The sequence below is a fragment of the Medicago truncatula genome, chromosome 8 (genome assembly GCF_003473485.1).
Source record: "Medicago truncatula cultivar Jemalong A17 chromosome 8, MtrunA17r5.0-ANR, whole genome shotgun sequence".
In the NCBI taxonomy this organism is placed as follows: domain Eukaryota; kingdom Viridiplantae; phylum Streptophyta; class Magnoliopsida; order Fabales; family Fabaceae; genus Medicago; species Medicago truncatula.
Genome location: NC_053049.1, coordinates 14807273 through 14868220, shown reverse-complemented (window position 1 = coordinate 14868220; position 60948 = coordinate 14807273). Strand labels below are relative to the sequence as shown.

Sequence of the window (60948 nt, the reverse complement as noted above, 5' to 3'; positions counted from 1 at the left end):
TGAATGTACGTTGACAATAATTTCACAAGAGCACACAATTAAATACATATACTTCACATAATACTCCATATTCAAAATTATCACAACACGTATAATTGCTTACAATAATCAGGGTGCGTGTCTTGTCTATCATGAAAGGGTAAAAGATGAATAAAAATAGTAATAATGAATAACTAATAAAATAATGAGCTATTACGACCATCAAGAGATAATTAATAATAATTATAATTGGAAGATTGAAGTTTTTCACACTATAAAGTGATCATGAATATTTATATTTTGACATACAAACAAATAAATAATATGGGTGATATTATCAAGGTTGTTTTTGCTATGATTATTTATCTTTACATGCTCACCATCGTAACCAACGGTAAGTTTATTATTGCAAAAAAAAAAAAAAAAAACTCTTAATTTGATACTCAACGTTTCATCGCATGTTACTAACAATTTTTTATTTATTTTTTATTTATCATCATAGCGGTTACTATATGTGATTCTGATCAAGATTGTCGCAGATATCGTTGTGACCCTCCTGAATATCCAAGATGCCTAGGGATACTTTGTAAATGTGTCTATGTTAGCGGTTAAGTTCAAAATTGCTTGTTTGGTATTTCTAAAAACGAATAATTGTATAATTACATTCATTCGCTCTTAGAAGTTATCGAGAATAATTTAGCACACAATTAAAACTGTCCGCTTTAATAAGTAAAACATAAAACAATGTTAGTTAATAAAGCCAATAATTTTTTTATTTATGAGTCATATTATAAGAAAGCCACCAATAGTAAACAAGGTTATTATTGTAAAAGTGTCATGTCTTATAACAAAACTATTACATTTCATAAATTCTTGTAATTCTATTATTTTATATTTATTTAGAATAATTAGTTAATGACTCTCATTTTAGTGGTTAATGACATACTCAAAGTAACTAATGAGATATATGTTTTTTTTTTTATATATAAGTCGAAATGTATTAAAAAAATCATACATAATTGGTTGATGACACAAACTTATGTTTATGTTCCAAAAATACTTCTATAGATTTTTTTATTTACTTTTTAAAACAAATGGTCAAAAACAGTATTCTTCACCTTATAAATACATTCAACGGTAAATATGGTGTCTAAAAGTGTATTTCCATAATTATTTCTTATTTTATGTAGTATATTAGACATATATGTAGTTGGTTAGTGATGGGAACAAACACATTAACACAACCATAAATCAATATGTCAGTTGAAAAAAAAAACTCAACTTATAAGGGTTTGTTTCCTTTAAAAATAAAATAAAAAATATGAACAGCGGCAAACACACACACACACATATATATATATATATATTGTTCATCATGGTACTAGAGTGTGGTAGTGCTTTGATTTTTCTTTTTGCAAAAAATTAAGAGAAAAGGTAAATGTTTAGGCAAGTTCTATGGTACACCCAACAATTTGAGTGTATTGGTACACCAAATCCTTAAATTAATAGTTAAATGAGTTATTTTTTGTAGGAAAAAATTATTTTCTATCACCTGTAATTATAATAACTAAATCTTATTTACCAAAAACGTCAACGCAATAAAATTTGATTTTTCTGAATTCTTATTACTCATAATAGAGAATTTTGAGTATTTTTTACAATAAATGTAAAAAAATTAGTATTATTTTTATAAAAAATGAAATGATGTTTTTTTCATATAAAATAATATTTTCTAAAATATATATGTCAACAAACACCTATTTTCTTCATAAAAAATGATAGTTAATTTATAAAAATTGTAAGTGAGAGTACCGGTAGACCGTAATTTACGGGTGTACCATAGAAATCCCCAAATATTTAAAACTGAGTTAATTTTTTTATTTTTTCAGATCTAAAATCATATTTGGATATTTTTCATGTTTGCAATTGTCAAAAGAGCTCTTTGTAGAAGCTTATGAAATTATAGGATAGCATCATCTTTTGATTCATCATCCCTTCGAAAAAAACCTATAATAATCCGTACCATATATTACACTCCATAATATTCTATGGTTTCACCAAATTTGCCCAAAAAAAATAAAATTGCACATAGAATATTCAAACCATGAATATGGATTGAGTAATAAATGGTAATCGTAAATTATTCACAAAAAAGAAAGAAAGAAACCATAAATATTGTCAGAATAGATAAGGAAAATGAGGTCACATGATAATTGATAAGACCAAAATCTAGTTCATTAAATAAATATGATATGAATTTTAATGTGGAAAAATAATCAAAGCAAGAGAAAAATTCATAGGACTTTCAAGCAAAATAAATATCTACTATAGCTTAATAATGGTATAAAAGAGTCTCAACATAGTGCACCAACAGTCTATCAAAAGACAAAGCAAAAAATGCTTACAAATGAAAATAATATGATAAAATTTCATAGTTTTATATCAGTTGTCATTGCAGTGATACCGTTTCAAATTTATGATCAATTCCACATATGGAATGTGATTATTCGATAGAGAAAAGCAATCGTCTATGTGATTATTCCATATAAGTTATAATTGGTCATTTAAAATTATTTTAGTATATACTTTCTCTTTTTAAGTTGAATAAAAACTCTTTTGGAATTCATTGGAACTAAAATGGAAGCTAAGTTTTGAAAAGACCCAAATGCCTTGAAGGTGTATATTAAGGTAAATTCTTTTTAGGTTCTTTACATAGACGCATATGTATTGAAGTTCATGATGATGTTGTTGTTCTTGGTTGAACTTTTGCTCCGAGGATAAAACAAGGGCGTTATAACTTTATGAGAAAAAAATAAATTACAAAATATTTAAGTGTGTGATTGTTTTTTAATTGAATTCATAGCTAAAATTTTATTCATTTTAAATATAAATTCAAAACAATAAAACTTTTGTTCCGAAAATAAAATGCATTTTAAAAATAATTCATCCATGTATCGTACTGGTCTTCATTACGGTCGACAGGACCCGTGCGTCGCACAGGTCAAAAGTCTAGTTTATTCTTCAATTTTAATTAGGCGAAAATATGGTTTTAGTCCATGTAAAAAAAAATTTGTTTTTGGTCCTTGCAAAATTTTAGGAACTATTTTCAAAAACAAAAAATTTTGCAGGGACCTTTTTAAAAAACAAAATATTTTGCAAGGATCAAAAATTACAAAATGGGTTCAGTCATCATGTGCCACATATGCAAATCATCACAAAAATGAGGTCAGGGACGATTTTCAAAAACAAAAAATTTTGCAAGGACCAAAAACAATTTTTTTTATAGGGACTAAAACCAAAACGACGCATATTTGCAGGAACTAAAACCATATTTTAGCCTTATAATTATTAGGTTACTTGACAAACAAACAAAGGATAAGAAGATCACTTTATAAAAATAAAATAAAAAAGAATAATAAAAATAGGAAATAAAAATTGCTAAGTAGATTGCAAAACGGTGCGTTTATACGTGAAGTATTTTTGTTCTCGTTCTTCTTAATTCTCTCAGTCGCATTAGGGTTTTCAAATCTGAAATTCCTTTTCTGATCGAAGAATTCTCCGTTCAATTGATTGATATGGCAGACGAATCGATCAAAACCGTAACAACTCAATCCCCTTTTTCTTCTACAATTTCAATTTCAAGTTTTGATTTACGAAATCTCCTTTTTATTGCTCTAATTTTTTTTTCTTTCTTGTTTGATGCATAAAAATGTAGGCTTTCGTTGAAATTCAAGGTCGTATGATAGAAACTACAAGGAAATTAAAGCAGGTTCGGTAAAAATATTCTTAATTTTCAGTTACTGTTGTTATTTTTATTTTTGAAGGTTATTATTGATTTTTTATTTGAATTTTGATGAACAAGTGAACTTTGTTTTGGGGATTATTTTGGGTACCTTTTGTTTTTGTGAGGGTAGTGGTAGTAATTAGACTAAGTTGGTGATTACTGTTTAGTTACATGTTTAATTGAATTTAGATGAATAAGTGAACTATTTTGTCACAATGTAAGCAAGATTTAAGAAGTGATGTGTATGTTGTGTAATGTATTGGTATTGATTACGAAGTACAACGTTTGACACCAGTAATAATTTGAGAAAATGAGTGATTGAATGTAACTACATGTGTCGATGCCAGGCACCATCACGTGCTGGACACTATACAAACCTTCAATCTGAAGTGTTGGTTCTAGATAGCATTGGACACTAAAAAGTAAAGGTTAAAGTACTTTCATCAAAGAATAAAAGATACTAAAGGAATTTCTAGTCAATTCAAGTTTTTTATCAAGGCCGAGTTTGGGTCGGTTCTAGTTATCCTGTCATGCCTCAAGTATTTTTCATAAAGAGCAATGCTATTTGTTGTGAAAGATTTATACAAAAAAAGAAAGATGTATAAAAGTAGGATATTTGATCATTCTTGCTGACAATACATAGCTATTCAGTGGATTCCTAGCCCTTGACTCATGGTAGAGAACACCAAAGGGTACTGCTCGCTTTCGAGATCTTTATGTTGGGACGCTGACTATAAATCTGCAGAATCCACTACCCGCTACTGCTTCTTGGTCACCAGAAGGGTAATTAGGGTCTGCTGCTGAACCAGATATCCCGCCCCTTACGACCTGTAATCGATATCCCCAAAGAATGAAAGAAGGGCAGAAGTGAATAGTTGGTTGGGATGCTACGAGTTCATGGGAGAGTAGTGGTCCAACATATCTCGTTACAATAAGCATTTTCCTATCATAAATTATGACAGTGTAGACACATTCAATTAATGCTAAAATATGGTTTTAGTCCCTGCAAATATGCCTCGTTTTGGTTTTAGTCCCTATAAAAAAAATTGTTTTTGGTCCTTGCAGAATTTTTGAAAATAGTCCCTGACCCCACTTTTGTGATGATTTGCATACGTGGCACATTATAACTGAACCAATTTTGTAGTTTTTGGTCCCTGCAAAATATTTTGTTTTTGAAAATAGTCCCTGGACGGACTATTTTCAAAAACAAAAAATTTTGCAGGGACCAAAAACAATTTTTTTTTTTACAGGAACTAAAACCAAAACGAGGCATATTTGCAGGGACTAAAACCATATTTTAGCCTTCAATTAATAGGTCAGGATGCATTAAAATAATGGTAAAATAAGAGACTTTAATATTATCTTGATATTTTAGTTGATTGTGCCTATATGTACTGTGCTTATACTAGAATTGTGCTCTTCTGGTTTCAAAGAATTTAGAGTTAAAAAATGTTGTGTTGTAGAAGAGTGACTCAATACTCTCATATCACTGACTCTAGAATTTCAAACCTGTTGTGTTTAACTTTTAAGTATTACTACTTGTGTGTGCTAGGATGTGGATGCATTGCACAAACGTGACAGTGAATACATATATCTTAGTTCTGATTTCTGAAAGAGAATTCGTAGTTTTATTTATTTAGAAGAGTTATATAGAAACCAATAAAGGAAACCTAGATATTTGTATTTTTCATCTGAAAGTTATATGCTTATTAGGCGTTGCTTGAGACTCTTGAAATTTATACTATCCCCTTGCATGCAGGTGCAAACCCAGATACGTTCCAAAGAAACAGACAAGAAGCGTGCTTTTTTGACAATGGAGGAGCTGAAGCAGGTTCCTGACGATACTAATGTCTACAAATCCATTGGTATGTAAAAGATATCTTAGGATTAATACTACAAGTCTTTAGAATTGTATTGCATAGGTATTTAGTGGATGCCCTATTTTTCTTCAGAAATATGATTAATCAGTTTATTTTTGTTTTTGCAGGAAAAACGTAAGTTGTGGTTGCCGCCTATTTAAACATGCTACGAAATAGAGAACAAAAGCTTCATTTGTGGGCTGTTTAGAAAATATAAGTGACATACTCTGATACACTCTTAAATTGTGGCCAGGTTTGTATTGGAGAAGAAGGCAACGTTAATGAACGAACAGGAGAACAAGTTCAAGGATAGTGAAACTTCAATTACCGCATTACAAGTAAATGTCATTCCTTCACTTTTATTGAAACTTCTATTCTTTCATCATTTTATGACTACATTGTTTTTAAATTTCTAAAGTTGTAAGGAAGAAAGTTATAATTTAAAAAATGAGACAAAAATAGCAGTTTAACTTTTTAGTTAAATTTCTGAATAGTAAATGAGTTTCTGAATAGTTAAATAATATGGCTTTGGACAGAGCTCAAAAGAATACTTGGAGAAGCAGATTGCAGAGGTGGAAAACAATTTGAGAGAACTGTTACAACAAGATCCTGGTCTTGCTCGTCAAATTATGTCAATGAATGTGTAATGTAAATTATCCATTATTGAAATTTACTGGCAGTGGGGGGTTTTGAGCGAATAGAAACATTTAGGACATGTGAAACTGTGAGGATATCTACTGCCTAGTACGTGTGTTCATGGATGGTTTTCGATCCCTCTCGAATGTTGTCTTTATAGGGATGATTGTAATTTTTCATAATTCTTAGAATAATAGATTATCCTATTTTCTTACATGTTAGGGAATTCTTATTAGCAATGTGCTGCGACTTTATTTATGCAGACAATTTCTTAACAGTGGTGTATGGCTCTTATGTGACTTGAGAAGGCTTTGCTGCACTTGATGTAGCAGTTTTGAAAGCTTGATATTACAAAAGACAATGTTGAGTTTGTTTTTTCCATTTGTGCATCAATTAATGTTTTTCCAAAACATCTATTTCATTCTTGAGTATGTTGTGTACTTGGAAAATATTCTCTTCAATTTTGAGTTATGTGTATCCTTTACGTATATTGAAGAGTGTGAACGAAAAAGTTAAATTAGTTTATAAATTTGTGTTAGATGAATTTATCTTGTTAGTTTATGTTATTTTCTATGAGCTAATAATATTTTTCTAATGCTATTTACAGCAGCAATTGAGCTTATATATCATTTCTTTTTATCATTTAATAAAATACACTTGTATGTCTTCACTCTTCACCAAATAAAACAAAAAAAAAATCGTAATCCTTAACATAACACAATTATCATGTGATTTATAATAATATCCCCTTTTATTTCTTAAAATTATAATTTTAAGATGATAAAGAATTTAACATACATAAACTACATTAATCAAAGTGAATTATGTTTTCTCAAAAAGTGAAAAGTTATTATAATAACAAGGGTTTTTAAATGAAGATTTTATCTTTTAATGTGAGGGGCTTAGGAGGATGGGAGAAGCGGAGGGAGGTTCAGAGGTTGGTGAGGGAGAAGAATCCTTTTGTTTTTTTGTATTCAGGAGACCAAGTTATAGGTGATTGGCGATTTTGTGTGCCGCTCGCTGTGGGGATCTGAGCCCTACGGTTTTTCTTATCGTCTTTCTATAGGGGCAGCAGGGGGTATCCTTACTCTTTGGAATTCTAATGAGGTTGATGTTTAGGTATCTATGAGCCTTGAAAATGTTTTGATCATTAAAGGGCGTTTCATTAAGAGTGGTGTTGCTTTTGCTATTGCCAACGTGTATGCGCCTTGTGATTATAGGGGCCGCGCGCACCTTTGGGAGATAATAGCGGCTTTGATTGTTAATGATATTGGGAGTGCCTGGTGTGTGGCTGCTGATTTTAATGCCATCCGTTCGGAGGTCGAAAGGAAGAGTAGAGTTATTGGCGGTAATTCTGAAGACTTTTCAGCTTTGAATAATTTCATCGACAGTACAGAGTTGGTTGATTTGCCTCTTTGCGGGAGAAATTTCACGTGGTATAGGGGGGATGGCTTATCTATGAGCCGTCTGAATCGTTTTCTTTTATCATTTATCAGAAGCCTGGTATCGTGGCCTAATTGCTTTCAGGTGGCTCTCCCTCGCTCTGTTTCTGATCATTGTCCTATCTTATTGTCTGTAGATGAAGCTAACTGGGGACAAAGACCGAATCACATGTTGAAATGTTGGTCTGAATTACCTGGTTATAAGGATTTTGTTACGGAGCAATGGCAATCTTTCCAAGTCTATGGGTGGGGCGGCTTTGTTCTCAAGAAAAAATTAAAATTAATTAAAGGAAGCTTGAAATTGTGGCACCAGACTCATACTCAAAATCTTCATACAAAAATTCTTTCTGTAAAAGAGCGCCTATCTGTTTTGGACGTTAAAGCGGAGGAGCAAGATTTAGCACATGATGAAATGGAGGAGGTTCACTTTTTGTCGTCTGAAGTTCTTTCTTTATCAAAATATCATGCAAGCATTCAATGGCAAAAATCAAGGCTTAACTGGCTCCGTGAAGGGGATGCAAATTCTAAATTCTTTCATGGTATTATGACTGCAAGGCGGAGGTCGAATGCCCTTTTATTTATAGATGTCAACGGTGCCCGAGTTGAAGGGGTTGCAAATGTCTGTGGTGCTGTTTTTAATCATTTTCGACATCATTTTAAGTCGATTAATGTTTCGCGTCCAAGTGTGGAGGATATGGTTTTTAATACCTTGTTTGTCGAGGATGGTGGGTCTTTGACGGGGTTATTTTCAGAAGATGAGATCAAGCACGCAGTTTGGAGTTGCGATAGCTATAAAAGTTCGGGCCCTGATGGCATTTCTCTTGGCTTTATTAAGGATTTTTGGGGGCTGCTCAAGGGTAATTTGATCCGTTTCTTTAATGACTTTCACATGCATGGTAAACTGTCGAAAGGTATTAATAGTACTTTCATAGCCTTGATTCCGAAGGTGGAGAGCCCTCAATGTCTGTCGAATTTTCTACCCATTTCTTTGGTGAATTGTTTATACAAGATTTTGTCGAAGGTTCTTGCTAACAGGCTTCGAAATGTTATTAGTAGCGTTATCTCTTCATCGCAGATAGCTTTTGTGCCCGACCGCCAAATTCTTGATGGCCTTTTGATAGCTAATGTGTTGGTGGACGATGCTCGCAAACGTAAGAAGGAACTCTTATTATTTAAGGTAGACTTTGAAAAAGCTTTCAACTCGGTGGATTGGAATTATTTACATACCGTGTTACGACGAATGAACTTCCCTAGATTGTGGTGCAAGTGGATGTGGGAATGTATTTCGACACCATCTGTTTCTGTTTTGGTGAATGGTAGTCCTACCGAGGAGTTCAATTTAGAAAGGGGTCTTCGTCAGGGCGACCCTTTGTCTCCGTTCCTCTTTCTTATTGCCGCCGAAGGGTTACATGTGATGATGAATTCCGTTGTGGAGCAGGGTTTGTTCACTCCTTTCATGGTAGGGGCGCATGGTGCTATGAGCATCTCTCATTTACAGTTTGTGGATGACACCCTTTTGGTGTGTGATAAGAGTTGGGGCAACATTCACACTTTAAAATCAGTTTTGATGTTGTTTGAATTAGTTTCTTGTCTAAAAGTAAACTTCCATAAAAGCATGTTATATGGGTTAACGTTGCTGGCTCTTGGTTGCATGAGGCGGCCTCAGTGCTTCATTGTAAACATGGTATACTCCAGTTTCTTTATTTGGGCCTTCCTATTGGTGGTGATCCGAGAAAATTGGCTTTTTGGTACCCTCTGGTCGATCGTATTAAAAGAAGGTTGTCCGATTGGAAAAGTCGTAATCTGTCTATGGGTGGTCGTTTGATATTGCTTAAGTATATCTTGTCCTCCATTCCGGTCTATTTTCTTTCCTTCTTCAAAGCCCCCTCAGGTACAATTTCTACCCTTGAATCTTTATTTAATGCATTTTTTTGGGGGGGATGTGAGGATATTAGGAAAATTACTTGGATTAAATGGGAGACTGTTTGTTCGCGTAAGGAGGAAGGCGGATTGGGGGTGAGGAGATTGAGGGAGTTTAATTTATCTCTTTTGGGTAAGTGGTGGTGGCGGATTTTACAGGAGCGTGGCACCCTTTGGTATCCTGTCCTTTGTGCCCGCTACGGAGAGGAGGGAGGGCGGCTTTGCTGCTCTCGTAGAGGTGGTGGATCAGTGTGGTGGCAGACTATTTTAGATGTTAGGGATGGTGTGGGTCAGATTGATTCAGGTTGGATGTTGGACAATATTACTCGTCGTGTAGGGAATGGTTTGTCCACTTTGTTTTGGGTCGACCCTTGGCTGGAGGGGAAACCATTGTGTACTATTTTTTCGCGTCTGTATGAGTTAGTGGAGAACAAATTAGACACGGTGGCCGAGTTGTTTGCGAGAGGGTGGGGGTTAATGGGGAAGCGTGGAAGTGGCGTAGGAGACTTTTCGCGTGGGAGGAGGAGTTGTTGGGGGAGTGTATTAGTCGTCTATCTAATTTCTCTTTTCAGGGTGTCCGTGCAGATTGTTGGATTTGGACATTACATGATTCTAATTGTTACACTGTTAGTTCTGCTTATTATTATTTAACAGACATGGAGGTTGATGAGCATCATCAGTATAATGATAATTACAGGTTTTTATGGCTGAAAGCGGTGCCTCTTAAGGTAGTAATTTTTGCTTGGCGCTTGTTCCTCAACCGGATTCCTGCTAGAGACAAACTTTTTCAACGAAAGGTTTTGCTTGCATCTGAACAGGGGTGCATCGCTAATTGCGGTTTTAATGAAGACATAGACCATTTTACTTCTTACGTGCGGTTTTTTCGGCGGGGTGTGGCATATTATTGCGGCTTGGCTTGGTTACTCAACAACTTTCCATTGTCACTTTTTTGAACATTTTCATCATTTTAGTGGTCTGCGCGGCTTCTCTAAGAAATCGATTGAGTCCATGCAAATTATTTGGCTTTCGGTATCTTGGACAATTTGGAAAGAACGGAATAACAGAATTTTCAAAGGAAAGGAGGATAACTTGCTAACGCTAGGTGAAAGGGCAAAGCTTCAATTTTTTTGGTGGTTGAAATCGAAATACACTAATTTTGATTTTGACTATCAAGAATGGCGGCGGAGTCCTCTAACTTGCTTAAACACTATTTTCTAGCTTGTTGTTTCTTTGTTTCACTTTGTTTCTGAGCCATATTGGCTTGTATAGGATTGTTTTGTGTACCAATTGTGCCTAGGCGTTTTGGTTTCATTAGGGTTTATAATAACAGTATATATCAAAAGTTGTCTTTTTTATATCATTTTATATTTATGAGTGACTTTATGATCCCTTAACTTTTATTTTTTTGGTTTCATAGTAGTAACATTTTGCATTTGTTTTTGGCTAAAATATGGTTTTGGTCCCTGCAAATATGTCTCGTTTTGGTTTTAGTCCCTGTAAAAAAAAATTGTTTTTGGTCCGTACAAAATTTTTTGTTTTTGAAAATAGTCCCTGGGGACTATTTTCAAAAACAAAAAATTTTGCAGGGACCTTTTTAAAAAACAAAATATTTTGCAGGGACCAGAAACTACAAAATGGGTTCAGTCATCATGTGCCACATATGCAAATCATCACAAAAATGGGGTCAGGGACTATTTTCAAAAACAAAAAAATTTGCAAGGACCAAAAACAAATTTTTTTTTACAGAGACTAAAACCAAAACGAGGCATATTTTCAGGGACTAAAACTATATTTTAGCCTTTGTTTTTCTTCATATGTTCATTCTACTTGAGGTGATCTTATAGAAATGTGCCAGACACTAAATGTGCATATATCTTTAGGCGGTTGGGATTCAAACATTGGTTCGCTATGTTGAAGAAACCCCAACTCCTTTTGGTACATTAGTTGTGCATTTAATCACCACATAAAAGCAAATACATTTGCATACTGCATTTTTTTTTGTTACATACATACCTTTTATCTTTTACTGATAGCATCATGTTGAAAGTACTAATATGTTTTTGACTATTAATGTTATTTGTAAAGTTGATAATTTAAATCTCACATGCCCTTAATTATTTTTGCTCAGTTTTGTGTGGCTTGATAAAATACATGAACTGCTGGATTAGTGTTATTATACAAGCAAAACACAGATTCATTGTTTTACGTGTAACACTCATGCAAGCAAATGCAGATGAATCCTAAACAAACTTGCACAAACAAGTCCATTCCCTTAAATACTATAGCTTCTTTTATTATTATTCTTATCATTAAATATCAATCTTTAAATAAGAACAATAAATTATTCATAACAGTTATATCAAATTTATTAACCAAGATGTGAAATATTGAACAAAAATGTATACCAAGACCATTGTCCTCTACACTAAAGCAAGGTACAACCCACAAAGACTGCATGAGAATGTTTCTTCTATATATCAACAGCTTTGAATTTTATTGACAATCCTTCATGAATATGCTAGTCTTTGGTCTTCTTCTAGAATCATTGTCATGTGATTCAAGAAATCAAGAGTTTTGAAGCTGTGATCTGTAGATGTCATGACCAGAAGTAGCCGGAGTTACCGGAGACAACCTGACAGAGAAGGAATACGGCACCGGAGGAACCAAATATTGGTCGTGAACACATGGAGACCAACTATCGTCTCCACCCAAACCCATGTGCTTGTGGTCTAGATGAACCTGTAATATCATCAAACAATGAGAAAATGACACACCATAGAGATCAAAGATGGTAACATCATACTACATTATCAAATTTTACAAGGACCACGAAGCAGAGGTATTATATTTGCAAAGACTAAAAACTAAAAACTAAAAAAATATTATACACCCTGGTGAAGGAAAAAAAAAATACTAATATACTAGTAATATTTTTCCTAAACAAAAAAATTAAAATAGCGATGCAAATTATATTATACATACCTCAATGTTATCTCCTTTAACCAGCTCATAATCGTGTCCGGCCCGGTCAAGTTCTGAAGTGCTATAGTAGCTTGCACTCATTTGCATGGGTGGAGAACTACCATATTTTGAAGTATATATTCCAAAACCATTTTTGTTCAAGAATGTTGCCCATCTAACATCTGCCCTACCACCAGATTCCCCGGGAACAATATAAGGAACATGCAACTCATCTACACTCTTCTCATAGACCGCAACCTGCGCAGCAGCCTTTCTATCTGGATAACACTCAAACGGCCCTCTTCCGTACCAACTTACTTGATCTAATGATTTTTCCAAGTTCATCTCAATTCCCACGCGAGGCAAAGGAGGAAGATCAGCATTTGGTTTCACATTGCATTCCAAAATGACATCCCCAGAAGCATAAATTGTGTATGTCATTTCTGTTGTAAATAAAACCTTTGATTTGTCCTGGTTTGGAAGAGAACCCTCCTCGCCCTTGGTAACACCATGGAAAACCACCAACAGTTTAACCGCATTTCCTGTCGTACTCTGCACAGAACAGCTCTCAGCAATAAAGTGGACACTATCAATTCCAGCAGCTTTCCACCTGGACAAATAACTATCAGCTCCTCCTCCTTTATCATTGTCAATGGAAGCTCGCCAGAAACACGGGTGTATGCCCTTATTCATAACATGTACTCCTTTTACCTTCCAGCTTTCAATTAAACCTGTTTTAGTGTTGAATGTTATGTCCCAAACATCTTGCTGGCTGACTTTGATTGTATCTCCAAGTGTTTCAACGACTAGATTGCCACTACCAATATTGATAGCCTGGAATCATTCATGAAATAGAAAGTTTTAAATTAGCATCATATGCATACATATCAACATTACTAAACCTCATTATTCAAACTAAATCCTACGAAGAGGTAGGCTTCGGTTCTAAAATAAATGAAAAATAAAAAAGTAGGGCCTGTTTACTTTCTAAATGCATCTTCAGTTTTCATTTTAAAAAATGTGTTCATTTTAAATTTTAAATTGCTAACAAGGATATGAAAGATTCATGTAGGAAACATTTGTGACAGAGAAGATGGAAGTCAAGCTAGTAAAAATTTCTATAAATGTTAGATCTGTTTTCAAAAGATGCAAAACAAAATGGTGAGAAAAATATTTGATCTATATTTTCTTATGATCAGTTGAAGTGAAAATAAAAAAGGGACCATGGACAGTATACTGGCCCTTACATGAGGAACAATGTCTCTCTTAGCTGGCAGTTGAACTTGAGCAGTAGTAACAACATGACCAGCTTCAACCCAGCGCGTAGAGTTCAAAAGCTTAGCCGTAATTGTCAAAAATATTTCCTCCGATGATGATGAATCCCATAGAGAATACCATGGACCCGATTTCCAATCAAAGACATAATTGCTCTGCGGCTTTATTGGAGGAAGACTCAACTTATCAGATCCCAGTTTGTATCCATCTGCTGAAATATACCAGCTGAACTCCAACCCTTCAGTGGTTTGAAAAAAATGGGTGTTTTTTATCTGCATAATACAAAACAAAATCAATTATCAACTACTTATTTGACTTAGGAAGCCCAAAATTTCAATGAACTATGAGTTACCTCTAATTTGCCGTCACTTAAATTCACCTTGATTGGTTGGTATAAGAACTTCACTTCTGAAAAAAAAATAAAAAAGCAAAGTCATGACAAACGATGTAACCGATGAAAGATGCACTGAACTGGTATGTGACAGTGTCTGCCACAAAATTACAATCTGTTAACTTACCATGTAAAACAGGATGAGCAGTTCGATCAGGCCATACAAGACCGTTCAAACAAAAATTCAAATCATTTGGAATATCTCCAAATTCACCTCCATATGCCCATTGCTTTGTACCATCTGCTTGAACCTTCCGAAGAGCCTATATGCAATCAAAATGAATTAATTCATTTTTCAAGCAATGTTGATCATTCATTAGTTGGTTATAGTATTCAATGACCACTCACCTGATCAACCCAATCCCATATAAAGCCTCCTTGGAGTCCAAATGTGTTGTCAATTGCTTCCCAATATATATGCAAGTTTCCATTGCTGTTTCCCATTGCATGTGAATACCTGTCATTTGAGTTGATAAATAAAAAAGCTATAATTATCTATCATTGAAAAAACTACGGAAGAGTAGATTTCAAGTCATTATATTGTTGGTGTGAAATTCAAAATCATACTCGCACAGTATCAGAGGACGTGTTTCGGTAGGATCATTGGCAATTTTCAACATGTCCCAAACACGCATATACATAGGGCAAACAATATCAGTGCATGGGGTTCTTGATCCACCTCCTTCATAATGTATAACCCGAGAAGAATCTCTTCCTCGAATCCAACCTGATGCATTAGACATAGGAAAGAGAATAATAATTAAGATTCATAAGCAATATTTTATTTTTAAAAAACAACTTAAATGGAGGTACCTACCAGCCATAGCAAAATGATTTGTTCCGAATCCAGATTCATTCCCTAGAGACCAGGAAATAATGCATGTGTGATTTTTATCCCTCTCAACCATGCCAATCACACGATCCAACATTGCAGTTGCCCACATTGGTTCCAGAGTAGGATGTTTGAGATGTTTAGAATAATCAAAACCATGTGTTTCAATATTGGCTTCATCTATCATGTACATGCCAAACAAATCACATAGCTCATACCAACGTGGATGTTGAGGATAATGGCTGTTCCTCACGGCATTGATATTGTTTTGCTTCATTAAAACCAAGTCCTGTATGCACATCATCAATCATTAATGTCTGACAAGTGAGGACATCAAGCATGTTGTCCACCATAAAAATATGAACTGACAAACTTATCAAGAAATGATTCAACTGTTATTAAGATTTTATTCTTGTCCAAACTTATCCTTACAAAGCCAGTTTGTAAGGTAAGGAGTGTACTTGATAAGCTCTTCAATACACCCTCTCACGCGCAACACTATTGGGTCTAGTAAGCTTTAACCATTGTCAGAATTATTACTTTGATATGAGCACACATGATTTGTATTTATAATCACAGAAGGAATCAAGTAAAAATTACATAGGATTAAATCAAATCCTTAATTTGTGTAACGGTGTTGCTAATTCTTAACTGTTATCATTTACATAATAAGCACATGTTAAATATGCTTGCTAATAACAAACAACAATCAAAGCCTTTTCCACAAGGCAGGTTTGGGAACATGGGCATAACAACACCTTAACATCATGTCATTAATCGAGTCCAGTGATGTAGACCATTTAGATCTAAATATCTCTAACTGATTCAACCTATATTTTCCTTGATCTCCCTTGATTAGATAAAAAAAGAAAAGACAAGAAGTACCTTGACCATGCAGGATTCTATGTTTGCCTTTCCCACTTCTGGATGATGTTCATGCCTGTTCACACCTCTTATTACAACGGGATGTCCATTAACAAGCAGTTGTTTGTGGGCTTTGGATACATTTTTAAATCCTACTTGACTTGATTCACAGTCTAGCACACGGCCAGATTTATCTTTGAGGACGACAACTAATGTATAGAGGTATGGCTGTGAGAAATTTAAACAAAAAAAAAAGGTCAAATAGAAACCAAATAGGTAAAAGAGAGCACAAGACTGTTCCGCAAAAACGGTCATATGAAGCTTTAAGAATATTCAAACATATCAGATAAACATTTAATCACTAAAAAATGTAAGGAATTACGTACAAAATTGCATCAGAATGTGGTGTAAACATCAGACGCAATATCTCAATAACAAAGTTAACAGAATTTGTCAATAGAAACTTAATCTAAATAATTTTTCACTGTTTTAAGTCATTGGTTCATCAATCAATGTATAAACTCTATCAATACACAAAACTGATCAAATTTCTCACCTGTTCTGCTGACCAAAGCTTTGGTGATTGCAGTTTTCCCACGAGCGTATAGCCATAAAACCCTAAAGGTGTGGTTGTTGGTTGGAATGTTATGTCGGCTACATTAGATGAAAGGAGATCCGGATTCCCATCAGAGGATTCCCAGCTTCCAGAATCATAGAGTGTAGCTTCTATGGTGTAGTTTGTAAGAACATTATCAATTGATGTATCTTGTAATCTATCTATTTTTACTTCAACCTGTATAATGTGATGAGTTTGATAATATCAGATTTCCCAAACAACTACATACAGATATAAATATCATCTGCATTTCATAATTTAAATGACAATGGATCAATTTTAGTAGAATGAAGGCGACAGAGATAAATTCTATTCGAAATAAAATAACAAAGTTCAATTTGTTTATATGTTTGGGTAATTGCATCCAACTTTTACAAAACCAACAAAAGTGGAAGAGCCTTAATATAATTGGAATTGGGCAAGTATTTTCACAAACAAAACCAGTTACAGATACATAGTAATATAATTAACAGTTGTGACTTGAAACATAACAAAAGTATTTTCATAATGTTTTTGGCTTACCAGCATCTCCGCGGAAGAAAAATCTTCAGCGAGGTTAGATTTGAAGAAATAGTCGGTGATAAATACCTACATGCCAAATATTTTGAAATATGTTAACATCAACCAAAAAAAAAAGTCAAAACAAGAATTAAATAAGATAGACGTAAATTATTCTCAACTTGAATCTTCTAGGGCGTTAAATCTTAAACGAGGAGCGTTCAGTATCCAATCTTTACTATTAATTTGTTCTAATATAACATTATATAATCTCACCATCATACTGAAAAAATGTCAGCAAGACCTTTTAATTTTTAGATCTAAACATTAACATTTTTTATAATCCTTTGAGAATATGCATTTAACTTACAATGATGAGTAGAAAATTGGAGAAAACAAACCTCTGGCTTTGCTAGAAGAAGAACATCACGGTGGATGCCAGACATGCGCCAATGGTCTTGATCCTCAAGGTAACACCCGTCACTCCATCTGAACACTTGAACTGCCAGAACATTCTTCAGGTCTGAACCACATGGATGACAAAAATCAGTGACTTCAAACTCTGCAGGTAGCCTGCTGTCTTGACTGTCCTTGCAAAATATGAATTCTTTGGTTATAAAACCAATAGTTGATTGATTGAGAAGCTTCATTCATATTATATTCGTTTTACAAAGAAATTATGTAACAAGACACTTTACACACCCACTAAAATAAACACATATAAGCCCTTTTAGTATTAGTACCTAGAGTCTGTTTGGATCAACTTATTTGAGCTTATCAATTAGCATAAGTAATCGAGAGACTTTATGAGAGCTTATGGAAACGGCTTATCACATGTCCATAAGCTCTTCATGATAGCTTGTGAAAACAACTTAAGATGTAAAAAAAACAATTTGACTTTATTTTATCTTTTGTTATAGAAATAGTTTATACATAAGCACTTATATGATAAGCACTAATGCTATAAGAACTTAATTAAATTGTTTATTCAAACAGAGCCTATCCAAATGTCTTATTGTTTTGTTGAATTCTATACTTGCATTAGAAGTGACAAAATGGAAATGCTTAGACAGCTATTAGATGTATCTCTTTATCGATGAAGACCATAGTTACCAACTTATCATCATTTGTACAATATTCTTTTTTCTTTTCTAGCATTGTTGTTAGCATTTTTATAATATATTTTCTTTATGTCATACTCATATTCAATTAATCGAGCTGAAAATACACAAGCAAGATATTAACCAGAAAATGCATCATTGGGTTTGTGAATGCGCATTACGCATAAAAAAGAGAGACAAAGAGTTATACCTGTATCCTATCGGATGGCCGTTTATCCATGCACAAAAGGCTGAATCAACTGCTTCAAAATGTAACAAAATTCTTCTACCTACACAATCAAACCAATGTTATTTGACAAGCAACTGACAGGAGTGCAAGCCATCAAAGAGTAAAACAAATAGACGACATTTTTGCAAAAATAAGATACAAAAAATGAACGGAAAAGATTGCAGAAACAAGTCTTGGAATACTTGCAAAATCAAGACTATCATCACTCATAACAACCCGTGTTTTCTCAATAGTGTCAATGAAAATGATTACATTAGGAAAAAACAAGCAGTCCACCAAACTGATTGTATAATACATCAGAACTGTATTAAAGTACAAAATACTGTAGAGACACAGAACTAAAGAGCTAGATAAAAATACCAAAAGAAAAACACCAAACTCCTACATAGTATATATATTGGTAAACAAAAGGAGAAATAACTCAACAATGTTATAAGAACCGAATCATACCTTCCCACTCTTTAGGAAGATGGAAGTCCATTCTGTAGCAGCCAGTTGGATTTTCAGTAGGAACGAAAGGAGGATCAAGGGGAAATGGATATGTTACATTTGTATATATAGGACGGTCAAATCCATGCAGCTGCCAATTCGAAGGAACTGTCCAATTTCGAAGAAAGTAATTAGACATGGATGACAATTTCAACACTTGTGAGGAAAATATTATTCAAATCAATTCAAATACAAAGTACACCACAACATTCTATACAAAAGCAAACTAAAGAAGACTTTCTAAGGAAATTAAAGCAAACATTATAATTGGGTGGTTTCTTGCTGGCCTAACATACTGCTGCCCCTGTTGTCAAACACAGATCGCAATAAATAGTGGTTTCTTTGAATTCTGCTACGCTACAATGTTATAGCACTGCTATTCCACAACACTGAGTATTGTGGAACAACGGCGATTTGTTCTAATTCCGCTACGCTATAGCGCCTCTATTTGCAAAAGAGTACCAAATATACGCTGCATGAAATTTTTAGACAAGACACATGCACTTACCAGGTAAAGTACTCCATTCTGAATCCTGAAACTCACTATCATGAAATTTAGCAGGGACATTGCAGGGATTAGAAGCCAAGAAAAATTTCCAATACCCTGACAAAGATTTAACAAAAGGCAAGTCTTTGACCCAAAAAGCAGCACTCTCAAGAGCTCCATTAACAGCATCATCTTTCCAAACAGCAGATTGAGAAACCAGATAATCCACTTTGCTTCGTTGATACCAATATTTAAGAGATCCTACACATATAAAAAAAATTCACATTACTTATTTAGAAAATAAACACAAATTGTGGAACATATAACAAAAAAAAAAAACACAACTTTAAGCCATGCTTATTTCAAAAAAATAATAAAAACTCACAGAAATTATACAAATTTCACTAAGTGATCATTTATCTCCAAAACCACAGCCAATAGTTTAGCCTTAATTCCTATGCAGCAGTGAATAATTGGTTCATTTTCTACAAACACGTTACACTCACACACTCTGTAGTGACACTTCTCATCAAAGACACGTCCGGTGTCCGACAAAACAACAACGCATGTGATTACTTTCAATTTTGTCATTTTTCCAAATTATTATCGGTGTCAAGTGTCAATGTGTTCGTGTCTGTGTCTTGTCTGTGTCACTGCTTTGTAGCTTACACTTATACGTCACTCCACAATTCTTAGAAATATAGCATACATTCAAAACTATATGAAAAACATAACTCTAATAATAGAATTTTATAAGCAAAAAACATATGACAATTTTCTAGCAAATTAGACACACCGTTTTGAAAATAAAATGAATTTTTTATGCAACCAATGCCTACCCTTTATAAAATCAAACCCAAAACATCATAAAAAAACAATCTTTCAGATTCCAAAAAGAAGGAAAGAGGTTAAGTAACCTTCAACAGATTCATGGCAATGCAAATGAACATGTGGGTCTCTTTTTCTCCATTTGATGAAGGATGGGTCTTCCCAAACCTTATAACCATTGTTTGGAGCAAGAAGAAGTGGACCAACCAAAGAAGAAGAAGGTGAAGAAGCCATAATCTCCAAAACTGAAGTGTTTAGAACAAATGAGGAATATTAAAAAGATTAAGAAAACGGTTGGTTTTTGATTGATTTAAGGATTAGTCAAAGGTTGTATTGCATGTTGGTGATCAAAGCCAATGGAAGTGGAACATTTGTTGTCGTTTAGTGGTTTGTAGTGATGGTGGTGATTATGGTTTTTCTTTCCACTAAGTGATGATGATGGGTGATGACTTTGAACATCCCATGAATTGTGTTTGGGAAAATGTAATTTTTCGATTTATGTGATTTTCTTTTTTGTTAATGTTAATTGGAGTTTTTATCAGTCATTTTGATTATCAACATGTAACGAGTAGTGAGAACAATTCTTTAACGTATCGAAATTACGTGCAGGCTAATGAGTTTAACTCAGTTATAGGAATATTGCATATTGGATCATGTTTCGAACTCCAGACACCCACTTCTCCATATTTAATATATGTGAGTTCTAAGCCATCGAACTACTTGACAAACAAAAAAGATATCGTAAGTATTGAGAAATTATTTTTGCATCAAAAACTATTTTGACTAAAAATTTGCATAATCAAATACTATTTTAGAATTTTAATACATTAAATTATTATTATAACTATTTCTTACACATTCAAGACAAAAATTACTATTATCCCATTTTTCTTTGTTGGGTGGACATCAATTTTAATATGATTATTTTTAAGTCTTTCGGTTTGTTTACTCTTTAAAATAAATAAATGGGTTGAAAATTACAATCTCATCTAAAATCGTTTTTGTTGCAGTGTCTGAGGTTTGAACCCACGATTTTTACATATATTATGCATTGTCTTTAACAGGACAATCTCATCTAAAATCTAACGACATGTTTGCAACTTCAGATAAGTATTTATTTTCTGTAAAAATAAATAAATAGATCATTCAAGTTATTTGTCTTTCTTTTTTCTAGAAGTATTATTTTATTGTGTTTAATTATTATAATATTGTTTCTTAAAAAAATTATTTTACACATACATCAAATGATATTTTTTTACGTCAAATAATAAATATGAAAACACATAAGTTGTTTGTCATATTTATTATTTAGTGTAAAAACATATCATCGAATAAATGTGTAAAATAATTATACACTGACGGTATATATTAGTTAAAATAATTATCATTTTGGTTTTCCTTTAATTAATTGTTTATTTTCATTGGCACCTAACATTGATTTGTTTCTGACTCAATTTTTTCTATAGAGACCAACAAAAAGTTTATCTTTTCTTCAAAGAGACAAATTTATTTAAAGGTATTTTTGTCCCAACAAAAAGTATATTTCCTTCGCACATGAATATAGATTTATCCATCCAATCACACAATCATCCTCTCTACAAAGAATAAATAAATAGATTCAGTTGCAAAGCTAGCCATTTTTTTTTTGTGACGGGGTTAAATATATTGAAATAAAATGAAACATGTTTCGAGTGTTGTTTTGGCAATTTTTCATGTGAATAAAATTTTGTTTGTGGTTATTTAAGCAATCGGAAGTATCAAAATAAGACGAGATACATTTATCAAATAAATGGATATCTTTTAACTTTTATATTTTCTATTAGTTTTTGACAAATAAACTCATTTATAGTTACCCTAATATGTATTATTAGGGTAGCTAATCATAAAACATACTAACCTATTCAAATGAAAAATTAATAAACTGGGTAGCCAAAGGCCAAAGCTATCCTTTGTTACACATAGCTTCTCCATGGAATGGATTAGAAGCAAAAGTAACTTTTAGAAGAGGAGTTGATTGCGAGTATGAGTCTTAAAATTGATATTTTCAATAGAATCACAACTAATGTATCTCTTGCTACAATCTAACAAAATCTAACGCTTCTTCTTCTATGAGGGGATTTCAAATTCTCAAAACACTTGCTCGATAGAGTTCAACCTGGCAATAAACAAATTATTAAAGAGGTTGTTGTGAATTCGATGAAAAATCACACCAATAACAAACTTGATGTGTGGAGCAAGTGATAATCAGACAACCAAAACAAAGTGTATGAAACAATCATAAACACAAGCCAAAAAAAAAAAAAGCGAGAGAGAAAAGAAGAAAGAACACAAAAGAATTTGTTGACCGCAGTTCGATCCAAATTGACCTAGTCTGGGGTAAAGAGTAGCCATCCGTTTCACTATATCAATGGATTACAAGAATAAGTCTCCCGCCTAATTCTACCCAAAGTCTCAATCTCTTCCCGTAACCAAGAGACTCAATCCTAATAGCGTTTCCCAAGGTGAATCAACCCTCAAACCCTAGTGTTTGTTGCCAAGAGACAAACTTTATACAAACCCTAGTTTTGTTGTTGCCTTTCTAAACCCTTGTTTCAACCCCCTCTATCTCAAGGTTTGCTCTGATACAAAGCCTATATTTATAGTAAAAGAATCCTCAATAAAACTGGAATAAATCTAGACCCGAAAATACGTTTCTATTTTATTTCTTGCTGTCAAAATCGGCCACCGAACTCCATAAATCGGTCCCTGATTTTTGCCGCCGAACCAACAAACAAAAAACTAGAGTGCAAAATCGGCTACCGAGCCTTGAAAATCGGCCACCGATTATCAGTCACATTATATGGTGTCTTGGAGTTTAGGAAATCATTGGTTTGATAGTATGGATTTGATTAAGAATATGTTCTTCAATATCTCTCATATCTACGGAGAATATAATCATTGTATTAATAAGATTTTTGTCCTTCAATTGGATAGTTATCATTAGCAATAAATTGAAATTACCAATATAGGTTTTTTTTTTATTTGTTGCTTGTTTATCACCGCACTTTCTTTCTTTTTTTTCATCTGGTTTTCATGTAAAGTTTTTAATTAGGCAATCGTTTTGTACTTTGTATTCTTTTGGGTTTTGGTCTATTCCCCAATGTTTGTGTTATTTTTTTTCTTTTTTTAATAACTGTTAAATGTTTTTTATCTTTATAAAAATTCCAACTTTTAATTTCTTCCTCTAAAATTTTGCTTCAAGTCGTCTCCCAAAAAATTATCACGATCTTTGGTCCTTGTTTATCAGCCAACTATTGTGTATCATTTGAAATTTTAAACGAGTTTTAATATTAATGTTTATACTATTATAATGAAATTTTAAACGAGTTTTAACACTAATGTGTGGTCAATCACAATAATGTAGAAGAAAAGAATTGTCCATAAAGTCTAATTCAATTGCTAACGACAATTTTGTTAGGCTAAACACCTTTGACTAGGTTTGAACTCATGACCTCATAGTTAAATTTCAGGTAGTGTTACCCCTTCCTCTAAAACCAAAACCAATGAAAGAACAACAGGAGTACTACAATATGTGGCCTATTGTGAATGTGGGCAAATAACAAAAATTAGAAATTATTTTACACATGTGGTTATGTGTGGAAACTGGCAATCAGTAGTATGCTCGACATTTATTGAGTTGATCTTTATGTCAATCAATTGAGAAATATACGTTAGCAAGTGAAGCGTATATTCATATATTTGTTTCCGTCTTCAATTACATAATATACTGAATTGAAACAGTTTACGGAAAAAATATTCCTTTTCAAGTAACTTTATCCCGAATTACTTCTGAATTGAAGTGGTAAGCAGAGTTTGGCAAATCACTCGAATGGAATATTTTTGTAACTGCAAAAACTACTAGTTTATGACAAGAAAAGAAACTCTCAAAAAAAAAAAACAAAAAGACAAGAAAAGAAAAGAAAAATATACTACTTGCAAACTTGCCAATAAAAAAAAACAATGCTGCAAAAAATTAATTCAAGAAAAAATTGCACATGCCTAAGCGTACCACATACTATATTGTTACAAACATGCGATTAAATGGCTCTCTATACTCCTTTGTATTGCACAGATGAGACAAAGGAGAAAAATATAACCAAATAATCTACCACCATACAGATAAAATAGAATGCTGGATGATAACATATACACAGCATAACAGACGAGTTAATTCATGAAACAAATCAGAAGGTTTCCATTCTGGTACAGTGGTTTGGTCATTGTCTAGAAGCCGAATGAGATTGAGGGGTTAGATCAAATGATGAGCAAGGTAGTTTGGCAGACACATCACATGCTATCATCATTCAAGTGTTCAAAAATATAAACATTTCCATTTTTTTTAACATCATCAATCACAGGCTAAAACAAGTAACTATGATGCTGACTGAGACAACAAACAAAATAGGACACAGTTCTCAACTTCAACTAGGCACTGGAGTTGAAACCTTTGCCTAAACTGTGCCATTTCTGTACAAAATTAAGGACACAGTTCTCAGCTTCAACTAATTGGTTTCCATCGGCACTGGAGTTGATGTCTGATCCCCGGCTGGTGTAGGGGTCTGCTCCTCTGCTGGATTTGGAGTTGAAGTCTGCTCCCCTGGTGGATTTTGAGTTGCAGTCTGCTCCCCTGCTGGGTTTGGAGCTGCAGTCTGCTCCCCTGCTGGATTTGGAGCTGCAGTCTGCTCCCCTGCTGGATTTGGAGTCTGGTCCCTCTTTACACGGGGTTGCGGTTTCCTGAAATATTTGCCGCAGAATGATTCAGCAGTCTCCGGATATTTCTTCCTCACCAAGTTTTCCAGGCACTTGCGGTACGAAAAGTCTTCCTTTTTACCATCTTTTAAAACCACATACAAGCATCTGCTGTCTTGAAAATTGCTGTGTTTGCTGACCTGTCACCACAAGTCCTCCCAACATTAAAAAAGAAAAAGAAAAATAGAGATCGACTCGTGAAAGTCTCAACATAACACATTATACACAAATGAAGACAAGATATATAGCGTAAACTGAAACATATACAGGTTTTGTATCAAAAGGAAGAAACCAAAATAAACCATCATTCAGTCTCGAAGTTTTGAAAAGAAACTAATTTATCACAGGCACCTATGATGAAGTATATTACAGATGTTCATGGAAGCTAAAAGGCAAGGATATAGAATTAGAGAATACCATGACATGATCAACTCCAACACCCATTTTTGTTTCTTTATCCGGATGATGCTCGAAAACATTCTCGAGCACATACTTTTGGTCTTCGTTAGCTAGCGGATCCCCATCATTGTACCTTCACACGGGAATTTATCATCAGAACAATAAGGTAAAAATGGAGCAGTTTGTGGGCGATAGGTAAAGAATGCAAGTTGCAAAGACAACATATGTGAAGAAAAAATTAAAAACAATAATTGACAATATAACCCATAATGCAACCTTCTGCACAGGAAATACCATATTAGGGAATGACAGCTATCATAGCTAATGGTATCATATTCAGAAGAGGAGTAACATGCAGAAGACTCACGGTGGCAGGGAGCAAAATAGTTGATAAAAGAGGCAAAAAGGATCCTTGAAAGAAAGGAATGACACCTTAAGAAGTTGCAAGTTATACACTTTGCAAGAATAATGCTAATAATACACTATCTAACACAATTTTTCAACACTTTTTTATAATATGGGTCCCACCAAATATATATGGCACCCATATGCATTGGTAGGAACAATGTAATTGTTAAAAGAGTGTGTTGGAAGTGTGCTGGTAGCATTCCCCCACTTTGCAATGAGCAAGTAAAACAGATATGACACCAAAAGGCCAAGCATAACCAGAGAATAGGGGCGACATTTTTTACAGTAGGAAAAGGCATAAAGAGATCACGATTTATAATATCCACATAAAGCAATAATTAAGCATGAGAGTTTGCACGACTGACAACTGCCTTGGGAAACTTACCCTTGTAGTTGCATGATTCTTCTGATTGACTGGACAATAGGTTCAATATCCTTCATGATATCTTGCTCTTCAGGAGTGTATAATTCAAACCTCTGTCCAGGTGGTCTGACAGGGCGACTCCTGTTTTTCCAGTCCCCAGCATTTGGACCCCCACTTTGCGAACCTTCGAATCGATTTTTCTTAAATGAATCTCGTCCTTGTTTTCCCCATTGAAAACTTTTGTCGCTTTCAGAGTTAGCAGAGGCAACTTGAGAGTCCCATCCACGAGAACCTGCAGTTTGATTTGACTCATTCTTAGAATCCCAAGGATGGTTTTCTTGCGATTTGGGTTTTCCCCAAGAGCTATTTGACTCGTTCTTGGAATCCCAAGGTTGGCTTTCTTGTGATTTTGGTTTCCCCCAGGAGCTATCCGACTCATTCTTGGAATCCCAAGGCTCGTTTTCTTGTGAATTGGGTTTTCCAAAAGAGTTGTTTGGCTCGTTCTTCGAATCCCAAGGTCGGTTTTCTGGTGATTTAGCCTTACCCCAAGAGCTATTGGCAACCGGCACTTTGGCAACCCAACTGTCCTTTACATTTTCCGGCTTCTGTTCCCAGGCATTAGATCTAGAAGAATCTTCTGGCATAACATGTATTTCATCTTTTTTCTGTCCCCACGAGGACCTATTATCATTTGACTTCGGTTTTGTTGCACCCCAAGCACTAGACTTCTGCGAGTCTTTTTGGCTAACATCCTCTGCAGCTTTCCATTTCTGAGAGTTCCAAGAATCTTGTACTTTTGTAGACTCACCCTCATGTACTTCAGGTTTACTGCTTCCCCAAGCTTTCCAACCACCTGAGTTTGTCGAGTCTTCTTGGATATCATTTGACTTCAGTTTTGTTGCACCCCAAGCACTAGACTTCTGAGAGTCTTTTTGGGTAACATCCTCTCCAGCTTTCCATTTCTGAGAGTTCCAAGAATCTTGTACTTTTGTAGACTCACCCTCATGTACTTCAGGTTTACTGCTTCCCCAAGCTTTCCAACCACCTGAGTTTGTCGAGTCTTCTTGGCTAACATCAGCTTTCCATTTTTTAGTGCCACCAGATTCTCCTTGGGCTCTTTCCTCTCCACCAGTTATTTGTCCCCAACAGGACTGATCACTACTATGATTTGTGTTGGCCGGAGCACCAGACTTTGAAGAGTCTTCTTGTACCACAGATTTCGCATTACCCCAAGCACCGGACTTTGAAGAGTCTTCTTGCACCACAGCTTTACCCCAAGCAGAAGCAGACTGGTCACTCTTTTGATTTGTTGCAGCCCCCCAAGAAGGCTGCTCACTATTTTGATTAGTGGCAGTCCCCCAAGCACCGGACTTTGAAGAGTCTTCTTGCACCACAGCTTTACCCCAAGCAGAAGCAGACTGGTCACTCTTTTGATTTGTTGCAGCCCCCAAGAAGGCTGCTCACTATTTTGATTAGTGGCAGTCCCCCAAGCACCAGACTTTGAAGAGTCTTCTTGCACCACAGCTTTACCCCAAGCAGAAGCAGACTGGTCACTCTTTTGATTTGTTGCAGCCCCCCAAGAAGGCTGCTCACTATTTTGATTAGTGGCAGTCCCCCAAGCACCAGACTTTGAAAAGTCTTCTTGCACCACAGCTTTACCCCAAGCAGAAGCAGACTGGTCACTTTTTTGATTTGTTGCAGCCCCCCAAGAAGGCTGCTCACTATTTTGATTTGTGGCAGTCCCCCAAGCACCGGACTTTGAAGAGTCTTCTTGCACCACAGCTTTACCCCAAGCAGAAGCAGACTGGTCACTCTTTTGATTTGTTGCAGCCCCCCAAGAAGGCTGCTGACTATTTTGATTTGTGGCAGTCCCCCAAGCACCGGACTTTGAAGAGTCTTCTTGCACCACAGCTTTACCCCAAGCAGAAGCAGACTGGTCACTCTTTTGATTTGTTGCAGCCCCCCAAGCACTAGACTTAGAAGAGTCTTCTTGGATAACATCAACTTGTAAGTCAGATTTATTTGGTCCCCAACCAGACCAATCATTTGAGTTTGTATTGGGCTGATCAATCTGGTCTTTATTTGAATCCCAACCATTTGATGTTGAGCCATTCGGAAGTTCAAAAGTCTCATCAAAGACAGCATCAAATCCAGAGGCATGCTGTGGGGACATGTCAAAGTCCCCATTTTCATCGTCAAACAGATCATCGATGTCCTCACCCAAACAAGCATTGGTTTCTTCTTCCCCGTTGGCAAGGCCTTTGACCATATTGAGAAATTTGTAAACATTCATCCCTTCAATTTCATTTGTTTTTATCTGCAAAGGAAAAATCCAACATTGAAATTTAAAACAATGTTCACAGAACTCCAACTATAGACATATTGAAGTCCACCATTAAATCTGAGTTTAATCAAATACCTCTTTCGGATCCCATACAATATCAAATTTTGATCCTGTACCAACCGCCACGTGCTTACCCCAGGAACAAGAGGCAACAATGCTTGACAAAGAGTCTGAGTGGTGTTTCTCAGCAGCTCTTTCAAAGCATTTTCGAGGAGTCTGCATGATCACATTCACAAAGTAAGAAAAATAATAACAAAATACATCTTGTAATTTAGAAATTACCAAAGCACTTACAAAGAGTGTTGCATCGGTGAATGGTACTTGAATGTCTAATTGACGAGCCAGTGTTTTATAACCACCTGTATTAAAACCAACCAAATTTCCACCACAAGTCATACTACTTGCTAAGAGAATGAGATGCTCTCTGAGAACGCCTTTTGCCACCATTCTAACTGATGCTGCAAGACGCTGCACACAGCACAAAAGGATAAATTAGATAACATAAACCCCTAATGTTGAGGCTACAACTAACTAGTAGACTAAGATCAAGGCTCTTTCATAAACCTAAGCTCAATAGCTGACAAAATCATAGCCATAGTTTTTTTGGTCGAAAAATATCACAAGAGACAAGAGGAAAGCACCAAAACAGACAAAAGGCAGCATACAACCAAAAGAACGGCGAAGAAAAGAACTATGCATGCAACGAGTCTTTCTAAAATTCCAGTCTCTCAGCATAAATGGATAACAAACCTACATAAAGATCTAAGCATGATTCTCCAAATGCACAAACCAGAGGAATGCAAACACTGCATATTGCCATAAATCTTGGCTTCCTAGTTTGTCAACTTTTTTGCATCCAAAAATCAGAAAACTCAGTTTTTAGGATATGGGCCAAATTAAACTCCAGAAAATCAGCTTATAAGATGAGGATTGCCTAAGCTTTTTAAATTATAAAATGACAACACATGCCAACAACTATATGTCACCAAAAGCCTGATTCCTACTCACACAGTAAAGGGAGGGAAAATGCACTTTCACATAGTGATCAATGAAAAAATAAGCAGCTTCGATAATAAAGAAAAGACATGAAATCACATGTAACTGATTTTCAATGAAGATTTGAAAGTGAAAGCAAAGCACCTTTATGTTTACTAAAGGTACGTGTTCACAAGAAAAAAAAAGCAGACAGCTCATACTTTTAACATTATGTAAAATATATTATTAAGAAGTTTACCTGAATCGCTTGATCAAAAGTGCATGCAATGCCCAGTAATTCCTGAATTTGCTTAATAGCATAAGGGATAGAACGTCTAGTATCAATCAAATGAAGAACAGGAAGGCAGGAATCGAGTACAATCCTCCAAGCATCGCCACTTTGTTTAACAGCTTCTTTCTCAAGAATGACGTCCAGTGCTAATTCACCATTAGAAGATTTGGACGGGTTACGAACCCATGTGTTCGTGCCAGGATTAACCCAAATTATACTTGCGGAACTGATACGAGGGTCTCCTGTTTATGACAAAAATATATGTAAGAAATATGTATATGTATGTATGATTACAAGTGCAATAAATGCTCAAACCAACAACAAATGTAATTGCAACAAATATGGACTACAAAGAAAGTTGGAACCAATTTACATCTTAAAAAGAATATGAAATAGACATGGCAAAGAAAATACCACCTCACTAATTTGTTATCCAAGTAGTTAGTTAGTTAAGAAATGTTAGAGTCGTGGGTCAGGATGCATATAAATAAAAGGAATGGGAAGGGAGTCATTTTGTTATTGAGACTCAGGAGAGCTTAAGAAACTCTTGAGTTACCCTCAATCGCTAGTACCTCGGGTTACCCTAACACGAGGGATATTGCAATACAGATTATAAGGCATTTACTTTTCACTTCCCTGCATTTTCTTGCTATGTCTTTTGATCTCTTGTTCAAATACTATTTGATAAATAAAACTTATAACAGAGATGGTTTCAATATGAGAACCAGCTTCATGCTGTGACAAAAAACAGAAACGTAGAGTGTGCAAGAACTCAATGCAAGGTGGAGATATCGTGCAACAAGCATTAATAGAGTAACGTTTGAACAGTACAGAGATTATTGTGAATCAAATATTGGATTGCATTGATAAAGTGGAGCATCACAACCTACTCCAATAGGGGAGACAACAAGGGTGAGTTTCAAAAAGTTAGTTTGACAAATTGAGCAAGATTAAAAACACATCTCGTATGAGTGTTATATAGCTGTCAGACACCGGTTCAAGGAGTGTCGAAGCAAATGGAAAAACAATTTTGGTTAGGACACTTGTCTCAGTTATCCAACATGTGTCGCATGAGTGTCAAAGGAGTGTCGGACACCACGACACACCTAGTGCTAGAGGTGTCCATGCTTCATACAAGTGCAGTTTTTTCCATTTTTTTCCTTTCCATTAACGGTTTCTACCAGATATAACAAGAAAATATTAATTAAATCCAGCATTACCTAAAATGTCCTTTTTATCCTTCCCTATCTAAACCCCATGTATCGATTTAACAATACCAGATAAATAGTTCATTGAAAAATGAGTTTAAAGGAAAATACCTTGTATGATTGTTTCTAACAGAACTGGGCAGATCATGTCAGCCAGGACTTTAGTCGTTTGGTCTAAATCAACACCATCCGGCCAAAGGAATGTTACACAAGGAGCAGAGCAAAACTCACTGCAAAGAAGGAAAAATAGACAAGACGGTAAGTTTTAAACTGCAAACAAACTGCATGCTAACAGAGACAAAAATAAATAAAGACTAACGTAACTTGCAATTGTCAGAAGAAAAACATGTGATCAATGTTTAAAGAAAAGCACTCTGCATACATCAGCTTTTATCTTTCTTTGTTTTCCTCTTGTTTTTGGGAGGCAATATAATATGTGTTTTTTGGTGCTTTTAACCAACCCCAAAAGTGGGGGAAAAAACCATGTTGCTTTGTTCATTGGAACAAGAAGCTCACACGTAGGAAAGAAAGCAAGGAATGGATATTAGAAACCCAGAGAAGATTCTATTGTGCATTGCCTCTCTCTCTCTCTCACACACACACACACAGAGAGAGAGAGAGAGAGAAACCATAGTTTTTACAAGGAATGGAGAAGGTACAACATGATAATCAAGGACTGGACAAGAAACAATAAGGTTGAGCACTTCAATAATCAACTTATCATGAACTTGCATTCATTTATTTGTAACAAAGCTTCTATTTCTATTAGTCAAACTTGCATTCATTTTTTTGTAACAGCTTCTATTTCTATTATGGAATGAAAAACCCTCTGAAAAATGCAAGACTAGAACACCATATATAAATTCTACAAAAGACAATCCATATCAATATTTGTTTTACAATATTCTACAACTTATTTTTGTAGAAAATAATAAAGTTAACCATAAGAAAAAGATGTTCGACAAAAAGGAGAACAAAATTGAAAGCCAAACAAGTAACAAAGAACATCTTGTCACATTAAAAATCTCCCCAGACTACAATTTATGCCTGATTGGTTTTTTGATACTAAAAGGAACATCAATGAGCTCCTATGACTACAATTAAGAATCAAATCCAGAGCAATTAATTACTTCAAGTAAGCAAGAAAATTAAGACTTTATAGCAGTATATCAAAAATGTATATGGCAGAACTAAAATTTAACCTGAAAATTAATTCAGTTCTCTTAAAAAATGGGGAAAGTTTCTTCTTCCGACTAAAGGAATTAAGTTTCTCTTGGCATTTTTGGTAAACTTCAGTCATATTGATCTTCAATTCCTCTAACTTCACCTGCTCAAAATGATAAATCAATAACCAAAAGCATTTTAACACAATAATGACATTTAAATTAGGATAAAAATACACTCGTCTCAAATGAAAGAATAAAAAATTCAATGTATTATAATTTAGTCTATTTTAATTTAATACAATCAAACCTTCTTATAATTTTTTGTTGTATTTACTTCTCAGTATCACTAACATATAGTTTTGAACCTTCACTATCAACCAATGTTATTAAACTCAGTTCATACCAGTAACAGCATATGTGGCCCGCCTGAACAACTTATTGTCATAGAATTTACAACCAATCTAGCACAAAACATACAAGTACAACTCGACAGTTTTCCTATAAAACCGTCAAAGTCACTATTAGGCTCTATAAAAATTATACTTTCAGCAAATCCAACAGAGTAATATCTTTACCAGTGGTTTTCACCCCCAAGGTTTACTGAGGTCAACAACAAGTCCTTTCAATATAAAGCTAGTTTCTAATTGACCAGTTTAGGTCACGGAGCCTGTGTTGTTCGACTTCTAACATTACAGAACTATCTTACACGAATTGTTCTTAATCTTATCTTTGTTTTGTATTTCCAATCATCTTCCACAACATTCTCATATCTCAAATATAATAAACTTGTTAACATTTTATTACCCGACATTCACTATAAAGATCCCTTTTTATATCCATCGATCTCCTTATCAATTTCAGATCTTCAAAATATTAATAACTCAATGCTAACAATTATAAAGAAAAAATGAAAAGAAAAACAAAAACAAAAAAAAACACGGTTAATAAACCCAAACAGGCAAGTTATCTCAAAATCCAGCAAAACAGAGGTTAGAGTAGGTTTAGACCTAACATTAAACCAGTACGATATCAAATGTGGCCAGACCTAACATTATAACACTCCTAAAAACAAAAGAAGACAAAAAAAAATTAGGAATAGTAAAGCGCTTTCCAAACCCACAGCATATCTGATAATGAAAACAAAACAAAACATGCAAGAGGATTTAAAATATTCTAGAGAGACGGATTATAAAATTTTAAAATCGTGCTAGCTGCATGATATAGGAACATGCCTGCATCAAATCCTAAACATGTATTAAAAAAATTGATAACCTCTTTAAGACGAATGTGACAAACAAGGCCTGCATCTTCAGTACCATCTCTGCGTCTTCGCTGCTGCTGGTATCTGCAGATGAGACACATGTCCCAAATAAATAAAATTGATATAAATACAACTTTCAAAACAACAACAAAAAAAATATAACAACTACTTCAATTAACACAGATTAAATGTTTTACCCCCAACGAAATACGGAGTACATAGCAAGTAAATAAATAAAATTGAATATAAATACAACTTTGAAAATAACAAAAAAATAAAATATAACTACTTCAATTAACAAAGATTAAATGTTTTACCCCAAACGAAATACAGAGTACATGGCAAGTATATCAGAAAACAACATATAAGGGATCATATCAGCATAAACTAAGAGGATATGTCACACATGCTTCAAACCTAAATAGCACTTTGCTCAAAGGAACATATTACAAAGACAAAACCATTCATGGACCCCCATCCATTTAAAAGCTTAGCCTTTTAAAGCTAGTCCTTGGCCCAGAAAATGGTTCATCATAAACGTTCTTTCTAGCCTGTCGACACAAATGTAATCAAACAAAACTTGGAGAAGGTATTAGATGAAGCCCAGACCTCAACCCCAAAATCGAATGTTAACAGAGCATAAGGTGAATTGACAAAATTGATATAGACAAATCAGGCTTTAAGCTACAAAGTAACCAATTAACCATGGTTGATCCATGTTAGCAACAAGCCTCTAATTAAGCAAACTCATGAGGCATAAAGTTATAAAAAAACATCAATGCTGGTCCAATCTCATTGGTCTATAACTGCCTAGATTTGTGATTGTTTATGTCTGTAACTGTTTATGCCAGTTTGTCTTTTGTTGTAACTGCCCATCTGTGTGTCTAATTAAACTGAGAAGGGAAATGGATGTTTGGGTATCCGACTATTTGTTTCAGTATGGCAGTTATTAGGGATAGGGAAGGCTCTTGAACAACCAGTGATCATTTGTAACTTTTCTGTTAACTCAATAAAACATGATCAATCACTACAAAATATTACTGCACTAGTGTTACTGGTTCTAACACTGGTAACAGAGCACTTACTCGCAACACGTAATTTCTATCAATTAAAAAATATATGCTAAACATAGCAACAACAAAAAAAAAAAAACAAGACAGAAAACTTACTCAACAATGAAATCTAGTGCGGCATCCTTGAGGCTTACTTTTCTCAATTGATTTTGAACCAAATATGCAGCATTTTCACGACAATAATTCCTCCCACAATCACAATCATTTAAATATAAAATTACACGACGGTCATTTGGTTCATTCCTGAAGTTCACCTTGCAAAGGAGTATTTCCTGAAGATAAAATGTGTAAATAAATAACTCAAAAAAAAATCATTACTGAAATACGAGAAACAGATGTCCACTATTCACTAAGAAATTATTACCTTCATAAACCCCCAGGAAGAATTGCTGCTTGGACTAGCATCAAGGACTGCTTTATAAGCAGGGTTTGACATGGAAGTTGCAGCTAAGACACCTACAGGCTCACCAGCAGGGAATAAGTGCTGGGCTGCATCTCCAGATTGTATGCCATATTCAAACTGGATGATGGAATTACTACATACATTCCTCACAGTTCCATCATAGCAAATAACAACATCACGGAGAATGGCCATCAAGTTCTTGAATAGTGTGCCTGGTTCAGATAATCCTCTAGAAGAGCGGTCAATTATTTCTCTCGTTGCAATGGAATGCACCAACTCTTCATATGGATCTAAACCATGAAAGAAGCATCCTTTGAGCAAACCAAACTCAGCAGAGGGATAATCATCCTTGTCATAGAAACACTTCAATTGAAAATGAGAAGCTACATCCTCAACCAATCCCTTGGAATAAAACTTTCCTCTCTCAAAGAGTTGTTGGCCTAAAAAGCCAATTTGTTGAATTACCTTGTCAACAGCCGACTTACTCTTTGAGTCAATCAAATCTCCAAGTTTGGTTGACTTCAAAGCAAAATTTATAACCGGAAGTTCAATATCTTGAATGACTTTCTCCAATTGTTGAGCCACCAGTTCTTTGTACATTCCCCTCAGCTGACGCAACAAAGGTGAAACTTTCCCAATGCTCCTATTTATAACCCTTTTCACTGCCCTGGATATTGAAAAGTCTTGTAATCCCACACTAAATCCATGGGCAAATATATTTTCCATCAGAAAGGGTTGTATCACATCAAAGAAATTGAGTGCCTCCTGAGGACCCTTACTAAAAAAAATTGAGGCAGCTATTTCATTTATAATTGAAGGTAAAATATCTCTGGTAAAATCAAATTCTAAGATTTCCCTCTGCCTGATCAAGTATCGTCCTCCAGTACAATCAAACGAGAAAGGCAAAGCACACTGCAAAATCTGTATAGATGTCCAATAAGAATCACCGGTAGTGGCCTTGAGTAAAGCAGGCATTGGCAAAGGCAGTAAAAGAAACATTGCCATTTGATTTGCTGCTACTCTATCCAAAAAACAACTCTTGACGAGCATCTTGAGTGACAATAATGAATCTGCGGATAACTGAAGGTTAAGATTACCACTATGAGAGCTGAGAAGTTGTTTCTCTACAGAGAAAAGCTCCAAAACCTCGGCTTTAGCAGCGAGTGACTGGGGATAAAACAAATGGACACAGTCACCATCAAAATCCGCCCCTAGTGGTCCACATATTAGTGGATTAATTTTGACAGTGTGGTCATCATGGATGTATACCACAAGTGCTTGCAAGGAGTGCTTGTGGGTGGTTGGCGGTCTGTTTATGAAAACAGTATCCCCGTCCATAATCCTCCGGTGCACTATCTGACCAGGTTTAAGATAAGTGTGCCCCTTTGAGCCCTCCCTCAGTGAGTAGGTTGACATACCTTCCTTGTATGTCAAGCACAAGTTTTCATCCACCAACTTCTGTAAATAGTGGATGTTATGAATGCTGACTCTTTCCTCAAATGTGATCCTTTGGGCAACCTCAAGCGGAATTCCAACTTCATTTATTTTCTTATACCCATCTCCAGTGATCACATTCCGGGAAGAAAACCCGGAACCCTTTCTGATAAACAACGTCCTCATTTTTTCCAACCACGCTTTTGTTGAGGAATCATTCAGCTCTTTGTTAACCCCGTAGTGTGTTTCAATATCACGTGCGGCCTTAGAAGTTCCCCTGATTTGAAGATACTGATCGACCACGGATTGCAAGTCGTTGGCTTCCACTTGATGAGACTCAAAGTTTGGTTCACCAGATCTTGAACTTCTGATGACTTCAACCTTCCTAAGCAATTTTCTGAGAATTGTCAAGGCCGGATCCTGCAATTTCAGAGATACATAAACTTTCTGAACGACAACAGAATAATTTCATAATCAAGCAAAAAATAACATTATCATATCCTCACCGAAGACATGATACTGACACCATCTGAAACTACTGGCACAGACAGGCAATTTGGTGGTACAGGAAGGTATTTTAAAATATATCCATCTTGAGGAAAATATCCCTTTCCAGCAAGTTTCTTCTTTGTTTCTTGAGGAAGTCTCTTGATAATTTCCATTGCCTGGTAGACATTTGACATATAAACTATAAATCAAAATCTAATGACAGGTTTCAACCGGAACGTAAAAACATAAGCATATAATAAATAATCTGAAAGTATCAACTGTAACCCCATGTTACAGTCAACAGATTCACTGAGTAGAAATATCAATCATACAGAAAAAGCAAATATGAATTCCAACAGTGTCATAGGCTCAGAATATAAGGTCAAGAAATAATTATATGCCCCTATAAAGCAGAGTGAACCGAAAGGAGCATTTTGACATTCATGGGAAGAGGATGCTGGCAAAGGCTCTAACATTCTATAATTGATTAATTTAAAAAAAAGTCCATTTGAATGCCTCATAAATTGATCCTTCTAAAAAGAATGGGTTGACTATTAGGGAATGAAACAATAAAAAAAATATTAGTTTGAGAGTTTTTTAATATCATTCCTCTTCCCGGGAAATATAAGAAAATACAAATCATCTATAGGACATGGACAGAAACTTGACTCGAAAAAATAAAAAGCAGATATAACAGATATTAACTTTATTAGATATTATTAGAGTAATTATTAGAGTAACAGCTGTAAATCCGGAGGAATTCATCCTTGAGATTCAGAGAATTCACACAAAATTCCTTACATTTCTTCATTTAAATTTCTGGCTTAATTTTCTGAGATTGTAATACTGTAACAGTGGCTTATATCTCTGACAGACATAATTCATTATCAGTACATTTCAAGTTCACCCTTCCGATTTGTGGCACCTATCACTCTTCTCCCGGAAACTGAACGAATATGGTCTCAGAATCAAAAGGACAGCTGAAGAACATTAGAATATAGATACAAGACTCCCAAAGCTCCAGGATAGGTTGTACCTCCCAATCATTCAAATACCACTGCTACTTTCCTCCTATTATTATTTATATCTTACCAAATCTCCCACGCTAACTAAAACATTTCCGAATAAAGAGGATGATCAATTACTGGGGTCTGCTAAAGATATCCTTGAAATTCCAAAGAGAAAAAAATATCCAACTCCCAAGTAGATGATAAACAAAAAAATGCCACTATCATAAAACAATGAAAGATACCTATATATGGATTGCTTCAATTATAAAGAACATAAACAGTAATTAAGCAATAAAGAAAAAAATACAAAAATAATAAATTAATCATATAAAAGCCAGAAAAAAAGGGAATTGCAAACATAAAGTAACTTTAGCAATATTATGCATATATCAAGCAACAAAATAACAATGAAAACCGGTAGAAACCACACCTCACAAGGAAGCAAAGCTCGAGTATGATCTCCCCCATAGCGATAGCCATATTTTTCTAGAAAGGTCCAAAATCCGTCATGCATCTTTGACTTTGACACCTTTAGTGCCAAGTAACAAGCCCCATCAGCTGTTTTGACCTCCCGAATAGAAACTTGTGCAGCATTAACATCCTAAAAGGAAAATATAACTATCATGAACCTTGGACACTAATATGAAAATACCAAGTTCCGTTCTATAACAAGGTATGATAATAGAAAACACAGATTTAGCCAAGAAATGGGTAAGAACAAATAGAATATTAAATTCGGCACCAAAAATAGAAAGCAAAAAAGAAAATAAACCACAATTAAGCAAACAAGCCAATGAAAAAAACAAAGCACCTCAAAATTTGTTTAAATTTTCAATACATGGTACCTTAATAAACTAGAGTAAAGGAAACAAATCATCACTGGGATGCAAATGGCCAATCTTGTGCCAAAAAAAAATTGGCTGGGAAGTCAAAATCAAGATCCTAAATATGATTGTGATGGGTTAAACACCCAAACGTGATATCACAAAACTGTAAATACCACCAATATGTATGCAGGCTCCTATCTTGGCAATTTTAAATATGTTACCAACAGTTCTGGTGATTGTTGGCCAAAATACATGTTTAGACCTGCTCAAATATTGTTAAACATAGTTCATACTTCTCAGCATTTCTTCAACATTTATGATGACACCACTGGTGTTTCTAGACAGTATTATAAATCATTGCCCTTATCGGAAAAGCTGATGATTCTAGTAGTGGTTGCAATTGTGATCAAATGGTTCCCTGATCAACTATATACATGACAAATTTGCAAGTGCCAACATTATTATTATTATTTCACATTTCTCAGATGCTACCTAAATATGGTAAATCCTAAAGTATACCCTAGGGGCACTTGTTAAGGAAACGGATAGAAATAGTGTTGGAAAATGGTGAATTCAACCTTTTTCAAGTTTAAAAATTGTTATTTCCAATGCAAAATTTCTACTTATTGATTTCTTAACTAGTGCCCTTGGGGCACTTAGTATGACCCTCTAAATATCCTTCAGACTCAACACATGACATAATTTTAAAATATAATCATTTTAAAATTAAAACTTAATCAAATAAAAGCAAATCATATGATTGGTTCATACTAACCTCACAGCAAGGAGATAATAATCTCTGTGCCAAGCCACTGCTTGAAGAAGGTACCTGAAAGATTGTGAGCCAGTATCAGAGAAAGAGTTTGAGAGAAAACTGAATATTCTGAAAATGATAAAACTGAATCTACCTCTGCCACAGCAATCTATTTATCAATGCAAAGTCTAGTTCAACAAACTAAGGCTGTCTCAACTGCTCAAGAGAAAGTTATCTGACAGCTGTAAAATAGCTGGCAGTAACCGCAATACCAGTTGGCACAAACTAACAACGGCAAATAGAGTAGTGCAGTGAATAAAAATTAGTGCACCTATTACAGAGAAAATGCCTTCTCTTACAGCCAGTAAGATCAAACACAATGGATTAAGAAGGTTGTATCCTTCTTGTATCAAAATCTAATGAAGTCCATGAAAGCAGGAATTACTATACAATTTAGGACAACAAACCAAACCTTGTTTACCCTGTTTGGTCCATGTAATATGAAAAAAAAATTGTTATAAATTTAAATGTGACCTTTCCTAGTGGATCTGAATTGATAAAGTCACAGCTTTATATTGCAAAACACAGAAAAACGAAGGAGATAGGTTCACAAAACAGGGAAGGAGATGGGTTCGCAAAAGACAGAAGAATAAGTTTTTCATACGCATAGCATAAACCTGAAAAAGTCCATGTAAAAGCTCAAATTTTAAGGTGTTTTAGGGTTTTCATCGTTGCAAACCCATCGCACTCAATAGCGCCATGAAAACCGCACAACGCAGTGTGAAATTATTCCCTGAATGAGACCGCTCCTCTATTCTGAGACGCCACACTGCGTGTGGGGGCAGCCACTGGCTGCTACAAGCTGTCAAGGTAGCAGCACTAACAGCCTCTCTTGACAACAAAGGAACAGTCCCACATGTACACTCATTTATAACAATTTTTTGGATAATAATAACAATTTTTTATTTCCACAATGACTGGAGTATAAGAATGAGTTTGACAGTTAAAAAAATGAGACCACTTAGTTGTGGTTTGCAGAATGGGATTCGCATGAAATTATGTAAAACTTCAAACAAACAAAAAATGAGTTCATCCCAATACTCCCACTCATACCCAAAAGGTTTTTTCTGGTGTGAAGCACAAAAGATATTTGTGTGGTTCAAAATTATGACAAAAGAGACAACATTAAAAAAAGGACAATATAACAACGGCAAATAGCTTTGTTGAGTCTTTTAATTTAGATAAAATAAACAAATAGGTCAAAGTGAAAATAAAAGTCTGCCACTAAAAATCATTCACAAGTTATTGAAAAGCTAAAGAACTGTGTCCACATTCCTTTTCAGTGATACCTTGGTTTTCTTCAATCGCAAGCAGCTTAAGCAGACCAGGCTCAGTATTTTCTTCAACTCAGTAACATGGCTAGGATGATAAATAGGAACTGGAAGTTCAATATATCCAAAGTGGCCTGAAAAGTAATAATTATTCAGCCCAATTCTTTTGAAATATAACATTTTTCCATCAGAATGACAATAAAGGAAATGATCAAATAAAAGACCTTCGCATTTTCCTGCTTCGGAAGTGCCACAAGATTCACACCGTCCAAACTCAAGTGGAAGCCCAAGGAAAGGATTAGCCAGTTGACTCGCATGGCTAATTTGGGAATCACTAATTGATGCAGTACTCTAAAAAAAGGAAAATATAAAGCAAGCACAACATCATAACAAAGTCTAGTTACAATTTACAAATAGTGATAGACAGACAATTTAACATGAAAAAAGTAAAGAAATACATAATGCTTACAATTTCATGGCGTGTAGCCATACTGAAGCGGATCCCAACAACCTTCCCATCCAAAAGGGATGTAGTGGCATTATCTTCCATGATGAATACCTTGGTAAATCTGTAGACCTGCCAACAGATAACTCATAATCATGAGTCAATATTTGTAAACCTTAATAATTTCAACAGAATTAAGGCAGAAAAGAAAATTAAAAAATCATTGGAACAGAAAATTACTGGAAAGGTTGGTTAATCTAACTTTTATTCAAAAATACTTTCACAGAATTCAACAACAACCAAGGCTTATCCCACAAAGTGGGGGTCGGCTACATGGATCAAATTACACCATAATGTTCCATCATAAACCATATTTTGGTCTAACTCATTAATCTCCAAATCTTTCCTAATAGTTTCTCTTATAGAATACTTTCACATAATTAAGCAAGTAAAAATAAATAATCTCCAAAGACAGCACAAACAAATACATCTAACCAAAATATCCATAATAATTGACAACTACAAATGTCTGAAAGGATGACCAGATATCGCATATTGCTCAACTAATACAAATCTGTTCGGATCAAGCACCTTGACAAATAGCCATAATCCCAAGAACACATGGGTGAAACAACCAGTTCAGAAGTCATACATCAACCCATAACTATCAAAGCACTTGAATAATATCGAAACTATGCCAAACAGAAACTGTGTGTTCAAACCAGACAACGTAAAAGCACATTTATAATCATCAACTAGGAAATGTTAATCATTGAAAACCATTACAGATACGAGATTATCTCCGAATAACAAAACTGTCCCTTAATTGGTTTTGCATAGATAAATTCATTAATCCATTTCTTAGAAAACACAAAGTCGGACTCACACCCTAACCCAAAAAATCATGCATGTTTATCTTCATTTAACCCAACTCCTTAAATGGCTGGAAAAAGGTAAAACCCCAACTACATTGAATCATTTTCACCAAAATGAAAAAGAAAAAAAAACACCACTCACCCTCACCCCCAATACAACGGGATAGTGCATGCATGTTTCGTATCACAGTGCAGATGCCGAACATCTTGATACCAAACATACCAAGTGCATGTTTGGATTTACAGTGAGTTTGGCAGAAACACAGTGACACGCCGCAATTTTGGCAAAGCCTACGTTTTGGTATCACCATGACCAATTGTGATTTTCCAAAAGCTACATTTTGTAGCTTCTGCAAAATGATGGTGGGTCCGCCGAGATACCAAACATACACTTTGTAGCTTTAAGAAAATCACAATGCCACTAAGATTTCGCCAAACTCACAACTCATCCAAACATACACTAAGAATTCACAAAATAAAATAAATAAATAAATACATAAATAAATAAACAAAAAATAGACAAAAGCTAGAAATAGGTAAAGTTTTCAAGAAAATTTAAAAAAATACTAAAATAATGTGCATGAACTTGAAATTTTTCCATAAAATGTTGATTTTCAACGAAAATAGAACAAGTCAAACAAAAATTTAGCCAAAAAAAAACACACACTTAGCAAAAAAAAAACACAAAATCAAAAAATAAAAATAGTAATACAACATTTAAACCTGTTTCTTACCTCAGAGATTAATTTCTGAAAAATTCAACGCGTCTCAGCTAGCTGAAAACAAAACCCTAAAACCACAAGAAACAGAAAATCAGAACAAAAAAACGAAAAATATGTAACAAAACACAACATTGAACAAAGCGTCTTTGCATGAAATCGAAAATGCAGAACGATTAAGCGAGAAAATCGAAGTAACTAACCGTAGGTTTCGATCACCTAGCTGAAGAAAACACGAAGAAGTTCGTTTAAGTTGGATAACTGAAAAACCCTAGACAGTGAAAAACAAACAACGGAAATGAAATGTCAAAACGCAAAATCGATTATGCAAAACGACAGAGAGTAGCGAGTTTGCATGAAGCGAAAATGTAGTAGAAATTAAGCAAAGAAATCGATTTACCGAGTAAGCTAGGGTTTGATCGTTGTTGAGAAAAGCGCGTTTGAAAAAAAGCTGAGAGAGAGTGGAAGAGTGAAGTGTGAAGTGGGAGAGAGAGTGTGAAGAATTTGTTACAATACAATTGCATGAAATGAAATTTGTGATTTCGGAAAAAAGGAAAAATTAAAATAAAATGTAAAATTATTTGTTGTTGTTGTTTAAGAGGTACTGGGTTTTTGGGAGAGGGGTTTTGGTGGTTGATGACGATTTTGTCCTTGTTGACTTTTTGGTTTGGTGTTTAGTTGGTGGTGACTAGGGGGTAAAATTGGGATTTCGGTGTTTGTTTTTGTTTAGTTGGGATGAAATGTCGTACCAGAGTTTGTACTGGTGTGGTGAGGAAACTTGACCGGGGTTCAATGGGAGTTAGTTTTTACTGTTTTTTAAATATGAGTTTGTCTAACATGTGAAACATTGCATATATTAAAATAATTAATAGTGATAACCTTTTCTTGGAAAACAATCATTAATTATTCAAAAGTTCATAAACTTCTTAACATATGTAAATTTGCATAAGTTTCAATACAAAATTTTTATTTTCAACTTCTTATTATGTGCAAATTTGCACATCATAGAAAAATCCTTCAGATATTAAGAGGCAAAAAATGCTTTCTTGATTTCTATTTTTATTTCGTGAGACTCATTTGCGAAGTGGTATCCACCCATGTATTTCACTCAATAAGAGAGAACGTGTTATAATAAGTGTTGTTAACAACTTTAGTTAAATTTGTTAGAAATATGTGGCAAGTGTTATTCATATCAAAATACTAGGATTCTTTAACAATTTGGATCTAGATCCTATCTATTGGTAGGATGATTCAACTCGGGTTTCGACTGTTCAAACACTTTTGATCGTATATGATAAAACAGACAAGTGATTGTGATCAAAACTTATCTCAATCGTTCAAACACATTTGACCATATATGGTAGCACAAACGGGTGATTGAGATCAATGCTAATCTCAATCGTACAAAAACCTTTGCCCATATATGATAGCATAAACGAACGATTGAGATCAACATTGATCGAACAGTGTGACAAAATTAGCAGGGGTTTGTGTTTTGTAAATTGGATCAACTCCAATATTTTTTTTCTTTTCTTCCTTCTCTTAACTCGCTAACTCTCTTAATCTTACTCACTCACTCTCTTGATTATTTTATTTTTTTTAATTAAGAGAGAGTTGGGATAAGGAACAAAACAAAATGAAAGAAAGGATTTTGTTGTTGATGTGTGATGATATCGTTTGTAGGTAATAAGTAATAGGTCAAATGCATATTGTCGAGTTAAATGTTTGTAATAAATTTATTGTTTAATTTTTTTCATTTATATCATTTCCATTTGTGTTTAATTGGAATGCATTGACGGTGTAAAAAAAATACACATGTAAATAATACCACATATATTTTACTTGAGATATTTTATGAACTAATTTATAAAAGTGGTTTAATTGGGATTAATTAGTATACTTTGTTAGTGTGCAATTTTTTTACACAAACATTCAATAATGTGTTGTGACGCTAATTAATGATTGATGTGTCAGCACAATATTGAATTTATGTGTAAAATAATCATACACCGATAAATCATACTAATTAAACTCATAAAGATTTACATTGTCGGTGTATGCAAAATAAATCATTATCTATCAAACTCAGCGAAAAATATTTTCGTTGTTGTTGTGTTGACATTGTCCAAAAAGTAAATTATAATTTCTTTTAGCAATTTTTATATAAAAAAATGTTACGGTTCTTGGTTTTCATCATCTCCACAATATGATGCATGTTCTTAAACATCTTCATCAAATAAAAAATCAAATACCAAAATAAAACTTCAGATTTAATCTTTAATCTAATTATGTACCCATATCATCTTCTCTAAAAGAAAAATCCAAAAATAAAAAATAAAGAAAATCGAAAATTCAAACTTACCAAATTAAAAAAATTTCGTACAATGATTTTGTTTGGAAGTCTTCTCACCAGTCTTCATCCATTTTCATGCTACTCATTTGATCGGATATTCTCTCTTGCTACATAACCTGCTGAAAGTAATTAAAATTGGTTTAAGAAACCTAACATCGATAGTAGTTGAAGAAAGTAAAAACGACAGAGGAGAAAGTAAGAAACTAGGGATACAAACTCTCAGATTTACATATCTACCCACTAGAATCTCAAGTTTCAATTCAACCCACTCACACACTCCCACTAAGAATTTTAAGATATACAAGATTGCACCGATAACGTATGAGTTTCTAGATCTTTAATCTTTTCTCTTTGACTTCATATATTTTTTTTTTATCAAAGCAACAACAATATGAAAGATGAGAGGATGCTATACAGGTTTCAAATTTTGCGGGTTTGAATATGAAACCCAAATCTAGATTTTAGGGATTTGGTTTTGAGGATTTTTGGTGTTGTTGAAGATGTAGATTTGTTTTTATATTCGATTGAAGAAGAAATAAGAAATTAGGGTTACAAACTTGTAGATTTACAAATCTACCCACTAGAATCTCAAGTTTCAACTGTAACCACTCTCACGCTTCCTCGAAGATTTAAAGATTTACAAACCTACACGGGTAACAATTTTTGGGTTTCTAGATCTCCGACCGTTTCCTTGTTGGCTTCGCTTTTTATCAAAGCAACAACAATAATAAGGGCTGAGAGAAAAATTTATGGGTTTTATTTTATGGTTATAAATGTGAAACTTATATATGATTTTTAGGATGTTGGTTGAATATGGATTTTTTTTTATTTGCTCGAAGATGAACATAACGAGTCTTTTTCTAGTTTTATTGGCTTGTGTGTCACCTTATCAAAAAAAAGTAACATTACCTCATTCTAATTTTATTAATCTTTACGAACCTTTTGCCCTGTGTTTTGATAAAGTTTAGGGTCAATTGTTCAAATGGTTCATGTAATATACATGAAGTCTATAAATAGCCCTTGAAAAAGAAAGAAACAATAATTTTGTCCTTTTAATTGATCAAATGGTTCATGTAATTTTGTCCTTTTAATTTGAGATTAAAAACAATGAAAACAACATGGCTGGTGATCCATAGCGCAAACAAATATTTTATTAGAAAAATAAAAGTGTGATTTGCCTCCCACGAAGCGTTCGTTTATGATCTTAAACTTGACATTTGTCTTTTAAGGTTTTATGGTGGGACATTAGAGATGGAATATCTTTGTTTTGAATTCCATCCTATCAAAGCCTTCTTCGTCTATAGGTGTTATAATTCAGAGTTCTTCACTTTGATCACATCTTATTGACCTGAAGGGATTATATCACTCCCTTTCAGTTTTAGCCCTCCTAGATAACAAATTTGAGGACCTTAATTTCACCAATATGTCACATACTTCGAACTCATCTCTCCTTAAATTCTTACCCATTTGCTAAGTTCTTTCAATTTTAGTTTTATCCAGGAGGCCTAAAGATAACAATCTTGGATAAATTTTCCTTGCAGTCTTGGAGACATGGTTACTGGAATCTACATCTAGACTTAAATCTCATGTACACACATCTAGCGTAGGTTAAATCACGTAAGGGTAAAAAATGTATTTACTATAAGCCTTATTAGTTCCAAAGAAGCCTGTAGCATGTTGGCTTGAGTTGTAGGAACGTTTATCTCATATGATTATTGTTCCCGATGCACTAGTTAAAGACTTTAAATGTAATTTTGTGAAAATTTGTGTAATAAAGTGCATTGAAAATTAAAAACTTTGACATTTTTATGGAATAATTACTCTTTAACAAGACACTTGTTTAAATATGAAATTAATGCTTGTGTACAAGATAACAAGTCAGTGAGTTCCTACTTCAAAATATGATGAATTCTCAAGTAACCTCTTTTACTCAAAAGATATTTGATACTGAATAACCACATTGTTTATAGCCACAATTTTCTGACTTTTTAAAACATGTTGAATCACATAACGAGGAGTTACCAAACAACTCATCAACACAAGATATACATATTTGGCAAGATTTTTTTTCTCAAAGTTTTATTCTTGACAGTGTTATGTGTTCCACTTTGACTTTTCATAGCATTGAATTCATTCTATATTACATTTACAGTCTTTCTCCGACAATTTTGTGTCATACAAGATTAATGATTCGTGAAGATGATTGAGACAAGAATTGAGTCGGGGGGGACTTTACTACCTCAATCAAAAATGAAAGTATCTTGTAACTCTGTTCAAGCCATTTTTCATGCTTTTTGGCATCAATGCCTAAGACATCCTTCCCACAAAATAATCATGTTATTTCCTTTTTCAAGTAACAGAGATAATGTGAACGATACAAATATTTAATTTTTTCGTCAGTAATGCTAATGTGCACGACAGAAACTTTCGTGCAAATCCCATGAGTGCGCGTCCACCCTATAAAACTCTATTTGATCTAAAATGGATCTTTGAATTAAAACATCCCTATTGCATGTTCCACTAAACTCTTCCTCCCTTACTCGCAACACACTGACAGTCACCAATTCTGTCGGGTGCATGTACCCCCTACTCCCAGCTACTGATATTGCCTTCGACACCGATGGAAGTAACCGTGGCCTTCCATCGTTTCAACATGTAACATCGAGACCAATCGATTTCTCGACAAGAAAGATGAAACAAACTCTCTTCTAGCTTCACTTGGTGCTGCTTACCGTTAGAGCATTCATATGCATTATCGGTATCGACATAGATAAGTTGTTAAATGTTGACATGCTGTTATGGCAAGGTGAGCCGATTATGTTATTGGAGGCGTTTTTTGGGTGCAATTGACCAGAAGTTTTCAATGGGATGTATACATTTTGCATTTTTCTATTTTTTATTTTAAAGAAACCCATAGAAATAGGAAAAGAAGGAGTGCGGTACGGCTGAAACATGCCGTGGTGCACATCAATAAAGATGGTTAAGAGCCAATTTTAAGCATTTTATCTTTACTAAAACACAAAAATCAAGGAGTTTAATCACTTTTAAAACAAGAATGCTCACCTGACTTCATCCATGTCTGGCTCAGTTCACTACAAGCCTACAGTGTGTATAGGACATCAGTTACACACAGAAATCTCTTAGCAGAACTAAAAAGAAGAGAATTGAAAATGTAAGGTTAGGCAGAGGGACTTAAGTCCGGTGGTTTTTTTTTTCCGCTAGTTGTAGACAGCACAAGTTAACTCAGGCTCGTCATCCAGAGCGTGAGTTAACTTGCATTGGGGTTAATTTTGAAAGTTCTAAGTGAGAATATGAGCAAAAATGAAAGGGAAAAGAACATTTTTCGTAGAAATTTGTAAATATGGTGTTGATCCATTTAATTTTGTTATTATATTAATTTTATAAATGAAATATTCATATTTTATCAAATATATGGGTATTATTACTTAGCTCCGTAAACATAGCTTAGTTGACATAGATAATACATTGTTATATGCAAAGACCGAAATTTAAATATCGAACACCCCACTTATTCAGCTAAAATGTAAATTCTAATCACTAAACTGCTCGATCAAAAACAAAGTGTATTAGCATTTGAGCTCATCCTTGAATCTCCTAATAAGATGGATGTATTAGATCCATTAATATTTTTAAATGAGTAGATTGAATCCAATCAACTAAAAGTTTTTTTGTTTGGTTGATACATTCAATGGATGGTGGATTAAATCAAATTACCGTTTTACTCTATATGTGTACGAGTGGGCCACTAAACCAATCATCTATAAATAAATGTAAATCATTTTCCTTTTTTTTTTTTTTTGATGTTGGTTGGGGTTCGAACCATGAACCTTGCATATATTATGCATTACCCAAATCAACCGAACAATACTCATGTGGATACTTATAGAGTGGTAGTTACCGCTTATTTCATCTGTCTTATTTTAACCATCTCATCAGTCTTATTTTAATCGTCATTTTAAAGTTGTATGTGGTTTTAAAAAAAAAAATGATTTTTTGTATTGATTTCAATAATAAAATCAATATCATTACTAAGGTACCGTTTGATCCGGTTTTTTTCCAGCTTTTCTACATTTTTAAGGAGAAGTTAGGTCAAACATAATATCAATAAAGTACCTTTGAAAAAAAATACTTTTTTTAGAATGCATAAAATTGAATGGAATGAGCTTTAACCAAAAGTTGTTGAATGCTACTTCAAGACACTACTTCTCTGTAATTTATTTCACAAGCACTTCTCTTCAACTCACGCAAACAACCTTATTTTTTATTTTTAATATTATATTTCAATTTGTTTTTTTCTTCCATTTAATTTTTTTTGAACCGGTCCATATATTTTTTTTAAAGGAGGATCAATTTAATTTTATTATCTATTTTTGAAGGAATTTTATTATTTTTTATCACTTATATATTTAATTTTAATATCGTTTAATTATCACAATCTCACAAATATTTTTATTCATGCTGTCATTGAATGACACCAAATATTTTTATTCCCTTTCTTCAACCTCACAAATACACACACACACATTAACGTTTAGAGTAATATTTTATGTCTGTATGTCTGTTTTTTTTGTTACGCTAATATGTATAATTTTTTCAGTGTTGCGTGATGCGTACAATTATTATTTTTATAAAATTTTGATTTTAATTAAAAGTATTGGTATAGATGCCTAAAAAAATTATACTTATATATATGAGTAAATAGTCAATTTTCCCCCTGAAATTGTAAGTTTCATCAATTACCCCCCTGAATTTAACAAAACTTCAATTACCCCCTGAAATTTCACAACGTTAGTCAATTTACCCCCTCCGTCAAATTTTTTTGTTAGTGAACATGACGTTTTGCAAATACCCCCTGAAGTTTTGCACTTATGTGCAAAATGCCCCCCAAACTTAAAAATTTATATTATTTTTTTCTTAAAAACAAACAATTAATAGTTAAATATTAAAACAAACTATTAATTTTGGAATTTGGGAAAACTACATGCATATATACATCAAAATAGGCTCCAAAATGGGGAAAAATATGTATTTTTTAAAGTGACAATAATAGGATGATTTGTGGATTAATATTGGGGGTTGTGTAGTTTAAATGGTTTGAGCAAATTGTTGAAGGAGTTGGAGGAGTTAAAAGACTAAGATGGTGAAGGAGAAAATATAAATTTAAATCTGATTATTAATTTGTTTATAAACCTCTAAAAATAATAATTTGTCTATTAGAAATAACCATTATTGTCACTTTAAAAATACATTTTTTTCCCTATTTTGATGTATATATGTATGTAGTTTTTCCAAACTCCAAAATTAATAGTTAGCTTTAATATTTAACTATTAATTGTTTGTTTTTAAGAAAAAAAATAATATAAATTTTTAAGTTTGGGGGGCATTTTGCACATAAGTGCAAAACTTCAGGGGGGTATTTGCAAAATGTCATGTTCACTAACAGAAAATTTGACGGAGGGGGTAAATTGACTAACGTTGTGAAACTTCGGGGGGGGGGGTAATTGAAGTTTTGTTAATTTCAGGAGGGTAATTGATGAAACTTACAATTTCAGGGGGAAAATTGACTATTTACTCTATATATTTTACACATTTATATTGTAACAAACTATGCATATCTTTTTCTTATTAAAAGAACTAAACATATCTTTTTCAATGACACCAACAATGTAACAAATATAATATCATATAATATAAATTATTATCTTTTTAAATGACACCAAAAATATGATATTCTTATAACAAAATTTGTTATAGATTATAATTGGAAAAAAAATACAAACTATTCTCTAGCTTAGCTCAGTTGATATAGACAATGTATAAATATATGCAAGGTCGCGGGTTCGAACCTCGGACACCACAAAAAAAAATTAAAGTTTTGTACAATATTTTGTTAAACAACTTTTAACATAAAAATAACTTTAGAACTAAAAAAAATAAAGAAACCAAATAACTTTAGTTTTTTTTTCCTTAAATAGCTTTATTTTAACTTTGTTTTAAAGTAACTTTTAGACCGAAAAAAAACCTAGCCAAACTGTACCTAAAACACCTTTATTAATTGTATATATTAGAGTAGATAAATTGGGTGAAATCCACAAATCACATTTAATAGATTTTTTAGTCTCGTTTAAGTGTCTCACAAGTCACAATTTCTTATACGGATATACTTGTAAACATATTCAAAAGTTACCACCATTAATAACTTTATTGACTTGGAGTAAGAAAAAAAACTTTATTGACTATATGGTGGTTTTTTTCTTCTTATGATAAACATATTAAATAAGTTACATCACATCTAAAGATCGTGAACAAAGTGGTGCAGATCCTTCATCCTTCTAAAACATACAATAGTCACATGAATAGTAGTATATCAAATCATGACATTACTATTGTTTATTATTGCCTCTCTAACCAAAAGATAAGGCATAAGGGAACACTTATTCTTAATCTTTCAGAAAGTGTAATCAGTTAAAAAAACACCAATGCTATTAGGCAACACTGCAAATTTGTGTTTTTGGCCCCCCTAGCTTCCCTTAAAAGCCATAGATTTCAATCTTAGCAAATCAAATTTCTGATATTGAAAAAAGGCTACAAAGGGCACAATGTCCCTACCAAAGTCTAATAATTTCCTACCCTTTGAGTCAATGAATTTTAGACACATTATTTTCTCTTATAGGCACAACAAAATTAAAGGTCTAGAAAGTTTTCAATTTCTTGTTGCCATGATTTTCACTCATCAGAAGATTCCATTTTTGTCAAAGACCAAAGCTTGTTTTAAATTTCATTATCACATTTATTCATATGTATGTATATCAAAAAGCTCTATATCACAAATGTACATCACATTTAGTCAAAAATGTATATCACAAAAACTGTTGAAAATTTGAACTTGGAGACACCACCATTATGTGAAAAATGGACCATATTCAGATTTTGCTTCAGGTGGTTACTTACTACCACTTAATTTCCCTATGGTCTTTCATTGGTAGTGTTGTGTAAGTGGGGTTGTCAAGTTGAGCAAGAAGAAGTGTGTGTAGTTGCTTCTAGAGAGTGCTAATTAGTAGGGTCGATCCAAAGGTCAAGCAGTTCAGACAAGAGCCTCAAAATTTTAGATGAAAAAAGGCCGCAAAAAAATTTAATTTAGTTATAAATATAAAGTATGGAAAATGAATTATAGATATTTATATAGCTTAATTGGTAATTGAAAAGGCCTAAAATACTCTTGCTCGTTCATGGGTACAAATCTTGAACTCTACCTAATTTATTACTTCTAATGTCTCTTAATATATTGGATTTTGGATTGTCCCTGCTAATTAGTCTTAGTAAAATTTACAAAAGAATTTTATGTACGTTCTAAAAATCGGATCAAAGATTGAATAAGTAATAATCTTAAATTCATAGTACAATCGGTAATTTAATCGATTCAACTACATTCGAATTGCAATTTGATTCCCTGCTGTAATTGCGTGATACAATTACAGGTGTCAGCCGTTCGAACGAAATGAGCATCCGAGATTGTATTATGGTGCGAACTTGAATTTGAAATTTGAACCGTCCGATCTCAAATCAATAGTCATAATATGTTACAACATGAAACAACACGAAAACATCACAACGGTTAAACCTGGTCCATTTGAATTGGATGACGTATAAATAAATATGGTTGAACCAATTGCAGTTAAAATATTGTTCGACAATTTAATCCGATTCAATTCGGTTAAATCAGATGACAAAATAACCGAGATCAAACCAATGTGAACCGCCATTTTCCCAATTCGACTAGTTGAATTGTTTAATTCGGTTCGATTTTTAAAACACTATTTCGAGTGTTAGGAGGTATCACCATGTTTTTGGGCGTATCATTTATATGTAAAATGTAATAGTCGGCAAAACCTTTAGATAACATGTTGCAATATGAGGTACATCAATATAGTCATCTATCTCTGTCTCCCTCTGTGGTGCTTCATTGAGTATACGAGGAAATTTGGCAGTAAATTATTATTATAGTGTTTATTGTGTGTGGTGTGATAGATGGATAATTGGATATTGTATAGTCGGCATAACCTGTGGAAGATGGAGAAAGAGTTACATGCATGTATCAGCAGGAAAAAGTAATAAAAAAACATATAAAAAATGATCGAAGAATAAAGCACTATGACTTTCACGGTAGCAAATGGGAGAAAACTTTTTATGCATTGACTATGGTTGCTATATTTCCATAAAGTAAACATGTTTCATCATCACTTGAAGACCCTTTATCATGAAAATGACACAATATATTATAAGGATACGAAGAATTTACATTTTTGTTGTAAATATGTTTTTTTTTTTTCGGATAGTCAACTGATAGATTCATACCCTTTAAACCTGAAAATGTGATAAATTTTGAATTCCAACGTGGTGGAGCCTGAAATTTTTATAGAGTTTAGGCAAAATTTTATCCATAAATTCATGTATGATATAATATATAAATAGTCATAAATTAAAATAAAAGATGTTCGTCGTTTTGTCAATAAAAGTTTGACATAAGAGAGATGAAATGTAACCGATCAATAGTGTGCTAAATAAAATTAGGAGGTGAATGTCCTTTCCGAGACCTCTTTGCAGTGAATGTTAGAATAATATCAACATCATCAAGTGACTTGAATATCTCTCTCTTGGTGTAACATATCATCAAGTCATTGAACCACAAATCGTTGATCTTGTGGTAACAATTCTTTCTCGCAGACTTATAAGATTATTTTACTAGCTTATTGACAGGACTTGACTACTGGTGGACTTCCAACTTTTGTTGATGTTGGTAATAGCTTTGGTGTACCCAATATTGTTGAAATTCCACAAATTAGAAGTTAAAATCTAATTTATTATGTTATGTTGTAGAAGTGATTGTAAGTTCTTTTAGGTATGAGGTGATTGTAGAAGTGATTGCAAGTTGTAACTTTATAGTATGTTATTTTGTCTAATAAGTTATTATGAATAGTGATTCAAATTTTGTTGCCATAAATTAAACGAGTATTGAGTATGTATGTGAGTGTTGAGTATTGGTTTGGATGAATGGTACAATATATCATAGTTATGAAAAATTATTCTAGTTAAGTCACTTCAACAATTTATTCTAAAAATTGATTATAGTAATAAATTTCAAATTCCAATGACATTGATTAAACTAATTTTAGTGGTAATTTTATGAATAGAAAATATAAAATAAATAAATAAATAAAACAATGATAAATTTTAGTGACAGCGGCAACCGTAGGTAGGTCTTTAACGACTTTAAAATGGTATCCTTAGAATTACCAATGGTTTTGTCTGTAGGTAAAGGTGGAAAACATGCGGTGACAATCATTTAAAAATGACATAAAGATTTAACTACGACAATAAACCCTATAATAACAGATTCCAGCTGTCACTACAAGTCAAATTTCTTGCAGGCTTAAATATGATAATCGTCCCTGTAATTTGGGCCAATTTTGATTTTCATCCCCGTAAAAAAAAAACTTTGAAATACATCCTTGTAAAAAAAAATTTGTTTGAAAAAGGTCCTTGGCCCCACTTCAATTTTGACTTGGCATGTTATTTACCACGTGGCAGTTGCTGACTGTGCAACTTTTGTCACGTGGCAGTCCACGTAATTAAAATTTAAAATAAAAATCTGAAAATTATTTTTTTAATTTAAAAAATTTAAAAATCATAAAATATTTCCGAAAAAAAACTTAATTTTTTGACATAAAAACTATTAAAATTAAATTTTCAAAAAATAGATTTTTTTTAATTTGAAAATTATATATTAATTTTTTTCGAAAATAATGACAATTATATTTTTAAAAGTTATAAATTTAAATTTTTTGAAAATAAATTATAATTTTAAAAAAATTCTAATTTCTTGTTCTTTTACGAAAATTTTAATTTTTTTTCATAAATTTCTGAATATATATTATTTTGCATAAAAATTAATTTTATTTTGAAAATTATACAAAAAAATAAATCAGAAAATTATTTTAATTTTTTAATTTTTTTTTTCAGATTTTTTAATTTTTTTAAATTAATTTTTAATTTTAAAAACAATTTTCAGAATTTTAACTTTTTTTAAAAAAATTAATATTATGTGGCACACCACGTGGTAAAAGTTGCACAATCAGCAACTGCCAAGTGGCCAAAACCATGTCAAATAGTGGGGACATGGACTTTTTTCAAACAAATTTTTTTTTAGAGATATATTTCAAAGTTTTTTTTTACAGGGACGAAAATTAAAACTTGACCAAATTACAAAGACGATTATCATATTTAAACATTTCTTATAATGATAGAGAGAACATATGAGTTGAGCCTGAGCATCTGCCCAAACTCGTCGGGTAGTAAAACCACCCATGTTTGTAACCATCAACTAAATTGTACTCATAAAATCGTTGTAAACATGTTTTACACCGATATTCAATGCAAAATAGAATTTAATAGCGTGAAATAAAAAATAAAATAGAAGTATCTCCTTAGGTATTAGATGTTACTCGATCACTTGGAAACTAGAAAAATAATCCACAAAACAAAGGTAGCCCCAAATATAAAAATAAAATAAGAAAGGCAACAACAAAGTGAAAAGTCTTAATTGTTGTTTTCGTCTCACTATTATTAGTTGTGTTCGATAAATCGACCCCCCATTAAAAATTGTACAATTTTGGTTCATTCATCATATTCTTAGGCTAAAAAATAATGATACAGAGATATATATTCTTGATTGATTTGCACAATTTCTCTTCTTTTCTTATATTCTATCGGACCATACAAGTTTTGGACAACATCTTTAGACGTTAGACAATTTCACAAGTCATCTTTAACAATATGAAGATGATTACAATGCCAACCAACTAAATACAATAGTAGTTTTGTGGTCTTGATATGATTATGATCAATTTGATCTCACATTGACCTTTCTATCTCTTTCTATGTTCAATATGATCACACTTGATGAATCTGATTTTTTAAAATGCACTTAAAAGGATCTGCCAAAGATATAATGTAGGTTTGAGTATACTTGTGATTGCTATATAATGTTTGAGAATGAATCTCAAGTTTGAAGGTGATTGATCTTTTTCAAGAAATTTGAACTTTCTGCTTATAATTTATTTACATATGACAATTCTTTAAGAGAAGTGTTTTGATGAGAGATTGTATAAGAAAGTTGTCTTTCACATTTGAATTATGTTTATATTTATAGAGCTTTGTTTAAGTGAGCAAGCAAGAAGCTAGTTGTTATTATCGTCTTTTAGTGTTTTGCATCAATGATCAAGTTACTTTAGAAATTAGTTGTTATTCCATATGTATTGCTTCTCAGTTTGTGGTCTTCTTGTGCACCTTTGGCCATGTTTTTGTCATTTTTTTCCGGTGCTATCTGAATATCTCATTTTGAAGTTCTTCTTATATTGCTTCTGATCTTCACAATTTCAATCTTTTGTACTTCTTGTCTCGCACTTATGATATACTTGATCTGCAATCTGAAATACACTTGATTTCAATCCGATCTTCAAAAACTTTGATCTTTACTCTTGAGATGAGAATCATTTTGAACATTGATCCTGGACTTCCTTGAACTAGTCATTCTAAAGTGCTTATGATATACAATTAAGATCTTCTTGATATGAAATCTAAAGTGCTTTTGATATTAACCTACCAACCAACCAACATCTTTGCAAGCAATTTAAAAAAAACACCCTAGTATAGAGATAAACTCGATGTTCCCTAACTTAAGTGTTGAGTCCGCTATGGTGATCAAGATGATAAGTAGGAGGAAAAACTTTTTGGGAGCCTCAAATTTAACATTAAACGAATTAACATAACTTCAACTTCCTCCCTAACAAAGCCTCAGAATGACTTAATAAAGGCAAAATTATATCCACATGGCTTCAAACTTTTATTCCTATCATACAACGCTAGTTTTCGTTTGTGAAACTCACGGCGGCCGCCGCGCTGATGAGTTCCGGTGGGTTCTGTTCGTCGGTTGTCTATGCTCTTCTCCTTCCAACGACCGTCACTCTCTTTGTTTAATTCTCCTTCGTCGCGTTGTCGCTGCCGTTTGGTAGGAACGAGGAGGTTGGACGTGTTTGGTTAATCTGGAATTGAAACTCTGATCTGGGGTTTTCAGATCTGTTTGTTTTGATTCCAGATCTTTGCTTGTTGAGGTTCGTTACTGCTAGTTTGGTGGTTCAAGCTGGTTCAGTTTGGACTCTGTTCGAGTATGCCGAGAGGTTTGGTGCAAGTTCCGTCGCTGGGGTCCTCGGATCGTTGCTTTTCTGTTGCCTGGCCTTTGCGTTTTGTTTTTTCATTTTGTAGGTTTGCTGGATTCTCTGTTGGCGGGTTGTTTTGTGAGATTTATGGCTTTTTGTTCTGTGTTTGTGTTCTCTTGTGCAGAGATTGGGGGACAGGGACGGATCCAGACAGTTGATATTGGTGTGGCAAAATTTGCAAAGTAACTATATATATTAACAAAGTAAAGCATTAACAACTTAAAAACTATAGCAAAGTGGTTTGGGTGAGAGCATTTTACCATGGTGTTACAGGTTCGATTCCTTACAACACCATTTTTAATATTAATATTTTAAAAAAAATAATCAAAAACTACAACTTGCTGAGAGTTGAACACAGGATCTGCAAGCTAACCATCAAACGTATATCGCTAAACTAACAAAGAAACTTTGATACATTGATGACTTATATTATATATATACTTAGTGTATATCTGGTGTGGCAACAGCCACACCATGTTTCATAGTAGCTCCGCCCATGTCGGGGGAGCTTAGGTTTTGGCTTTGTTGTGGTTCAAAAACCCGAAAGGGTTTGGTTCGATTACAATAACCCGGAAGGGTCTGGTTCTATAAATCCGAAATGATCTGGTTTCTATCGTATTAGACTCATCCCTCGATCTGAGTTCTTACGCGTTAATGCTCGAAAGGGATGCTTTGCTTGCTGGTGTTCAGGGAGCCGTTGGGCACTTGGATTTTGTTACCGTGTTGGCGGTCAATCCATTCGTCATCTTTAAACCTTAATTGTTCCTTTGCAATATTCACTTTTCATACTTTTTTTTATATGGTTTCGAGCCCCTATGCGGGTTTGCTGAGTTGCACCTGTGATAAATGAATTTTTATTAGGATAGATTAGGGTTGGTCCACGTGGTATGATTTTTTTATGATGTATCCCTTTTTAGATTTTACCTGGGTCATGTTTAATGTTCCCCAGTCTCTGTATCTCTTTATTGAAAATTGTTGTTGAGAAGAAAAAAAAAACCATGTAATTAATATGTTTTGACATCATCTTCTTTTAACCATCTCACATTTAAGGCCAAAATTTGATTTTGCTTGAGGAATAAGCTATCTCACCTAGCTCCAACTAACTTGCCATATCATCTTCGACAACCATCGATGATAGTTACAAATATTGTATGGAAGATCACAATAGTTTTCCTAGTCCATAGATTTTGTCTATAAAAATATTGATCATCATCATTGTAACAATTCATTGAGAAATAACAAGATTCTTCACACAATGCTCTCTATTTTCTTGTTTGGAGGTCTCAATTTACTTTCTTATTACGCGTCAAACCATACTTGTTAACACCACACTAAAAAATAATGACGTGTGATTTCATTTAAAGATATTTTTTCCAACTTAAATGACATTTAATTTTCACGTTTTTCAATACCTCTTTAATAATGGAGTTAGTTCCTAACTTTCAAAGTCAACTAAATCTTTAATAACGAACAATATTATAAGCACATCTTAGATACTCCATGATAAAAAGTTTTTTGGTTACCTCCATGATAAAAAGTTGAAATTATGTCATATAAATTGAAATATTATAATTTGGGGTGCAGGCTTGAACAAGTGGACATGAGATGGGTTAGACCCAAACCCGATCCTAACTTAGACCAAATCAATTATGGGTCATGATAACTTGTGTTATAAAAACACATGTTAAACAACTTAAAATAAAAATATTTTCTTAAATTTTGTGTATTCAATTAATAAAAAATAAATAAATTCAAATGCATTAATTACTACAAAATATTTATACTTTTGATTCATTAATTTATGCCTTAAGGGTATAAGTTAACATTTTCCACCAATTATTTATATCTGAATCTGACGATGAACATGATTGAGCTCAATGTGATACGAGTTCAATAGGGACGAGACAATACAAATAATTGGGTTCAACCAGGTTCATCGTCATATGCAAATAAATAATGAAACCAAATCAGTCATGTTTGAATCCGACAATGAATCTGATAGTACTCAATTATTTAGAATATTATAAAATTATCTCCCACAATTTTTTTAGATTTTTTAACAAAATATTAATTTGTAAGTGCTTAAAATTTAAAAATTCACATTTAATTTATTTTTTGTTAAAACAATTAATTTTTTTTGCAAGTTAGATGTCTATAATGTATTAAACATGAATATAAAATTAATTTAAAATTTTGAAAGATACACATGATTTGATGTTATAATAGGGACCAAAAGCTCGTAGAAAATTTATAAAGAGACTAAATACGAAATTTGAGATATTATAAGGATAAAAAACTTACATAACCCATTTTTTTTAAACAAAATTTAAGATATTATAGGGAATAAAAAACTTGCTTAACCCATTTTTTTATACATTCAATTTGTTTGTTTTTAATTGTTGAACCACAACTCAATTGTAAATCTAAAACGTACTATTGTACATTTGAAATAAAGATTATTAAAAAAAATAAAATAAAGATTATTAATATAGAATCCCCGGTCTCTTATTATAAGTCCTTTTGACTAATTTCATATATATTAAGATTTTTTTTTGGTTACAGAAAGTCAGAGATTAATCGTTATAGATATTGATTATTAAGATATATTTAAGTGCTTAATTGTACTCAACAATTGTTCTTCCATACACTTTCTCAAAAAAAAAATTGTTCTTCCATACACATTGATCATAGATCAAATTCATGGCCACATACCTAAAAGGCTCGACTATCTATTATGCAACACAATGTTCATAAGATCTATCCCTATATAATATTACAACCGATCATGTTTATATCTTTACATTGTATTTGCATATGAATTAAATCCTAAAATAAGCAGAAATTTGTATTATGTTTTTATAATTACCTTCATAGTTATTGGTACCTTTTTTACCAAAGTTATTGGCACTCATTAATCATGTCCTTATTTTACCCAATTAACCATTCCATCAGTCACGTATTAGAAGTAGTTTTAAGGTTGTGTACACATGAATTAAGAAATGAAAAGGGCCCATTATGGCATTATGGCAATATTGTATTTTGCCCATTCCATCATTATCAGAATTGAGATTATTATCTTTGTTTATGATTTTGTGGTTTCTTTGTTATGCTTTCCTTCTTGTGCTTTGTTATTGATTTCTAGTTTTTTGATTTTTTAGTTTGTACGTCATATATTTTCTAAAATGCTTAAGAATGATTCATTTTATCGATACTGTGTTTTGACTTTTGAGTAAGGAATTTATGACGAATATCAATAAATTCAATATCCTCTCAACCTCACAAACGACTTGTCAAAATATGGTTCGAATGATCATCTCAAAGACCATCTATAGTTGATTTGAACGAATATTTGTAAATAATTTTTTCCTAGTATTTAGATGAGATTAAAGACGGTGGATCTAAATTATTATCGACCTTTGACTTTTTGTGGAAGAAATTAGTTTGGTTGTTAGACCCAAATTTTGGTTTTTCAACGCTATATTAACATCTAAATTTTTATATGTTTCACTAATTTAGTACTGAT

The 60948-nt window shown here is 33.4% G+C and overlaps 3 protein-coding genes and 1 long non-coding RNA gene across 5 annotated transcripts; 2 read left to right on the top strand and 2 right to left on the bottom strand.

Moving 5' to 3' along the window:
• Positions 1 to 231: 231 nt before the first annotated feature.
• Positions 232 to 895, top strand: LOC11445744 (uncharacterized). Its single transcript, XR_003007806.2, has 2 exons — positions 232 to 373; positions 482 to 895. It is a non-coding gene; the product is annotated as an uncharacterized lncRNA (long non-coding RNA).
• A 2521-nt stretch (positions 896 to 3416) lies between these two features.
• LOC11445116 (prefoldin subunit 1) lies at positions 3417 to 6639 on the top strand. The gene is made up of 6 exons (XM_003627800.3): positions 3417 to 3578; positions 3695 to 3748; positions 5523 to 5628; positions 5751 to 5757; positions 5876 to 5960; positions 6159 to 6639. Exons 1-6 carry the CDS (start codon positions 3555 to 3557, stop codon positions 6267 to 6269), a joined length of 387 nt encoding a protein of 128 aa, XP_003627848.2. The 5' UTR covers positions 3417 to 3554; the 3' UTR covers positions 6270 to 6639.
• A 5248-nt stretch (positions 6640 to 11887) lies between these two features.
• On the bottom strand, positions 11888 to 20686 carry LOC11444548 (beta-galactosidase). Of its 2 annotated transcripts, none has more exons than XM_039828626.1 (16): positions 20301 to 20686; positions 19405 to 19644; positions 18858 to 19004; positions 18369 to 18447; positions 17459 to 17642; positions 17082 to 17147; positions 16500 to 16736; positions 15965 to 16171; positions 15065 to 15368; positions 14815 to 14974; positions 14596 to 14704; positions 14375 to 14510; positions 14209 to 14264; positions 13823 to 14128; positions 12603 to 13415; positions 11888 to 12359 (listed from the first exon to the last, which is right to left on the bottom strand). In XM_039828626.1, exons 1-16 carry the CDS (start codon positions 20443 to 20445, stop codon positions 12186 to 12188), a joined length of 3363 nt encoding a protein of 1120 aa, XP_039684560.1. In that variant the 5' UTR covers positions 20446 to 20686; the 3' UTR covers positions 11888 to 12185. The 2 variants fall into 2 exon arrangements, with proteins under 2 accessions (XP_039684560.1, XP_003627849.1); XM_003627801.4 differs by having other exon boundaries at positions 11986 to 12359; positions 13829 to 14128; positions 20301 to 20685.
• A 3512-nt stretch (positions 20687 to 24198) lies between these two features.
• Positions 24199 to 43333, bottom strand: LOC11445115 (DNA-directed RNA polymerase V subunit 1). The gene is given in 21 exon segments (XM_024772672.2): positions 24199 to 25139; positions 25417 to 25531; positions 26192 to 27300; positions 27303 to 28487; positions 28590 to 28730; positions 28809 to 28982; positions 29749 to 30023; positions 31101 to 31219; positions 32192 to 32316; positions 33428 to 33500; positions 34586 to 34761; positions 34854 to 36746; positions 36833 to 36991; positions 38256 to 38426; positions 39428 to 39481; positions 40756 to 40871; positions 40962 to 41088; positions 41207 to 41314; positions 42792 to 42847; positions 42980 to 43047; positions 43177 to 43333. Coding segments are annotated over 18 exon segments (6480 nt in total). The 5' UTR covers positions 41288 to 41314; positions 42792 to 42847; positions 42980 to 43047; positions 43177 to 43333; the 3' UTR covers positions 24199 to 24752.
• Positions 43334 to 60948: the final 17615 nt, after the last annotated feature.

Excerpts from the sequence above, each read along its gene's own strand:
- LOC11445116 (XM_003627800.3), top strand. The coding sequence starts at position 3,555 with ATGGCAGACGAATCGATCAAAACC. Across the intron at positions 3,579-3,694 it reads CAGACGAATCGATCAAAACC|GCTTTCGTTGAAATTCAAGG; the intron begins GTAACAACTCAA and ends ATAAAAATGTAG. Across the intron at positions 5,961-6,158 it reads CTTCAATTACCGCATTACAA|AGCTCAAAAGAATACTTGGA; the intron begins GTAAATGTCATT and ends GGCTTTGGACAG.
- LOC11444548 (XM_039828626.1), bottom strand. The coding sequence starts at position 20,445 with ATGGCTTCTTCACCTTCTTCTTCTTTGGTTGGTCCACTTCTTCTTGCT. Across the intron at positions 16,737-17,081 it reads TTTCTTCCGCGGAGATGCTG|GTTGAAGTAAAAATAGATAG; the intron begins GTAAGCCAAAAA and ends CACATTATACAG. Across the intron at positions 14,705-14,814 it reads CGTCCTCTGATACTGTGCGA|GTATTCACATGCAATGGGAA; the intron begins GTATGATTTTGA and ends CTCAAATGACAG.